Genomic DNA, 71,525 nt, shown 5'->3' with positions numbered 1-71,525 from the left:
TTTGGCAGGAAAAACATTTTTAATCAATGATTTTATCACTGAGCACAATCTCGATTTTATGTTTTTAACAGAAACTTGGATTGAACAAAATAACAGTGCAGCTGTTCTTATCGAATCAACCCCTCCCAACTTTAGTTTTATGAGTCAGGAAAGAATGCATAAGAAAGGGGGTGGAGTTGCTATTCTGTTCAATGATTCCCTTCAATGCAGGAAGACATTGTATGGAAACTTTGATTCTTTTGAATATTTGGCCCTTCAGCTGAAATGCTCCTCTCAAGCTCTGTTCCTAAATATCTATAGACCACCCAAATACTGTGCAAGCTTTTTTGATGACTTTACTGAACTGCTGTCTATAGTGTGTATTGACTTTGACCGTCTAGTCATTTTTGGTGATTTTAACATCCATGTTGACAACCCCCAGGACAGAGGGGCTAAAGAACTGTTTTGTGTTCTTGATAGCTATGGACTGACTCAGCATGTGACGGAGCCCACGCACAATAAGGGGCACACTCTGGACTTAATTATCTCAAAGGGTCTGAATATCTCTAAGGTTGTGGTGACTGATGTTGCACTGTCTGACCATTCCTGTGTTTTCTTTGAGAGCTCTATTTCTGTTCACACAAATGTTCAAAAAGAGGTAACCACAAAGTGATATTTAACTGAAAATACTAGGGAAATGTTTACTCGGAATTTTTCTACCACACTTGCCCCTGCTAACACCTCAGTAAATGAGCTAGTAGATCACTTTAATTCAAAAATTAAAAATGTTATAGATGCCATTGCTCCAATTAAGGTAAAGGAAGTGACTGGGAAGAAAATATCTCCATGGAGAAAGGCCATGACCGTGAAAACAGAAAGAAGAGAATGTCGAAAAGCTGAACGCAGGTGGCGAAAAACAAATCTCCAGGTTCACTTTGACATTTATAAAGAGAGACTTGGCCTTTATAATTTGGAATTGAAAAACGCACGACAATCGTTCTTCTCTGACACCATTACCAAAAACAAAAACAACGCACGTGCCTTGTTTGCTACCGTCGACAGACTAACTAACCCCCCAGTGTCAGTAGCCTCTGAATTTCTATCCACCAGGGCGTGCAATGATTTTGCCTCCTTTTTCACTGACAAAATTCAGAAAATCAGACAAGCAGTCAGTGCCTCTGCATCAGGAACAACAAATGTGTTGTCTCTGTGTCCACTTAACATCAATTCAGACATCATGACACAATTCCATCAGATTAATGATAAAAACCTAGAGGACATTATACAACTTCTGAAATCCTCCTCCTGCTGCCTTGATATTATTCCAACAGGATTTTTCAAAGATGTTTTGCCTTGCATGGCCTCAGAACTACTTCATATAGTAAACAAATCTCTTCACTCCGGTATTTTTCCACAGGCCCTGAAAACTGCAGTCATTAAACCGCTCTTAAAAAAGAATAATCTAGATGCTTCAGTAATGAACAATTACAGGCCCATATCAAACCTCCCATTTCTAGGTAAAATCATTGAAAAAGTTGTTTTTCAACAGTTGAGTAATTTCTTGCATTTAAATAACTGTTTCGATGTGTTCCAGTCAGGCTTTCGTCCAAACCACAGCACTGAGACTGCTCTTGTAAAGGTCTTTAATGACATCCACTTAAACACAGACAGTGGCAGAACTTCAGTGTTAGTATTATTAGATCTCAGTGCTGCGTTTGACACTGTTGACCACAGCATATTACTATACCGACTGGAAAACTGGGTGGGACTTTCGGAAACAGTTCTAAATTGGTTTGAATCATACTTAAAGGACAGAAACAACTTTGTTTCTATAGGTAAATACACATCTGAGTTGACAAATATGACATGTGGGGTTCCTCAAGGCTCCATCTTGGGGCCTCTTCTCTTTAACATCTACATGCTACCACTGGCTCAGATAATGAAGAACAACAAAATAAGTTACCATAGCTATGCAGATGACACACACATTTACGTAACAATTTCACCAGGAGACTATGCTCCAATTCAAACACTGAGTAAGTGCATTGAACAAATCAATGACTGGATGTGTCAGAACTTTCTCCAATTAAACAAAGATAAAACTGAGGTAATGGTTTTTGGAGCCAAGTCTGAACGTATATAAAAGTTAGCGCTGAGCTTCAGTGTGCAATGTTCAAAACAACAGATAAAGCCAGACATCTAGGTGTAGTCATGGACTCTGACCTAAGTTTCAACAGTCACATTAAAACAGTTACTAAATCAGCCTACTATCACCTAAAGAATATATCTAGGATTAAAAGACTAATGTCACAGCAGGATTTGGAAAAACTTGTCCATGCCTTTATCTTCAGTAGACTTGACTACTGCAATGGTGTCACAGGTCTCACTAAAAAATCTATTAGGAAGCTGCAGCTGATTCAGAACGCCGCTGCTCAAGTCCTCACTAATACTAAGAAAGTGGATCACATCACTCCAGTTCTGAAGTCTTTACACTGGCTTCCTGTGTGTCAAAGAATAGATTTCAAAATATTGCTTCTGGTTTATAAAGCACTGAATGGTTTAGGCCCAAAATACATTACTGACCTCCTGCTAAATTATGAACCATCCAGATCTCTCAGGTCTTCAGGGACTGGTCAGCTTTCTGTCCCCAGAGTCAGAACTAAACATGGTAAAGCAGCGTTCAGTTATTATGCTCCAAATATCTGGAACAAAGACCCAGAAACCTGCAGGTCCGCTGCAACTCTTACTACTTTTAAATCCAAGCTGAAGACTTTTCTTTTTGTCGCTGCTTTTAATTGAACTATTCATATCTTAAACTGCACTGTAACTTTTATCCATGTATTTTTTCTTTTAATGTTTATTTTATTAGCTTTTCTTTTGTAATGCTTAATGTCTTTCATTTTTTGTAAAGCACTTTGAATTGCCTTGTGTTGAAAAGTGCTATATAAATAAACTTGCCTTGCCTTGCCTTGCCTTGCCTTACAAAAAAGTAACACAATTAAAGATGTTTGGAGTTTTAATTGAGTTATTCATTTAAATTTATTGTCAAAGAGATGCTGATTTGTTACATACAGTTACGGCATTTCCTGTTTCTGCCGGAGAGAGGGGAGTTTGTCCCAAAGCTTGCTGCTGTATTTACTCCCTCCATCTGACAGGAGGGAGCCTCATGTGTCACTCCACGGAGTTCACGGAGGGGGAGTGTGTAGGTGTAGGGCGTGGTTTGGGATTGGGCCATACACACGCACTTTTTTTGCCCCCCCCCACTTCTAAAATGAATCCGGCGCGCCTGGCTGTTGCAGAGGCCTGCTTTCACCCCGGGGATACCACGGAGGGACCGGAGCGCTTCCACGCTGCTGTTTTCGCCTGTCCTTTGCTGCTGCGCTGATTTTGCTCCAGGAACATCGCGGATACTGTGTGCTGGTCTAGGAAAATGGCCCATATCGGGATTCTGTTGTGCCTGTTAACTGTTTTGGACTATGAGAAGATCTCTAGTCATTCTGAGAAGTCTACTGGATTCAGGTCTGTTCTGCCACCCGCAGTGGGCATCCCTTGCAAAGGTTCGGATGTGTTGCTCAAACAATTACCGGTTGCCTTGACACAGACAATCTGCTCGACAAAATATGTTTGTCTTTTTTGTTTTCCTGCGATGATGGTTCTTCAGGACTGCTTCTTAAGCTCAAATCACACTCTTGCAGACTTTTCCGGTGTTTCTAAATTAGATGACAATGTATGTGTATCGTTTAAGAGGAAAAGATGCCTGTTTTTGTTGTTGTTATTACTGTCAGGAAATGTACAACCTAACCCTGGTCCGCCCAGTAGTAGTAGTCAGATCGCTACTCCTGCTGATTTTAAAGCTAGGTCTGGGTTGGTTTTCATCCACTTGAATGTGCGCAGTCTGTTAGGTAAACTAGATTTTGTCCGTATCTGGGCGAGCTCGACTGACGCTGACGTCATTGTTTTATCAGAAACATGGCTAAACAAATCTATTTTGGCCTCTGACATTGCCGTAAATGGTTTTAATGTGTATCGTACCGACCGGCCTAATAAAGGTGGTGGCGTTGCCATTTATGTTAAGAATAAGTTCAGTGTAACCACATTAGTTTCCAAATCGATCAGTAAGCAATTTCAATTTTTAGCCATAAATATAGAAGTGGCAAAGGGTCAACAGGTCATGGTAGTGAGTTGTTACAGACCCCCCTCAGCTGTCAAAGACTCCTTGTCTTCACTAGCAAATCTTTTATCACAACTAGACTACAAGGAAATAGTGCTACTTGGAGATTTTAACTGGGACTGGTTAACTGCAGTGTCAGAGGATTTTAAAAACCTTTAAAATCTTTATCTCTTTAAATGTTACTCAGATTGTGGACAGTCCTACTCGCCCTAACATTAAGTCCCCTAATAAATCCTCCCTAATTGATCTCATTTTAACTAATGTTCCCCATACATATTCATCTGTGGGAGTATTTGCAAATGATCTGAGTGATCACTGTGTTGTAGCCACAATTAGGGACACTAAGGTCCAAAAGGTTAAACCTCGCATTATCATTAAGAGAGACAAAAAACATTTTGTCGAGCAGGGTTTTGTGCATGATCTGTTTGATTTTGATTGGGGTAAAATAGATCTGTGTGCTGATGTAGAAACCGCATGGTCTTATTTTTATCTTGGTTTTATGGAGATCATTGATAGGCATGCACCCCAGCGTAAATTTAGAGTAAAGGGACGAGACAATCCTTGGTTTTCTGCTAATCTGTCCAGTCTCCTTCATGAGAGAAACAAGGCCTGGGCAAAGGCTAGGAAATCAGGCTCAGAGGTAGAATGGCTGCGTTTTAGGCAGCTAAGGAATAGCTTCACATCGCAAATCAAAAGTGCTAAATCAAAGTACTATCTGTCAGTAACCACAAAGAATCTGAATAATCCTGGAAAATGTTGGAAAGCCATTAAATCGTTATCCACCGGTGATATCCGTAATGAGCTACCTCCGTGCATTACCACAGCATCTGGCACTATATCGGACAGGGCCACTATGCTAAATTGATTTAATGAGCATTTTGTGTCCTGTGGTTCTCTATTTGATTCTGTCACTAACTCTGCTTCTGTGAACACTACAGTATGTGACTCTGAAAAACGTGTGTTGGAAAACCCTTTTAGTTTTACCCCTTTTACTGTTGATGTTGTTCGTGAAGCTTTAACCAAGTTAGATCCTAAGAAACCGGCTGGCCCGGACAACGTAGAACCTTTCTTTTTAAAGATAGCTGCAGACGTTATTGCTCCACCTCTCACTACTCTTTTTAACCTCTCCCTCAGCACTAACACAATTTCAAAATTGTGGAAGTCAGCATATGTCCTGCCTTTGCTAAAAGGAGGGGAGGCCACCTTATTAAATAACTATAGGCCAATCTCTAAATTGTCAGTTCTGGCTAAGGTTCTTGAACGCTTAGTGAGCAGTGTTGGGCAAGTTACTTCCAAAATGTAATATATTACATATTATTTATTACTCTCTTTTGAAAGTAATAAGTTACATTACAAAATTACTGTCTCTGAAATGTAATGAGTTACACTACTTTAGTCCAGAACAAAATGACTCAGGGTGCCTCTGAGATCACAGGGGGCGCAGCAGTAGTAGATTTACATGAGCAATAGTGGCCGGCAACAGCAATGAAAAATAGCATTGATGGTCCCCAATGAACAGATTATGGCATTTGTTATGTTTTGAAACCAAGCAAGTGAGAACATTTAAAGTGTGTTAAAAGTGCAATCCTGAAATATTTCATATAGTCCAAAGTGGACTGTGGCAAAGAAAAGCACAACAGCTTCAAAACTGTACTGATAAAACAAATTAGAACATATTGTAAATCAAGGCAAATATGATTTGAACCAGCTCATGGTTTGAAATGGCAAACATTGAAAAGCAAAAGTATTATTAAAACCATGTACTAAATCATCACTTTGGTCCCATCATATACTCTGGGAAGAGAACATTTACTGTCCTTGAAAACTGGTATCACATCATGTGAGGTTGACTTTGTGACCTGGAGAACATTTCAGCTGCAACATCAGCTCGTTGATCAGTTTGGGATATGAGATCTTTTTGTAGCCATTCGTGGTGAAGGCATCTGTGCTATTGTATGCATTATGTTTGACCCAACATTTCTACAGGCATGGCAGAATATGGCATTTTCGTATAAATGATTATCCACAGATGTGTGTCACTGCTGTGAAAGCACTTTGGAAATGATGCACGCGCATCGGAGCAGGTCACGCGCACCTGACACAATTTGTTGTTAGTATTTTTCGCTCCGTTCACTTTTTTGAATAGAGGGTGCATAACATTCAACTGCCCCGAAGATCCCGATGCGAAGCCCGAAGGGTAAACACACCAGGTTTACTAATCTACCCGCACAATTTGTCTGGTGTCGGAATGTCTCGCTATGTTAGTACATTGTTAAAAAACAAAACACCATTTAATTTCGGGTTAAAATGTGTTGTAACTGTGTTACTGAGCATTGTAACGGGTAATATATTACCCACATTTCATTAGTAATGCGTTACATTACTTCGTTACAGCAAAAAGTAATATATTACTGTAACTCCGTTACTTTTGTAACGCGTTACACCCAACACTGTTAGTGAGTGAACAGGTAAAGGTGTTTTTATGTACAAATGACATCCTGTCTAAACATCAGTCAGGCTTCAGAAAGCAACATAGCACCATCACTGCCACAATGAAAGTGGTGAATGATGTGGCGATTATTTTAGATAATAAGCAGAGTTGTGCAGCTCTATTTATTGACCTTTCAAAAGCGTTTGACACCGTCGATCATCACATTTTAAAGCAGAGGCTAGCCAGTATAGGCATGTCCAGCCATGCAGTGGGGTGGTTTGTGAACTACCTCTCTGAAAGGTCCCAATGTGTTCATTTTCATGGAATGTCTTCTGAGTGGTTGAACATTGCTAATGGTGTTCCCCAAGGTTCTGTTTTAGGTCCACTTTTATTCTCCATCTCCATCAACAGTTGAGGTGAAAATGTGGATGAAGCTACTTTACATTTTTATGCGGATGATACTGTGATGTACTGTGCAGGTCACTCCATTAAGGAGGCTGGTGTTAAATTACAGGCTGTTTTTAACATTATTCAGACTCAGCTCTCTGAACTAAAGCTTCTTTTAAATGTTGAGAAAACCAAGGTAATGCTCTTTTCTAAAGCTAAAAAGACACCAGAGCCTGTTTTAGATATTGTAACTACGCAAGGAATAAAACTTGAAGTGGTTACCTGTTACAAATACCTTGGTATCTGGCTTGATGATTGTCTCACTTTTAAACTTCATGTCAATAACCTGCTTAAAAAGCTGAGGGTTAGGCTAGGTTTCTTCTACAGGAACAAGTCCTGTTTCTCGCTTGAGGCCAGGAAAAGGCTAGTCACTGTGACCTTTTTACCTGTGCTGTGGACTATGGTGATCTGATGTATATGAATGCACCTGCCAATTGCCTGGTCAAGTTAGATGCTGCGTATCAGATCGCACTAAGATTTGTGACAAACTGTAAAGCATTAACCCATCACTGTACCCTGTATGCAAGGGCTGGTTTGCTTTCACTAACTGTACGGAGGCTCAGTCACTGGTACATTTTTATATACAAAGCCATGTTAGGGAAACTTCCATCTTATATCTGCTCCCTGATCTCACGGAAAATTGTAAGTGGCTACTGCCTGAGATTGAATGCTGTGGTTTTATTAAATGTGCCAACTGCTAGGACTGTCTTAGGGAAGACAGCTTTTAGATGCGCAGCTCCTCTGTCTTGGAATAGTCTGCAAATTAAATGGAAACTGAACAATCTGGTGCCACTAAATGTTTTTAAAGCTCGGTTGGATGCTACTCAATCGGAAGCTATTGGTACCTGTTTATGTGGATAATTATGTAAATGATGCTGTATGATGTCCTTTTGTTGTTCTATTTATGTTTTTTATGTTTCATGTGGAACTAAGTGTGGAAAGTGCAAAGTCAAAGTACTATTTGTCAGTTACCACAGAAAACCTAAATAATCCTAGGAAATTTTGGAAAGCAATAAAATCGATATCAACCGGTGAGATCCGTAATGAGCTACCTCCGTGCCTTACCACAGCATCTGGCTCTATATCGGACAGGGCCACTATGCTAAATTGCTTTAATGAGCATTTTGTGTCCTGTGGTTCTCTATTTGATTCTGTCACTAACTCTGCTTCTGTAAACACCACAGTCTGTGACTCTGAACAACGTGGTCTGGAAAACCATTTCAGTTTTACCCCTTTTACTGTTGATGTTGTTCATGAAGCCTTATCTAAGCTAGATCCTAGGAAACCGGCTGGCCCGGACAACTTAGAACCTTTCTTTTTAAAGATAGCTGCAGACTTTATTGCTCCACCTCTTACTTCTCTCTTTAACCTCTCCCTCAGCACAAATACAATTCCAAAAGTATGGAAGTCTGCTTATGTCTTGCCTTTACTGAAAGGAGGGGAGGCAACTATTTTAAATAACTATAGGCCAATCTCTAAATTGTCAGTTCTGGCTAAGGTTCTTGAACGCCTAGTGAGTGAACAGGTAAAGGAGTTTTTATGTACAAATGACATCCTGTCTAAACATCAGTCAGGCTTCAGAAAGAAACACAGCACCATCACTGCCACAATGAAAGTGGTGAATGACATTACTAGTATTTTAGATAATAAGCAGAGTTGTGCCGCTCTGTTTATTGACCTTTCCAAAGCGTTTGACACCATTGATCATCTCATCTTAAAGCAGAGGCTACTCAGTATAGGCATATCCAGCCTTGCAGTGGGGTGGTTTGTGAACTACCTCTCTGAAAGGTCCCAATGTGTTCATTTTGATAGACTGTCTTCTGAGTGGTTAAACATTTCTAATGGTGTACCACAAGGTTCTGTTTTAGGACCACTTTTATTCTCCATTTATATTAACAGCGTAGGTGATAATGTGGATGAAGCTACTTTACATTTTTATGCGGATGATACTGTGATCTATTGTGCAGGTCCCACCATTAAGGAGGCTGGTGTTAAATTACAGGCTGTTTTTAACATTATTCAGACTCAGTTCTCTGAATTAAAGCTTCTTTTAAATGTGGATAAAACCAAGGTAATGCTCTTTTCAAAAGCAAAAAAGACACCAGAGCCTGTTTTAGATATTGTAACTACGCAAGGAACAAAACTCGAAGTTGTTGCCTGTTACAAATACCTTGGTATCTGGCTTAATGATTGTCTCTCTTTTAAACTTCATGTCAATAACCTGCTAAAAAAACTGAGGGTTAGGCTAGGGTTCTTTTTCAGAAACAAGTCCTGTTTCTCGCTTGAGGCCAGGAAAAGGCTAGTCACTGTGACCTTTTTACCTGTGCTGGACTATGGGGATCTGGTCTATATGAATGCACCTGCCAATTGCCTGGTCAAGTTAGATGCTGCGTATCACAGTGCACTGAGATTTGTGACAAATTGTAAAGCATTAACCCATCACTGTACCCTGTATGCAAGGGCTGGTTTGCTTTCACTAACTGTACGGAGGCTCAGTCACTAGTACATTTTTATATACAAAGCCATGCTAGGGAAACTTCCATCTTATATCTGCTCCCTGATCTCACGGAGAATTGTAAGTGGCTACTGCCTGAGATCGAATGCTGTGATTTTATTAAATGTGCCAACTGCTAGGACTGTCTTAGGGAAGACAGCTTTTAGATGCGCAGCTCCTCTGTCTTGGAATAGTCTGCAAATTAAATGGAAACTGAACAATCTGGTGCCACTAAATGTTTTTAAAGCTCGGTTGGATGCTACTCAATCGGAAGCTATTGGTACCTGTTTATGTGGATAATTTTGTAAATGATGCTGTATGATGTCCTTTTGTTGTTCTGTTTATGCTTTTATGTTTCATGTGGAACTACTTGAACAGGTCTCCCTTGGAAAAGAGATCAATGATCTCAATGGGATTTTATCTGTATAAATAAAGGTTTGAAATTAAATGAAATTGAAATGAACTACTTGAGCAGGTCTCCCTTGAAAAAGAGATCAATGATCTCAATGGGATTTATCTGTATAAATAAAGGTTTGAAATGAAATGAACTTCACCTGAACTTGCTCCTGTGGGTATTGTCCACAGTGGTGACCATTGCATATGTGTAATGTGTATTTGTAAAGCGCTTTGAGCATCTGGAAAAGCGCTATAATAAATGTAAGGAATTATTATGAATTATGAATTAACCTTCAGCCGCGTTTTTTCTCATTTTAATGCCATTGAACACAACTTTTTATCAGAATAACAGCTAAGGTGAGCATATCTCCGTGTTTTTCTACCTAAAGCTACTCGTGTGTTGTCTGTATTTGCTTCCCCTGTCACGAGTTCTGATCGCTCAGTGATGATCCTTATATTTCTATAATCTGTGGACTCTCAGGATGTTATCTAAGCTTGTTTGTGCAGATCCAATAAGTATATCGATCAGTGTAGCTAGAGTTATGTGCTAACGGCCTTAAGATTGTTTCGCACTGTGAAGCTGACCGTTGAGCGGCCCGACCAAGCAAGGAGAAAGAGGCAGAGAATTCAAATATAAGCCGGTGTGGGCATTTATTACTCACAAACATGACACAGCCTCAATCTGCTGTTCACATGAGCACCCCCAGTTACAAGGAAACAGCACCTAAATACACACATATACTAACAAGACACAGGTGAGGGGGGAGGAGACAACACAGGACACCAGGTGCACACAATCATCAGCCACAGACATCAACATATTATTTGAATCCTGATTACTCTCAACCGCTGTCATCCTTACACCAGCATAACCTGCCAGACGACATTCCAATAAATACGGTTTAATCAGTTAAAAAATAATACCTCAATAATTAGTATAAATCATGTGCAAATATATAATGTCAACTGTACTGTGCAATCACGCTAATAAAGTGTAATATTACCCGGCTCGAAGCCGTCATTCCATAGTGACGAAGTTATCTTCGTCACATTTCCTTCCCCCTCTCCCCAGGAAGCACAGTGTCTTTACAGTCTCGGCTTCGGGACAACCAGTCAGCCACCCGGTTTCAACGCCGCCACCTCCAGCGGGGCCAGTGAAGCCGTTGTCAACCATGTCGTGATGCCACTTATCCGGAAGCTGTTTTGTCCTGTTGTAATGCGTTGGTCTGCCTCTAGCACGACCCAGGTTCTGTCGACTCCTCGTGGGTCCGGATCCGCCTCCTCGGCCTGCAAACGCTGCTCCTCCTGCTTGCCTCTCGTCTCCTGCTGCCTCAACAGCCGTGGCCCCCTGGTCCGTTCCAGGCATAGCCACCCCCAGCCGCGGTTCCTCTCTTTGGTCCCTCTTCTTTCCTCTCGTAATTTTCAACTCCTTACTTGGTCAAATCCCACTTCTGACACCAATTGTGAAGCTGACCGTTGAGCGGCCCGACCAAGCAAGGAGAAAGAGGCAGAGAATTCAAATATAAGCCGGTGTGGGCATTTATTACTCACAAACATGACACAGCCTCAATCTGCTGTTCACATGAGCACCCCCAGTTACAAGGAAACAGCACCTAAATACACACATATACTAACAAGACACAGGTGAGGGGGGAGGAGACAACACAGGACACCAGGTGCACACAATCATCAGCCACAGACATCAACATATTATTTGAACCCTGATTACTCTCAACCGCTGTCATCCTTACACCAGCATAACCTGCCAGACGACATTCCAATAAATACGGTTTAATCAGTTAAAAAATACTACCTCAATAATTAGTATAAATCATGTGCAAATATATAATGTCAACTGTACTGTGCAATCACGCTAATAAAGTGTAATATTACCCGGCTCGAAGCCGTCATTCCATAGTGACGAAGTTATCTTCGTCACACGCACGTAGCTAATTCAGAGGCTCGGCGCTAGCTTTGTGGGTTTAAAAAAAAAAGATCAGTTAGCTGAGTTTCTTCCCGTTACAGTATGGATATAAAACATTCATAGTTTATTTAATATTAAGATGCCCTCAGATGCTGTTTCCTGCAGATGACGCGTTTTCCCCCCGGTATCGGGGGTGCGGTGTAGAAGAGGTTACAAATTGAGTATCTCATTGCATCACACATCATTTACATTTTAGATGTAACCTTTTAAGCATCCAAAGAAGTCCTGGAATTGCTCATTAAATGGACAATAACAGTTCCATAACAGTATTGCTGTCTGGGTGAAACATTTGGAAAAAATCTAGAAAACAGAGGTATGTAATATTTAAAAAACGTGCATGATATTGAGTACAACTATAATTCTCTCTATCCTCATTTGTGCTCCTTTTTTCTCATACAGTACTTTTCATAGTCATCTTTAATATTGTTGGTATACAATAGTTGGTCTCCTCTTTAAGCCTTCATTCTCCTCATCCTCCATTACTTATGCTCAACTTGTTCTTCCTTCCTTTCCCTTAGCCACCTATTCTTCTTCCTCCTCCCTTGTCCCCCTCTTCGTCCTCCCCTCCCTCCCTCCACTTCTCTTCCCTGCTTTTTCAGAGGGAGCTGATCTACATGCCAGGCCTCTCCCTCTCCTTCTTTTTTCATCCAACCCCTAATCAGATCAATTCACTATTTCATTCACAGGGATATAATAAGGTGATTATGCATGGGCCCTGTGCTGCTGCTGCCCATACTTGGACTCACACACACAAACACACACAGACACTGGCCCTCTAGCACTGATGGAAGTTGACGTTGCATTTCCTTTAAAAATTCTGTGGATGTCCTCCGTCAGAGAAATCTGGCAACCCAGCGCTCCCCCGATTAATTTGTCTCTTCGCTTCTAATCAGTGTCAGGATAGAGGACGCAGAGGTGGAAGAACAAGGGAGAGGGGAGGAAGACACGTGGAATGGGGGAAGGAAAGCGATTCTAAACGTTTAATTAGAGTCCACCAGGAGACCTCTTTAGATCAAACCCCAAAATCACCACACCGGTGAATTTAAACAAGGATGACCTCCATTGTTGCAGCTCAGCAATCACCTCCATCAATTCTACCTTCCACCCATATGCAATACTTTTATCTTATAGATATCTACAGGATTTGTTTGTTGGTCAACATGCTAGCATAGCAATTCATTTTGATTGTTTCATGTATTTACTGTATGTGTCATAACAATGCATTAAAAAGTTTATTGAATAGGGAAAATATCTGAACTAAGAATGCCCTTTAAGGTTTTAACAGCAGGATAAAGAATTGTGAAAATGGAAGATCATGTTAGGGAAAGCTAATATAGCTATACTACTGTAAGACTGTGATAAACTTCTCGTATTTGTCACTAGATTATTGATTCAATGTTCTCTTAATGGTTCGTATCTCATAGTTAATGTAGTATAAGCTTAGGCCAAAATGTACAAAAAAAGAATTGCGGATTTGTATTTTTTTCGTAAATGTATTTCCAAAGCTCAAACAGTGAGGCTCAAGACCTTTATATAAGTCAGGAGGGAAAGTTTTTAAAGTGAATAGCACACTTCTCCTCATGAACTTGATAATTGTATTTATTTTATTGTGCTTTATGCCCTTAAAGCTGTTTTCCTTTGTGTGTGTGTGTGTGTGTGTGTGTGTGTGTGTGTGTGTGTGTGTGTGTGTGTGTGTGTGTGTGTGTGTGTGTGTGTGTGTGTGTGTGTGTGTGTGTGTGTGTGTGTGTGTGTGTGTGTGTGTGTGTGTGTGTGTGTGTGTGTGTGTGTGTGTGTGTGTGTGTGTGTGTGTGTGTGTGTGTGTGTGTGTGTGTGTGTGTGTGTGTGTGTGTGTGTGTGTGTGTGTGTGTGTGTGTGTGTGTTCTGTGTGTATCTACATTTTCCTGATGATGGTTCTAAAATTAAAAAAAGTTCCCTTTTTTGTGTGTGTATATTTTCTGTTACCTTAGGACTGTCCTTCAGACTTCTATACGAGAATGCAGCATACAATTTACTGTAATCGCAATCCAACAAGGAGAAAGGAGATGATGCATGGGAGGGGAGCAAATAAAGAAAGTCCCATAGAAGTGCTAATACATTAAATGCCTCGGTTGGCCAATAGAACACCTGGCCATATGGGGGAATAACACCCTGACTGGCTGCAGAGACAAACACTCCCATGAAAGCAAACTATGCAGCTTTATGAAGCCTATTATTTCTAACTCTGTGTGGGTATGTTACAGCTCATATAACCTACACTGAAGCATTAGTGATGACTGGTTCCTCCAGAAATATATCACTCTAATAGATTACATCAACCAGAATCCCTATTTATATGATGTAAAAAAAATCAAGCTACATAATTTATTTGATGCTAGTGTTTATGACATTTGCTCCAGCTCTACCAGCCGCCATAGTTCAATAGTGATGCACGCATTAGTGCATCAGTGATTATAATAATAAAATAAACATTATTCTGAATTGGGTCCTTCTGCATGTGTACTGTTGGTACTTTTACTCAATATACTGTATGTTGATAAGTATTTTTACACTGAATTGTTGCAACTTTCTCTGAAGTTAAAGATCTGAGTACTTCCATTGGAGCCAACTCAGCCAAGTTATTGTCATCCAAAACAATACAATAAAAAACCTATTAGTTTATTCATTGATTAGAGTTGTTCGTTGCTGAATAAGGTTGCATTCTATCGGCACTTGTTCAAGAGAAATTATGGAACTTTACAATGGAACAGAATGTTGGAACAGAATGATGGAACACTGTAACAGAGAGGAGATTCCAAAGTTCCTTAATCGTACTATCTGGTCATTTCAACCTTGTTTTCGGCTTGTTCACATGCTTTTCAGCTTGTTCACTCGAAGACAACCGTAAACAAATTTGTTACCTACTATTTGCCGTACCCTGAGATTAAAATCCAATCCATCCAGTACCAGTTATTATACACTGCCAGTGCACTTTGGACTTCTGGTAAGTTGATTTGATTTTCCAAATATAACTTGTTAACACAGAGTGAAAAATCAACATCTAGTTGCAATTCAAACATAATATTCACATTGCATTAACTCTACTTGACATAGGCACACAAGAAACTATGAAAAAAGGCACAATAAGCAGATATTTTGAATCAGTTGAATCCTGTTTCTCACAATGTAATTGTTTCAGCTTTTATATTACTGTAACAGTTGCTGTAGCTGTATATTAAGAGATACAAGGAAGATAAGATATAGATTATATAAATATTTGTGTACTGAATTATGGGAAAAATCTAGAAAAAGCAAGAAAAATGTAATTGTGGGAGTAAAGGGTTAACGATTTTTATGTTCTGTGAGTTGTTAGCATTTCTAATGTTATTTATTTTAAGGACAGGTAGCATTATTTGTAGGTTTTTGAATTGAGAGGCGAAACAGGATTTTGTGTATCTACATTTTTCCAATTTCCTTCAATCCTTTCAGTTGTAAGAAATCAGCATCAGGGTACATCTCGCACCATGCCTGACAACTTTCAGGTTGAGGAAGGAGCGATGCTATACTCCAAATCCTCAGCCTACGAAGTGCAGTATTTACTGGGGAGAGGCAGCTTTGGAGAGGTGGCCCAGTGCAGGAAGTTTGCCACCAACGAAAATGTGGCTATAAAAGTCATCAGAAGCAAGCATAGCATTGAGGATGCAAAGAGTGAGGTGGGACACATATTATGTTTTTATCTTATCACTTTTAAAAATAATAAAAAATACATTGTCACTTCATCAAAGCGTTTTGTTACATCCTACACAGGAGGATATCCTTAAACAAATGAAATTGTTAAACTCCCACTTCTTTAACATCGTGGTATGGAACTACTCCTTCCAATACAAGGAGCGTTACTGTATCGAATTTGAGAAGCTAGACATCAACCTGCATGAATTCCTTCAGAAGAGAAGCTCTATGTCTCTGAAGTTAAAGGAGATCCGGCCCATTGTGCAACAGGTTTGTTTTTGTTACAGTTACAACTTAAAACCAAAATGTGTGTGTTTAAAACAGTGGCTGGATGGTCAAATGTTTTGCTTACATGCATGTAAGTTGCAATTACCGTTACGAATTCACCTAACTTTTTAAATTGTAAGAGGTGATGGAGATTTTGAAATAGCAAACTCTTGAAAAAAATATGTTTCTCAAAAAAGTGTTTAAGTTAACAAATGTATTACATTGTATTTTGACCGATAATCCTGATTTCAGTTGGCTATTGCTCTGGATTTCTTGGATGTGGTTGATATCGTACATGGTGATCTAAAGCCAGAAAACATAATGATGGTGGACCATGTTCGGCAGCCACTCAAGGTCAAATTAATTGACTTTGGCCTGGCCGTAAACAACTCTGCTCAGCATACGGGGGAGACCATGCAGACCCTATATTACAGGTATGTAACTGACAGGATATCACAAACGATATGAAATGAATTAAATACTTCACACTTATGTCTCAAGTTTTGAGTGAATCTTGCATATTTGAGAAACCCACAGTGAAGTGTAGACAGTGTGCTGGAGTTGACTTCCTATTCATGTGTTTGTGTTTCTCTTGTGTTTCTAAGATCTCCAGAGATCGTGCTGGGAAATGAGTTCAATGGAGCCATTGACGTGTGGTCTCTTGGCTGCATTGCTGCGGAAATGTTGACCGGCAATGTGCTGTTCCCCGGGAGTGACGAATATGACATGGTAAGTTTTACACTCAAACACAAAAGTAGTGTCAACACAAGCCATAATGTCTTGGTACATTTGGTGCCAACAGCCATTAGATGAATATGCTAACTTGTATGTACCTGAACCTTGGGAGACATTCTCAAGCCTTTAGAATAATTGAAGTGTAATACAACCTTGTGTTGTTCCCATAGCTGAGGCACATCATACTTGGTATTGGTGAGCCACCAAGACATCTACTCAATGCTGGAATGTTCACAAACATTTTTTTCTGTGCAACAATGAGAGAAGAGGAACCCCCAGTGTGGAGATTTAAAGTAAAATGGTGTTATTATTTAAGCGTTTGTTTCTGTGTGTCACTTTAGTCAGAACAAATTAGCTTACTCTCTATACTTCTTGTCTATAGACCCCACTTGAAGGGAGACATTTCGAATTAGTCCCGCGGACGATTTGCAACCTGAGAGATCTCATCAAGGTAGGATATCTCTTTTAAAAAACATTTCTTCAATAGCTTTCTAAATATATATATATTTGTTAAAAGAGCTCCCATTCTTACCGATTTGTTTCATTCTGATCCTGCCAAAGAAGCCTGATAAACTCTCAGACAACCCCAAAGTGTGTGACTGTGAACACCAGAGTTTTTTCGATTTGTTGACAAAGATGCTGATGGTGGATGCGGCTGATAGGATCACACCTAGCCAAATCCAAGAGCATGCATTCATCACCATGAGTGACCTTTCTGGCGACTCAAAAAGCTGCTCCCAGTAAGTTCTCGGATATATTTTTGTATTATCTTCGCACTGTTGATATATAAAGATGAAGTTACATGACTCTTTTTTTCTTCCAGTGTTAAATCATGCTTTAGTCAGAGTTCTGATGATGAGGAGGATGACGACCTTGAGGTGGCCTCCAGCAGCACTGCCATCCCAGCCGGCCAAACTGAAAGTGGTGGACTGAGCAGCGATGAACATACCCCTTTTGCTGGACACACAGCTGAGAAGAAGAGGAAAAGGGATGGTGGAAAAACCACAAAGAAGACTCCGCTGCTCAAAAGAAAGAGGGATCAAGCAAAGCCGTGCTCTTCCTCAGCAAAAAAGAGGAAGACTGTGAACCTCAATGAGAACCTGGAGGACAGCGTCAACAGTAAGCATCCCTATGGCAACACACTGTGGATGTATTAAGTATTTTCTTCTGTATGATAAAATGATGGCTTACAACAGAAAATGTCATAAACCCATTCAGAGAATAGCTCAGGGATTTTTGGAGATGTTTGACATTAATGAATGTATTTCTGGGTTATTTTGTTGGCCTATCTGACATGGTGATAGTATAAGTTTGAAGAAAATCTAAACCAACCTCTTTTTTTTATTAGAACTACTGAACAAAACAGTAGAGGTCCCCTCTAAAAAGAGGAAGAGGGCAGATGAGGAGACCTGTCCAGAAGAGAGGTCTGGATGCAAAAGAAGAGTGAACTTCTCACCTTAAGCGCTCCAGTCCGAATCTGCAATGACAAAAACCATCAATGCATTAAATAAATAAAGCATTGAGCAAACATATTGATGCATTTTTTAATACAATACATTTTATTTTATTTATTTATTATTCTATATCACATGCCCCTAGTGATTTATAGTTAACAACAAATATTCAATTCAATCAGCATAAATTAAAAATACAATAAATAGAACAAAGCAGCAATTGTCAGCTTAATACGGCTTGTTAAAACTAACAGTCATTTGAATCTGATGCAAAAGGCAGGACTCTTATGACAGCTAGCACTATGGTTTTAGAGCACTGGTAAAGTTTAAACTCAAAGTAGGTAACGTTTTTTTTAAAACATTGTTAAGAGAAAGAAAACACAAACAATGCAGAGTACAGTCTCACAAACACTGTTGATTTTAGTAAACAACTAATTCTGCAGCTCATGTGGCTGGTGGTACATAATGTGAAATGAAGAGTAGAAGGCATTTGATCTCATGTATTTACTGTAATCACATGATGTCTATACATACTCATGTGTCATGTGATGCTCAAATGAGAAAACATACCATCTATTATCCTGTCAGTTATAAATAGTGTGTTACTGCATGCACGGCTGAGAGGTATACGTGGCTCAGAGGCTTGTCATAGAGGTTTTTAATTAAATTAATAAATTATAGATTAACAGCTTTAGTCACAAATTGCTTTTGCATGAAATATTGTAGATAGTTATGTAAAATAGTATGCACACAACAAGAGAAAATCAACGTTAGCTGCATGCACATCTGCTCATGCTAACTTTAACAATACTTATAGTACATTATGTTAATAAGACCTAACCATCATTAGTAATGTTTTCAAAGCAGGACTGGGCCTACTTATAAGTAAAGTAAAATATTCAAATAACTCTTTAAAGGTCACATGTCATGGTCCTTTCTACTGATCATAATACCATTGTTGAGGGATATTACAATAGAAAAATACTGTGCAATTTTCCAAACTCACATTGTTTCGCATACAGCATCTCTGGCTGCGGCCACACGAGGACGAAAACGGCTAAACGCATAGGATTAACGCAAACGCAATCGCAAACAAGCTTCCGTCCACACGCAATAGTTATCCGGATAGTGTCTGTCCACACGAGACATCTCCGTTTAGCTCCAACCGCTGGAGAAGCTGCAGTACATATGCAGGAGCCTGTACGTGGCGCTGTAACTTCCTCCACAAAAGCAGCGAAGAAGCATGGTTGTCATGGTTGCCCTTCTGTTTATTCTCCGCGGTGGGGGCCGAGGGAACCGGGCAGAGTTTTTCACCAGTCAACGTGTATTAAAGTATAAATCTTCTGGACAAAATTATAAAAGTGCCGGTCAAAGGTCTTCTTTGTTATTTATTGAGCTTTAAAACAAATGAATAACGACTATATATAATATAATAATAAAATACACGGAGCCTCTCTTTTTCCTCCCTCTCTTCGGACAGCGTCAGTGTCTGTCTCATGCAGCAGCTGATCCAGTAATGAGTGACCCGGCCGACAGTAAAAATAAACATATTTATAACTAGTTTAGGTAGTTTGAGAGGTAATTAAAATAGCTAAGGGTGATGATCTGACTTGAAGTGTGTGTTTTGCTGCAGCGGGAGGAGCTGCAGGTGGGCAGAGCTGCGTGTCTCCGTCCTGTCAGATTAGACTTCACTCGCATTTAGGTCCATATCGAGAGAAAGATAAATAATTTGAATTCAGTGTGCAGTTTACTTTGACGTGGGGGTGAGCAGCAGAGGTGGGGAGAGGCGGGGCTATTGCCTCATCATTATCAGAAAATGATCGTATAGGGCGTACACACGGAGCCGTTGGACCCCCCAGAGCGTTGCATATGCCGTTCGGTAACACTTTACAATAAGGTACACAAAATGTGCTTAGTTACTGAGGAACTACTAGATAGTTAATGGTTAGTTAATGAGTAGTTCCTCAGTGACTGCGATTGAGGAACTAATGGTTAGTTACTGGTAAACAGACTGGGGGGTACTGTATTAATGAATCATTCGTTAATGGTTAGTTAATGAGTAGTTCCTCAGTGAACTAATGGTTAGTTACTGGTAAACAGACTGGGGGGTACTGTATTAATGAATCATTCGTTAATGGTTAGTTAATGAGTAGTTCCTCAGTGAACTTATGGTTAGTTACTGGTAAACAGACTGGGGCGGTACTGTATTAACGAATCATTCGTTAATGGTTACTTAATGAGTAGTTCCTCAGTGACTGCGATGGATGGTTAGTTAGTTACTGGTAAACAGACTGGGGCGGTACTGTATTAACGAATCATTCGTTAATGGTTACTTAATGAGGAGTTCCTGAGTGAACTAATGCTTAGTTGCTGGTAAACAGACTGGGGTACTGTATTAATGAATTATTCGTTAATGGTTACTTAATGAGGAGTTCCTGGGAGACTTTGATTGAAGCAATGGTCCGCTGCAGCAGGGCACATTTAAACCTGCCATCTTCGGCTGGCTTGGGTCCCACCCTGGATCAACTGGTGGAGGTGGATCCGATTTACCTTACCATTACTTAGGCCGTTTGGGTACGGTAAACTCAAGGAACGCAAACAAAAACAGTAGTTACCCATTACCTAATGATTACCTTACCGTTACTAAAACAGTAGTTACCCATTAAGTAATGCTTACCTTACCATTCGTTAAGCATTGTGTGTCCCCTCAAGTAAAGTAATGCATCAAAAACAGTAGTTACCCATTACATAATGCCTACTTAACCATTCGTTAAGCATTGTGTGTCCCCTCAAGTAAAGTAATGCATCACAAACAGTAGTTACCCATTACCTAATGCCTACTTAACCATTCGTTAAGCATTGTGTGTCCCCTCAAGTAAAGTAATGCATCACAAACAGTAGTTACCCATTACCTAATGCCTACTTAACCATTCGTTAAGCATTGTGTGTCCCCTCAAGTAAAGTAATGCATCACAAACAGTAGTTACCCATTACCTAATGATTACCTTACCGTTACCAAAACAGTAGTTACCCATTAACTAATGATTACCTCACCATTAGTTAATCAGTTTAACAAACAAACAAACACTGTTGATGACAATGACGGATCTACAGCCACTGAAGTTTTACATTTTTATTCAAACAACGATGAAAATAACAACAACAAAAAATGGAAATAAAAAATACTTTTTATAAAAGAAAACTAAAAACAAGTGCAAACCAAAAAAACATCCATTCCTTCCTCACTTCCCCTTTGGATTAATGGATAATAGTCCTCCATTGGTTTTCAAGTCTTGGACCTTCCCCTCTAAATGTTGGTCCTTTATGGCAGCTTTACACATCTTCGAGAAATGGAGAAGGGTTTCCCCCTTCTTCAGTGTTCCCCGGACGTCTTGGTAGATGCCCGGGTTCACGGCATGCAGTTCTGCAATTCCTGCAGTGTCGGCAATGGTTTTGCGGTCCACTCCTACCGCTCTGTAAGCCGCTGTTTTATTATTCCCCTTGTTTACCGCCTCAAGAACACGCTTGTAGCGGCTTATGGCGTCTTCTGGGGTCAGGACTGAAACAGAAAAAAAGACAAATATGTAACTATTTAACAACAGTACTTTGTTGTTGCCTATCCTAATGATGTCTGTAGTGCAGAAATCAGTTAGGATATGGGTTTATTTATTGATAATATTGTTGTACTAGTGCTATATAGTGGTAGTGTAATCCTTACATACAAAATTGTGTAATGAATTGGTGTAGTGTAAAGGTATTACTAGTCTTGTAGCTTTGCTCAAAGTAATGTATACATGTTAGTTATTGTGTTTGGGGTGTGTACCTTTATATACAGAAGTTAGGTTTTGGCAATCAGCTCTACTTTTATCCAATCATGTTTAATAATGATAACTGATAAGACGATCCACAATGTGGATTTAATGCTCTATCGACATTGCCCCGTTTCTAATTTATAACGCATCAATATTGCCAAGTTTTAGCCTGGCATCCTCATGTCTCAGCAGCCTTTAAATGGAACAGTTTGGAGAATCTGCTCTCCCTGTTCTTTTATTAAAATCTGACACTGCAGGTTAATGTAAGCGTGCAGAGACCAGTTGTTTGGAAACAATGGTGTCGCTCTGAACAGAGCGACATCACAGCATGTTCTGTTTAACATTATAGGCCTACTTATATTCAGGGATACAAACACCTGTATGGTGAAATAAGAGAGAACTATTGGAAACAGAAAAAACAGCGTAATATACCATCTGACAAAGGACTGCGCTATAATGCGTCAATTAACTGGCTATTCTTTATAATATACGGATAGGAGACAGAGATGTTAAGTTACAAATAAAGGGTTTCTATTACTATTTAGATCAGGGGTGGGGAACTTTTTTCTCTCAAGGGCCATTTCAATTTTTACAACTTTCTCCAAGGGCCGTACAAATTATTGAACTCAATTTCTGCTTAAAAATTCTAAAATCACAGCCCATTCATTTCACCTTTCTTTCATGCTGTGCAAAGAAAAAGCAACCTCTTAATCCAGATATGTTACAATGACTCGCGCATGCATGCATACACGGTTGTGGCATGACCGCCAAAACAGAAAGATATGGACACAAGATGTGTGCAAATTTGTTTTTAAATATTGAAGTTAAAAGCATCAATCTGGTGCACTTTGAGAGCAAAATGAAGAGATCAATGGATACATCTCTCAACACCCATATGAAACAGAACTGTAAGCAGATTACTCTTTTTCTTTATGGATATTTTACAAATCACTCCCCTTTTAAACTGTATTCTTGTTATTTTAAAAAACGTTTTTGTTACTGTCAAAGTATGTTATACCTGTATACCAAAACTACAACTCTTCGCTTCTCCACGAATTACACAAGTCACCCAAATCAGCGTCAAGGTTAGCCTGTTTTTAACGCAAAAAACAATGCTGTGTTTTGAATATCGGGGCCTTAACACCAGGTACCTCCTACTCAAAATTCCCAGCATCCGTTGAGCAAAAATGGCTGCAGAACCCAGGGTGAGGATGCTCAGAGTACATAGCCCGAATGACACCTCTTTTCCCATCTCCTACGTATCCTGCACAACACAAAAGTGAAAAATCTGATCTACAGAAGGCTGTAAATGTAATAATACATTTGATTTTGATCATTTGTATGTATAATCTTATCAATGATCTGCTATCTTCAATACTATGGTTAAGTGATATTTAAATTAAACTTAAACAAATCTATATACAGGCTGTCACCATATTTTGGAATTGTGAAAAGACTGGCAAGCCACTTCCCTTATCAGCTTTACAGTTACCTGGATTTTATTCCACCAGCCCTGCAGATATTACACTAGCCTACAAACCTCAATAGGCATGACTCCTAAAATCCCTAAATCTGTTGATTTTTGTTCACACATCTTAGTCCTTCTTCTTAAAGTCCTTAAAGTTTTAGTTTAAAATAGAGATACTTTTTAAATATTGTTCTATAATGATTAAATGTCAGTGAATAACAAAATGTTTAATTATATAACTTTTACATCTCATTTAAAAAAGGTGGTTGCTAACTTTATCAGTGGCATACTGTGACAATAACTGGGACTTCAGCTCAGCCACACTTAGCAGACAGACCAAAAAAGTGTCAACACGACAAAATATTTAGATATGGATAAACGGCAGACTACTGTGACAACAGCAGCTGGCTATGGAGTGCAACTGTTGCATGAAATGATGGCAACCACCACACAATTACATTACAATTATAAATATATTAATTTAGAGTTTGTCTTTAACTGTATGAGACTACTACTGATACTCTCATTGAGCACTAGATAATTGTCTGTTTGGAAGCTGCTTTAATATATTAATGTGAGTCAAAAGTACATTTTACACATATATTCCTGCTTACATGATGTAGTGGGACATCCTGGTATTTTTAAGTTGAAAGTGCAATATCCAAATTGCAAGAAGCTGCAATTATTATTTTTCAGCTAAATTTGAGAATACAAAATTATTTCCTTTTTCTTCAGTAAAATCTGGACTTTCACTCTCTCTAGATCTAATCAATTACAGGTGGCAGCCATCTGTAATTTAGGTTACTTTGAAAAAAACAAATGGTGACAGCACTTAATTGTCTAAAGCTAACTGTGAGTGACGTGCACTGATACATTTTTGAGGAAATATAATCTATCTAACAATCTATGTAAGCACTGAAAGCATCTGAAGCAGAAATACAGAACTTCTTTATCTATGTCATTGTATGCCAACCTGAACAATCTTTGAATTGCGTTCTGCAAAACTGACAAGACGAAATGCAAAACATGGTGGACATTTCCTCGCGATAGGACTCAGAATGGTGAAACCAATTTGTGTCCACACCTGTAATAAGAAAGTATAAAACAATAAGCCTAAGGTTTAATTTAGCAAGCTTATTGAAATTGAATTTGTAAAATACAATATTTCTTACTCAATATCCACAAAAAGTGTGCCTTTTTCCGGAAAGCGTCCTGGCTGACGGTATTTCTTACTTTCCAACAAACCAGAGAAAGCGTCAAATATGCCATGTCTCCAGCATCAAGAACTACCTCCAAAAGAATGCTCTGCAGCAATTCTTGCGGTAGCTATGGACATATTTTTTCAAGAACCAGGTTAACAACAGAACTGAATTTCAAAACAAATATTTGTGTATATTTATATATTGATATGCTCCTTCTTCATAACCAACCAAGAGAAGTGGTTACCTTAAGAATCCAGCAACATGTCTTTCTTGTGTCCACCATATTTTTTGGGCGTTCAGCTCTTTTATTGAATCCAACCACTTAAAAACACAAAAACAACCAGAAGATGATGCAGGGCTGGCTAAACTTTACTCTAGTTATGTTTGGGCTGATGGACAATGACATCGTGCATCAGCCATGTATGACAGCCATCGTCGTTGGATACCTGACCATCATCACATCATGAGTTAATAAGGTGCCCTCCCCTCCCTGCCCCACAAGAACGGGTAGAGTTTCCGTTTCGGAACAGTTAACTGCGGTAACTCACATTACTTTAAACAGCCATAAAGTGGGAGGATAAGCTCAGGTTGATGTATAATAGTTAAACAGCTAACTCCATTATTGTAACACATATTACAGCAGAAATAAACAAAAAAGCATTGGTAAATGAAGCGCAGAGTTTAGTTTGAGCCGTGGTCCCGGAGCTGATCAAGCACCGCCGCCGAGGACATCGTCTATGTCCAGTTGGGTACACATCACCCAATTGTAACTTGAACATTTGTTGAAATTAAAGACTTAATGCATACTAAAAGTATTTATTGAGCTGTAAAATACATTGTACGACTGTACTTCAACACCAGACTGCATTCGTTCCCTTAATGATCCCCTTGATGATAACACGCTAAGGCAGTGGTTCTCAAACTTTTTCTGGCATTCCCCACTTTGAACAGGTGGGCCTTTTCAAGCCCCACCTGTTCCTCATCGCTCCAATAAAATGGTAGGCCAAGCTTAAAATTGTCAAATGTATCGTTATATTACAGGGGTCTCCAACTTTTTTTAAGATGAGGGTTACTTTCAAAAAATAAAACAAGTCGTGAGCTACTTTTACTCCCCTTTTTTTGCAGTGTATATATTTAGCACATTTTAACATTATTATATGCTACCTTTAACCTTTGAGTGCTGTTTGGGTCTGTGGGACCCGTTTTCAGTGTTTACTAAAATAAAATGTATGCAATTTAATTATTTTAACCTGCTTTATTTGGTGGTGGACGTCACATCCTCGAGGGTCCGGGGGCATGCACCCCCAGGAAGATTTTTTTTAAATGTTGAAGTTGAATGCATCAATCTGGTGCACTTTGAGCTAGGGCTGCTCAATTAAATCGTATTTTAATCGCAATTACGATTTTGGCTTGCAACGATTATGAAAACAACATAATCGAAATAAAACGATTTTATTTATTTTTTAAATAGGTTTTATACTTAAAGTTCAGGGTAATCAACTGTTAAAAACATACTTTTCAAATTATTTTCTTCAATAAATTGATGTTTTTCAAAGTAAATGGTTAATCGTTTTTAATAATCGTGATATCAATTATTGACCCAAATAATCGAGATTATGATTTTTGCCATAATCGAGCAGCCCTACTTTGAGCCCAACATGAAGTTATGGATACAGCTCTCAACACTCAGATGAAAGGGAGCTGTATACTTTTCAATAATCCAAACATCTTTAGAATATGATCACAACAAATCATTTAAACTTGTTTATTCTTATCTTATGTTACCTAGTTAGCATTCTTTCTTTTTATTTATGCATATTTGACTAATCACTCCCCTTTTAAACTTTTTACTGTCCTATAGTACACATTGGAATGATTTCTTACTTTATTTTGTACAACTTTATTAAATAGATAAAGGTGTGCTCTCTCTCTTGCTCTCTCGCTCCACATTGCTTTTCTTCCCGACTGCAACTCTGTTGTGTGTCTGTGAGAGCGTTTCACACGTGTGTATGAGAGATTTTTACCAGTGGCGAGCCTGTCTCTGAGGGCCTAAGATATTCTACAAAATAATATTTAAAAACATTAAAACAAATTATATTTTTTCTTTATATATTTTTTTTAAATATGTTTTTAGTAATATTTGTCAATAGTTTTACCAAAAATAACTTGATTAAATTGTATTTAAAATAACATTTCCAAAGAAATAAATCCTTTGAATCTGCCTATTCAGTTTCTGTTTGAATGTGAAGGGTTAAATGAAAGAAGCTCCTCTCTGCGAGTCTGTGAAGACAGGAGCTGATTGGACGTCCAGCTATGAATTCACAGAGGGCCAGCTATAGTAACTGAACGAGAGTAATGTCAAATGACAGTACAATTGACCAATCATATCTTCCCTCTAAATGGGTGGGCTTTATTATCGCGGACTTTATGACAAGTTCCGCCCGCTGTGAAACGTTTCTTGTTTCCATAGCAACAACAACTGTCAACAGCGTAAACTTGCCTTCAAAATAAAAGCATGCCAAATTACACTTAAGACATACAACTGCAACGAAAGTAACAAACACAATGCAATATCCTTTTCAATTTCAAAGAACACAAATTGGGTTATCTACAGGTGTTGTTTTGTGTGGTTTTTTTTTCGCGACCCACCTATCACATCTCTACGCCCCACCAGTGGGGCGCGCCCCACACTTTGAGAAACGCTGCGCTAAGGCATGTAGCGACACTCCTCCACTAATTAAGTGTAAAGTACATGAGCAAATCCGTTTCAGTTTAGTGTTTTCAGTATGAACACAAACAGTCTGACAGCACCTGCTAATGCAGGTTAGCCCTGTTCACTAGCTGTTCCTTCTACACTGAGCAATGATCAGTCTGTCACATAATTCACTGTAGTTCTACCTCCTTACTTCCCAAGTCAGACACTGTGTAGGTGGCCAACTTACCTCTCTTTGCAGTCTTTCCTTTTGTCTTCTTCGCTTTTTTTCCTCTTTTTTTCTTGTTCTTCTTCTTCTTACTCTTCCTCTTCCTCTTCTTCCCTCTGTCTGACGAAGAGGATGAGGAGGAGGAGGAGGAGGAACTGGAGGAATTGGAGGAGGACGAGGAGGATGAAAAGGAGTTGCCTGCCCCTATTTGGTCACCTTCAGAAATAACTGGCGCCTTAACTGATGCCATTTTTAGAAGGGCCAAAGCTGAAACAAACAAGAGGATTAGAAGATAACTATTGTTACCACTAAGGGTCAGAACATTTACAATAATCTTTAAACCTTATATTGTGTGTTCAGAGTTTCACGCAGATCGGTGAAAATGCATAGTGTTTTTCACTACATTCGAAATAGTGAAACATATCGTGACCTGAAATGTTAGGTAAGTGAAACAATTTGTGGCAAATGTGATATGCCTGTTCCAAGTTTCCCCCGAACAAACGGACTCAACATATTTTAACAAGTGACTGTTCTTTCCCTCTCAATCCAACCCTCTACTGTCGGTTGATAAGTGAGAGAAGTGAGCTGGAGCTGTCAAGCTCCACCCCACCATTTGGTGCTGTCCGTCCTATATGCTTGTCATGATATGTTTGCAGTGAAATGACTGAATTGCTGATGCAACTAGTCATCTGCAAGCATGTATGGCCTCATGGACTGTGATGAGGAATGTTGTAGGGCTTGGTGTATGTGCCTGTTTTTTTTTTCTTTCTCAAAAGCTATCGGATGCCAATAAGTAATTATTTAATCATTATTGATTTGCTTACCCTCAGCCAGCTGTATCCTCAGATAGTCCCTTTCGCTTTCAAGATATAATACTTTGTCCTTTAAAGCATCTATCCTTATTTTTAAGGCATTGTTTTCAAGTTTTCTGTGCTTCAGAGCTGCTATGGCTGTGGGAGCTGCAGAAACATCTGTAATGACAAAAACGGCAAAAAAAACATTATCTTTTCTGTAGTTATTACACAAATAGTATGTATAGGCAGATTGTGGTTCCATGCCTTTGCTTAGCGTTTTCAAGAAATGTACAATAAAATGTCAAAATTAGAGATCTAGGACTGCCTGTATTGTCGTGAAGTTGCAGACATGTCATTGATCACATTTAATAGAGACTGTTGAATTCTATATTGGGACTTGCAACTGCATTTAAACACTGCAAAACCTATGATAATACATTACAAAATATTACTATATTCACTTCAAGGCAACTGTAAGATCATTGATTCTGACAAGGGCTTCACAAGTAATTGCAAAAAATAACTTCAACCTTTAATATGCACTCAACCACACAGAAGTAAAATGGGCTCAAGTACATTTGCACAAGCGTTTACATTTTCGTTATGTAATATTTTCTTGTTGTAGTGTATTGTGCGATATTATATATATATATATATATATATATAAAAATAACACAATCAAAAAACAGTAACCGTAGATAAAATGTAAATGTAATGCAATTTCACAACACAACCTAACCTTTAGTTGATGCTTTCACAGTAGACTGCTGTCCTGTGAATGCATCCGAGTCAGACCCATCACTGCAGTGCACTACAGCTTTAAGAGGGGAGACAGAAAGTTCATAAATTAGAAATAGTGTTGAATAAATGGTACATATAGCGATAGGGAATATTTGAAATTGTGTAAAGGTCCAAAATGCCAAATTAGACCAAAAAAACATGGATGTCGTCCAAACCACTATCTGCCCACCCTGACATCTACTACCAACAAAGGTATGGCAAAGCACAGTGGAAGAATCTCCTCAACACAGGAGATAACAAGGGGCTTCACTTTGTGCATGTGACATCTTTAATCCACTATACGTTTACATATTGTTTTTTTTACTGCTATCTGCTAAGCAACTACTTATTAGTACACCATCTGAGACTGAGTGGATCCTTAAAGTATGCTTAACATTTGAAAGCAAACACTTACCCATTTCCTTTGCCACAGTGTGGGAGCTGCATGGCTCTTCCTCAGACTGATCAGCCAAATCTTTAGCCGCTGTAAGATTATGGAGCACAGAAAGAGTTGTTGATGTAGATAGCATTACTATATGGAAGTATGTTTGGGTTTTTTTCAGCTATATTATAACTTCATTGGAACTATTTCAAAATTGGATATCTGAAAAGCCACTTGAATGAATGTACTGTTTAATTATATTTTCATTACATATCGCCCAATGCTGTGTTAAAATAAAAATACTCTCGTTTCTAGCGCCCTAATGTCATTTACTTATTTAAGAGTTAAGATAAAACGCTAAACCTTCGTAATTGAGATATTTCAGAGTTTATTTGACAATTTAACTAATTTAACCCATAACAACCCAGACCCATTTCTACTTTTGGGGAAATTAAGGGGAACATAATTTAGACTAAATAGACCACATTTCTGACAATGTGACATTGAACTTTAATGGTAAAGTAACTCTTATTTATAACTTAATTAATGAGGGGGATTTTTTGATTTAAATTTGTTTTAACATTCTTTGAATTGAAGAATAAAGAATATATTAACTAAATATAATTGGATCACCTAAATTAACTGAGCAGGTCATACTCATATTTCTAATTGTGACATATGTGTTACTCCAGATTTACTGTGAAAGTTTAAGGTTAATGTCCCGATGTGACATCAGTGTCACAGCGATATTTATCTAATTTGTGTCATATCAATTTGATCAAGAAATGTTAACAGGTTCAATGTAACAAAGTACATGTTATGTAAGCATTTTAATTCTTAAATGGCTTGATTTGTACCTTTAGCAACCAAAAACAAGCCTCTGAAATGTACCTAGTTCTGTCACATGTCTTAGCCCGGCACATGACCCACCAGACTTTTCAGGGTGTGTCACTTAAGGAATTTATGAGATAAAAACAAGTCTAAAGCTGTATAAGGAACTTTACAAAACATTTAAATGTCATGTAAGCGCTTTGAGCTCCAGCAAGGGGCTTTATAAATGTAATTTATTATTATTATTATTATTATTATGTAACACGTGGGTCCTCGTGGTTTAGCTAGCAACCTCAAATCAGATAGCACAGAACACAAAGTGTAATAACATGTGTCAATTGAGATGATTTCGCAATGCAGTGTTACTGATTTCTCAAATGACAAAAATATATTTCAATTCATACTTACATTCTGACACTAAACGCTTCGGGGGCCCCATCCTCTTTCGCTTGCTTCTCCTCGAGTCCATTTTCAGTTCTAGCGTGTAGACTAGACTAGAGCATAGATAGCCTTTACATATAAAATGGAGACGTTGAGTTTTATCCATACAGTCTATGGTTTTATCCATAGACATATAAAGAGTAGAGGCCGCATTGGCTGCTGGGGCGCAAGAAATACGGCCGCCATCTTGGACCGGTCATCCTACAGACATTCTACCCAGAGACAGCAGAGGTTTCAAGATGCCAGAGCACTGTGCAGCATATTGCTGTGCAAATCGGCGGACGATTGCGAACAGGGGTCGGGGGATTACTTTTCACAAGTAAGATTCAACATTATAATTGGTTGTATTTTGTAAATAGAATATTATTGTACTGTATTGATGTCCGCCAGCGAAATCGTAGCCAGCAAACATTATGTTCATGGCCAACTGAGACTTTATAAATCGCTGCTGTAACAAGTGAATTTCCCCGTTGTGGGATGAATAAAGTAAAATCTAATCTAATCTATCTAGGAAGAAGAAGGAAGAAAATAAGCTTGACCTCCTTCTTAAAATGTTTTTGTGTTGACTCTCAAATCTCCCGTTTTTATTTTGAAGGTTTCCCAAAGACAAAGATATGAGAAAGAAGTGGGAAGTTGCTTTGAGGAGGGAAGGGTTCACTGCAAGCGAGTCATCCGTGATTTGCAGTGAGCATTTTAAGCAGGACGAGTTTGACAGGACAGATTGTCCGACTCAGAGATGGTGTTATTCCCTCCATCTTCAGCTTCCCGGTTCACCTCCAAAGAGTAGGTGTATCATCATAAGGCTATTAGCATTCATAAATGTAAATATTCTATTATCAATAACAGGGCTGTGTGTGTGTGTGTGTGTGTGTGTGTGTGTGTGTGTGTGTGTGTGTGTGTGTGTGTGTGTGTGTGTGTGTGTGTGTGTGTGTGTGTGTGTGTTGTGTGTGTGTGTGTGTGTGTGTGTGTGTGTGTGTGTGTGTGTGTGTGTGTGTGTGTGTGTGTGTGTGTGTGTGTGTGTGTGTGTGTGTGTGTGTGTGTGTGTGTTTCAAGTATTATGCTTTTTCATTTTAGCCAGAAAAGGGCAGGACTACGTCTCCTTCCAGAAAAGCTGAAGAGAGCCTGTCTGTGGCCCCTCAGGACGACCCAGAAGCTTCAACCTCACACTCACAACCTCAGCCTAATGATGTGAGTATTTCTATTTTCAACATCATTCATAATGGTCCTAGACAAAGTAAAATCTCTCTTGTTTGCTGCCACTCATATTAAACACACTCACAAATAAACACATACACACACAATTGAAGACATGTTGAACATGCATTCCTGGCACACTCACACACGCGCACACACACACACACACACACACACACACACACACACACACACACACACACACACACGCATGATGCTGCCAGTGGCTTTGACAGGTGATGACTATAAGAAATAATGTGGGCCATACTCTAGTTGTGTCAAAGTGATGTGTGTGAAGTGAAACATCACTCAAACCATGTTCATCCCTCTTTCTAGGATCATAGCGATGTCTCGCCTGCTTCTCCTACTGCTCTTAAGGCCAGACTCAATGAAGCTTTAGCAAGAGTGGAGAGTCTCGAGCGAGAGAGGAAGAATGCCATGGCTAGAGAAAAGAGGGCAGAGACCACAGTGAGGACTCTTTTGGGGGATTTGAGGGAAAAGAACCTCATTAATGAAGAACTCAAAGAGGCTTAATTTCTACTCAGGTAAAATTAAATTAGCACTTTGAAATTCATGTACATCTTACTCTTACACTCTTTATTAAACTCCTTTGTTATTATATGAAGGGGACTTATTAATTTTTTCTCATACAATTTCAGATCTTCAAATAGACTTGAAGGCAAAGCAGGGCCATGAGTACTCCAAGGACCACAGAGAGCTTGCCCTCACACTCCATCTACATGGCCCAAAGGCATACAAATACCTCAGAGAGACTACAACAAAAAGGTAGTCTTAATGTTGTTCAATTTCATTTTTGGAAATTACGGTTGCAAGTACGTTAAATAGCTACTTCTCAATTTTTTTACAGGTGGCTGTGTTCGGTGGATGGAAAGCCTGGCCTGAACAAGATGATGCTGGATATGCTGGAGAGAAGATGCCAGGACGACCAGGCTAAATATGGATGTGTTTCACTCATGTTGGATGACATGGCCATCAGAAAACATGTGCAATATAATCCACATAACCAGTCAATGTCTGCTTTTGTAGACATGGGTGATGGAAACAATGAGACCGATGCTGCTACTGAGGCTCTTGTGTTCATGGTGGTTTGCCTACACGGACATTGGAAGGCTCCCATTGCATATTACCTGACGAAGTCTTTGTCACCTGAAACACAAAGGGTCCTAATCTAAATCTAAAATCTAATCTAATCTATCTAGGAAGAAGAAGGAAGAAAATAAGCTTGACCTCCTTCTTAAAATGTTTTTGTGTTGACTCTCAAATCTCCCGTTTTTATTTTGATGGTTTCCCAAAGACAAAGATATGAGAAAGAGGTTCTCAGTCATGCTTTGGAGGAGCCGCATGCACGGGGCATTCGGGTGTCATGAGCAACTTTGTGTAAATATGGTTTGGGCGGGGTGGTGTCATGTTCTTGTGTTTAACTTGAACATTTACATTTTTTATATAGATGTAGAAGTACATTTTCATTTTTTATGACATAGATATTCATTTTTACTGATATATAACTTCTGTCTATGTATAATGTATTATTGTTTCTTCATTTTTCAACTTATTAAAATAGCTGAGTATAGGCCTACACAATATGCTTCTCTATCATATATAGACCATTAGTGTTTTTTATGTGTGTGTGTGTGTGTGTGTGTGTGTATATATTATATATCGTGTGTCTTTTGCAAAATACCTATCATACATAACATAGTCTATCAAATACCAGAATATTCTATTGCTGTTAAGCCTACTATGAATATTAAAATACGCCAAATCATGTGTCCGGTATCATGCCTACATATATGACGTTTGCAGAAAACCCCCCCCCGTGAAAATCAGTTTTGTATTCAGCGAGTTATGATTGATAAAATGCGCTGACACTTCATTGCGCCTGCCAGACAGATTACACTGAGTGGAGCGGGTGACCGGTCCAAGATGGCGGCCCCACGGCTCGTCAGCGCCAATAGGCAGCAGCGGTCGATGCGGCGTCTACTCTTTATATGTCTATGGTTTTATCACTAGCCGAGATGCACGTGACAGGCTCATGGCGAATCGTAGCACTTGAATGCTATGAAGGGGCGTGTCTTGCATAGTGCTCCAGCCGGATCTCGATTTTCAGCGCATTAACACTTTATTACGGTTTTAATATTTTAATTGTATATCAGTGAATATAAAGAAGCTGTGCTTTGTCAATTGAACAAGGAAGATGAAATACCTGATTCAAAACATCAAAACTATTGGTTTGAATCGTGTGAACAAGAAATGAGGATCAGGGTGCTAGGGCGCTAGTGCGCTCAGCGGAGTTCATCTTGAACTACGCTGGGTGTCAGGGTTTGTGGACGGGCCGGGGCCGCAGTAACGTAGTAGTAACGCCGCAGTAGTCAGGTTTTTGGTTATCATGACACTGCACACCAAAGTACTCAGTCTTATTGACGGAAGAAAAGAAAAAATTAATTGAATGGCTAATGAAAAGATTGCTCAAGGAAAAATGAAATGCAAACTCTGCAAAAAGAGGATGAAACTGGAGAAACACTCAAACGTCGACGGACTGCAGTGGTAGGCTAAGTCGTACATTTTTAGCACGGGTTTTAACGATGACTTCCTCTGTTTACTGATATGTAATGTTACAAAGATAAGTTCTTTATCAGGAAAAAAGGACTAGGAATTTACGATTTGTCTTTTGTAGGAAGTGCCGACGTAAAAAACACCGAGGGAAAACGACGAAGAAGTCAGTGAGGTCACTGTCCCTGTTTCAGAGGAGCAAATTGTCCTTGTTCAGCTGGATGAAATACATTTACAGGTAATATGATTTCATCAATAATATCAGTCATTTCCTCAAAGCACAGCAAATGAATGCCTGTAAGTATTACGTTTATTTTAAGCATGTTGACTGTTGTTTAACATTACCGATATCTAAATGCTAATTTCAGTTAGCGCGTCAATGACGTTATCCATTAAATGTTAGCATTGAGCTAGCGGACTAAGCGCTAGTTATTTGGCAACTCACAACGCAGGCTGCTTGGAGGTGTGGCGCCGCTTTCACACACCAAGCCCCCAGGAAGTGCGCCGGACTCTGAGGAGAACACTCGAGATTTATTTCCCTCGGCATTATGAACGCGCATCCAACCCACGGGACCGCGCCGCCCGGCACCTTCATGTTACGTGTTCTGTATGCGTTTTACCCTTAACCATATACTGTATATATAAAGGTTTTACCTTTACCCATGGATGCACAATAAGAACGGACGTATCGCCTTACCGTTCGGGTGTTCAGAGCAGAGCTCCCTGTTGGAGCGGCAGAGCGTGATGTGAACAGAAAAATGTTTCTGTCGCAATATTATTTAAGGAATCGTTGAGCTAGCTAACTAGCATACATTGTCACTATCTGCTAACATTAGCTTTAGCTTTCGTTTTCTAATAGTTTTTCTCATAGGCTATAAACAGAATAGATCTTGTACTTGAGTAAAAGTAGAAGTACTCAGATATTGTACTTGAGTAAAACAGAAGTACTCAGATATTGCACTTAGTATTAAGTACTCAGATCTTGTATTAGAGTAAAAGTAAAAGTACCAGAGTGTACGAATACTCTGTTAGAGTAAAATTCCTGCATTCAAAATGTTCCTCAACAAAAAAATGGGTTCAGAATGTTACAATGTGTGATTATTCTAATAGCTTAACAATACATGTGTAGATGCTCTGATACAGGGAAACTTGATAGATATAATTAATTAGCAACATTAAAATATTCTGTTTCATCTTGAGTAATAACAAATGTCTAATGTGAATTATATAATTAATTATACATTAGCCACTGGTGCTGAATGCGTTCTTCTTCATATGCTTTTGTTCATATTTAGTAATTCTATATTGATCTTTAACAGATTTTCCCAGGGACTGCAGCTAAGGCAAATTGACATGCTGCAGGATGGCGTGGCAGGAAGCAGTCGCACGCTGTCAAAAATTAGCCTGAAGTTGAGGAAGGTCTGCAAGAGTGCAATCAAGAGGAGAGAAAGGAGGGGAAAGCAGAGACTTGGAGGACCAAACGAATTTGTCATGCTGGACGAAAGCAACTTCTACCACAAAAGGAAGGTGTGTATAAACTACAGAGCCTTAGCCTTTGGCCTCACTAAAACCTTTGTTTTTCAAGGTGAAATAACAACATATCTTTTAAGGTCAGAGATTAACAAATGAATGAGCAAAGTAATGTCATTTTATAATTGTGTCATTTCACACCCTTGTGACTGGCGAGATAAAGTATACATTAGAGAGAGCCAGCTCCACAGTGTATACACAGTCAAATAACAGAAAAAAAGAATTTAGAAGCTAAGAATGATCTCATCCAATCAGATCATTAAGGAAATAAATCCTTATTCTTACTTTGTATTACTAACATTTTAAAAGTGCATAATCTATTTATATATCATCTAATTCCAATATATATCTTACATTTTCATGTTTCTTGCAGCAAAATAAGCAAACTTTAACTTAATAAAATTAAACAGCCTTTTCTGTTTGTACCACGACATTTTAATTTTTTTCTCTTCTTTTTTGAGAAAGGAAGTGAATATTTTTAAATTGTAAAAGAAAGCAAATAAACACATTTCACTTTGTTTATCAATTGAAATGCCTGATGTTTATTTTTATATAACTGTTGTCCTTTTTCACTGCTTTATTACAGTATGGTAGGGGAAGATTCGGTCCTACGTGGAGGAGGAGAAAATGGGTCTTTGGAATGCTGGGCATCAGAGGAAAAAGGAGAAGACCTATCCTGAGGCTGGTGAAACAAAGATCACGGCGCCACTTAATTCCTCTGGTCACAAAATACGTTCGCCAAGGGACCACGGTGATAACGGACATGTGGAGGGCATACACCACTGCAATCGCAGAAAGTGGCTTTGTCCATTTCTCTGTGAACCACAGCCGGTCATTTGTGAACCCAGACACAGGAGCCCACACCCAAAACATTGAGCGGGCTTGGTCAACGTACAAGTCACAGGTCTGGAGACTGCGAGGAAACCGCACAGTGAAGACTCTGAAGAGTCATCTTGCTTTGATCGAGTGGACACATTGGCTGGCAAATGAACACAAAGATGGTCCCTTAGGCAGATTGCTGCATGACATACGCCACTTTCGCAAGTTCTGAAAGCAACCTCGTTTTCATTATTAGTGTCCTTTGGATTGTTGTTTAAATAAAAATGTAAACTTGAGTGCACAGGGTTTGTTTGTTTGTTTGTTTATCATTAGGTAATGGGTAACTACTGTTTGTGATGCATTACTTTACTTGAGGGGACACACAATGCTTAACGAATGGTTAAGTAGGCATTAGGTAATGGGTAACTACTGTTTTTGATGCATTACTTTACTTGAGGGGACACACAATGCTTAACGAATGGTAAGGTAAGCATTACTTAATGGGTAACTACTGTTTTAGTAACGGTAAGGTAATCATTAGGTAATGGGTAACTACTGTTTTTGTTTGCGTTCCTTGAGTTTACCGTACCCAAACGGCCTAAGTAATGGTAAGGTCAATCGGATCCACCTCCACCAGTTGATCCAGGGTGGGACCCAAGTCAGCCGAAGATGGCAGGTTTAAATGTGCCCTGCTGCAGCGGACCATTGCTTCAATCAAAGTCTCCCAGGAACTCCTCATTAAGTAACCATTAACGAATAATTCATTAATACAGTACCCCAGTCTGTTTACCAGCAACTAAGCATTAGTTCACTCAGGAACTCCTCATTAAGTAACCATTAACGAATGATTCGTTAATACAGTACCGCCCCAGTCTGTTTACCAGTAACTAACTAACCATCCATCGCAGTCACTGAGGAACTACTCATTAAGTAACCATTAACGAATGATTCGTTAATACAGTACCGCCCCAGTCTGTTTACCAGTAACTAACCATAAGTTCACTGAGGAACTACTCATTAACTAACCATTAACGAATGATTCATTAATACAGTACCCCCCAGTCTGTTTACCAGTAACTAACCATTAGTTCCTCAATCGCAGTCACTGAGGAACTACTCATTAACTAACCATTAACTATCTAGTAGTTCCTCAGTAACTAAGCACATGTTGTGTACCTTATTGTAAAGTGTTACCCATTTTGCTGTTCTAGATGATTATATTGGGACTCGTGAGGAGGAACATTCCCGAACAACGGTTGATGGCAGTGTTCCGTCCACATCGTCATTAAATCCAGAAAGGACCCCAGCCGAAGAATCGACACCAACTCAACCACCAACACCGAGTGCCATCATGACACCGCAGCATGTGGTTCTAGGTAAGAAATAGAAATGGCAAAACGACTGGAATTGTGTTTTGTTTTTTTAAACCTTGGATCATCCATCAACAGTAATTAAAATAAGCTATACCACTGTGTGGAAATGCTCTGTTACAAGTAAAGTCTTAGCTAGTAAGCAGCTAGTACAGTTGTGTGTGACATCCTATCATATACATATATTTATATTCATTATCAACAGGCTGGACATAATGTAATTCACTTTCACAATCATTGTAAACATCTAGGGCCAGAACTTTCTTTAGTTCACCTTACTGTTGTTCTGTTTATACATGTTATTCTTATATCCTTGTGTGACCTGTACCTGTCCTGTGTTTTTTCCTTATTGCTAATTATTATCTTATTGTCACCCAGGCAAGAGGAAACGAGGAGGAGAGGATCGGGCCCAGCAGGAACGGCACCATGACTGGGCAGCCGACGTGGCCCGTCTCCTCCGTGATACTTCAAAAAACCTTAATAGTTATTGTACATAGGGATGTCTCGATCACCTTTTTTTGCTCCCGATCCGATTCCGATCATTTGATTTTGACAATCTGCCGATACCGATTTTTCCCGATCCGATCTTTATGCAATGCATTAAGAGAAAAAAAAGGTAACCAAGGTCATCCAACGCGATGAATTCAGCTATCTTGGCTGTTATTGTGTTGGCCTTTTCACTGTTCTGGGGCAGTTTCTCTTTCCTTTTAAAAGTCTCTGAAAGTGTCGGTTGTTTCAGTGCCGTTACCTGAGTGGCCGCTGTGTACTCGCCGTGTTGTTGTTGGTGTTTGTTTCTCAGGTAGCATATTAGATTGGTCGTGTTGAACGTAGCTCTGTTCTTTCCACCACGCGGAACCTCTGCCTTCCAAACATTGCATCTGGCTGTTACACTGCCTTCGCTTTCAATTTTATAATACTTCCAAACTCCTGACATTTTCTCTGTCCCGACTTCCGAGTCACCAGCTGAACGTAGCCTCTCGTTAGCTTACTGCTACTATTAGACACTGCGCCCACTCTGTTGCCAGATTTCAGAGAAATAAGCAACGAGGTCTATGAAAACAAGCCCAAAGAAAGCAACACATACATGTTGTGTAATTTTAAACCAAAACTAAGTCCTCAGGATGACTTTAAGACATGAACATGGTCATTTTTGTTTTGTAACATTAAATAAAAAAAAAATATTTTATAAAAAAAAATAATCCCGATCCCCGATTTTTTTCTCCCGATCCCCGATTTTTTGAAAATCACGTGATCGGCTACGATCCCCGATCACGTGATCGGATCGGGACATATTATATATTTTGTATCTAGTTAATTTTTAAATGCAACATTTGTAGTTCCTTGTTTATTTATTTTCTTTAAAATGTTCATTTTATATTTACAATTCCATGTATATTTATGCTGGCTGCAATACAGTTTTACAATTTGTATTTGTATTGTTTAATGGCATGCATTTGATACAACATTTTTTTTGTATTTTTATACTGCCATCAATAAAGTACTTCTTTAACTTATCTTATCTCTTGTTGAGAATGAATGGCACCCAACAGAAAAAATCAGATTCACATAATCTTGATTTAGAGAAGATATAAACATACATGAATTTATAAAGCAATAACAAACACCATCAGTTACTTACTTACTTACTTTTAAGAGATTTAAAGCAAGAAATTGAGTTTGCTAGCTTGAGGTCCTCCTCTAAAACATTATTACATGTTTATTTTGTAATAGTATTAAGAATACATAATAAATACATAATACATGTAGAAATTGCTCAATTGTAATACCCTCGTTCTACTCGACTCAAACAACACATTCCTTATATATTTCAAAGACAAGAGAACAACATAAACCTATAACCCATTCAAGCAAGCTTTTAACATGTCTAGAAGAAAGATTGAGGTTATATTTAATATATTATTTTATGTTGTGGATACTTTAGTTTCCATCCATGTTTACAATTGTCCACACTATTTTACACTTGCATTTATGAATATAGTTTTGATGTGTTTTACACTTTAGTATTTATGTTTATAGTTAGCTTTGATATTCGCTTAATTTATTAGAAAGATTTTCTTTTCATGATCTGATAATTCCTCAAATGTTCTTATTATGGGGCAGTACTTACTGGTGCTTGAAATTCAAATATTTACTAAATATTCAATTTAGATAACATTTGTTTAAAACATTTGACAAACACATGTATATGAAAAAAAAAAGATGTATTTATGTTCAATACAATGAATGCAATACAATGCATATGTAGGTATTCAGGTAGCGCATCAAACCCTCTCTGATGTCAGTGCCCTCCTCCTCTGCACCTTGAGCCACTGCTACCCCTGCTGCTGGTGCATTCCACCCATCATCATAGTCCTCTCCATGACTCTCGCAGACGTTATGCAGAGCACAGCATGTCAGCACCATGGATTTCACAATAAACAAGAAAACGATCGCTTCCACATCCTCCATTGTTGTGTGTGTTTTGTGAGTTGTGTCGCATTGAAAGCCACTGCAGTTTTACCCAGCGTCGCTCCGCCCAAAAAGCCCGCCAAAAAGCCGACGCCCCGCCTACACTGCGTTGCTACCCCAGGTCCTAAACTGTAATGGAAATGCGCCACGGCCTCGGACGGCCAGCGAGGCAGCCCGAGGCCTGAGCGAGAACGCTTAGGGACGCTTAAACGGGGCTACCCCGTTGCAGTGGAAATGCGCCATAAATGAGCCCATGTCAAAAATGGGCACTTGCTATTTCTGCTCATAACTCACAAAAACGATCATTTATAATTCATACTTTCTGCATAAACAACACATTTTCTGAAAGCTGAGATTCCACAGATTCCATGGGTATACACCGCATCACTACAGGCACAACATTAACCGAGCTAGCAGCCAGAACATAGCAAGTAAACAATATCATTTTTCAAATCAATGACAATAATTAGGTCTTACCTTGGCTGTTTTGTGATCAAAAGTTGTGTTCAAAGGAATAAAAACGCTGCTCAGGGTTAATCCAATGTCCCGTCTCACTTTAAAATGATTACTGATAATTAATCCTTTCATTCACGGCAGAAGAGTAGGTCCAACGATTAACAGTCCGTGGCTTCAGCTGCGGGAGATGCAGTTTACGCATAGCTCCCCCTCCGCAGGCGTAACGTATTTACGTATTTTGAAACTGCTACTCGATTTGATTGGCTCTAACGATTCAAAAAAGGTGTCAATCACCCAAATCGACCAATGGGTTCCAGAGATAGGAGCTTGCGTAACTATAAATAAAGGCAGAAAAGCTGGTTTACGCACAGCCCACTCGTTTGAAGCAGCATACTAGGCTATAGCATAGCATAGCATAGCATAGCATGTCCCGCAGCGACAGGAGAGAAGAGGGCAGATCGATCAGCAAAACAGCTGGATTTGTTTTGCCAGAAAGAAGACTTTTTTGTCCGTCGAGGAGGCATTGGACATCGTATTTCAGCACTCTCCGTCGGAAGATAGTGATCTCGTCACGCATACAGGGGACAGTAATGACTCTGATTATGAACCCCCGTCACCGGAAAGGTATGTAGCCTAATCTCTCTTTGTATCTATTATTTATTTGGTGTAAGAGTGTATTCATCTATAGTAATTTCACACACGTGACAATAACACGACGGCATCCATCTTGTGATATAATGTTCTTTCACACACTCAACAACAAACAGAGAAGATGGATGACGTTTCTTGTTCTTGTTGTTGAAATAAACAAGACATATACATCTACGGTATTACATTACATTTCATTTAGCTGACGCTTTTATCCGAAGTGACTTACAACTATATATATATATATATAATATACATATATATATATATACATATATATACACATAAATGTTTCTGGCGGCCCGCGATAGTTAATGTGACACGCTGAAATGCATGCGTTATATTTTAATCCTCCATGGTTGTATCTATATCTTCAGATTAGATATCCGCGGAATCGCTGGAAGAGTAGATTTCCAGCTGTATCTCCTGTGAGCAGGGGCGGACTGGCCATCGGGACGTTCGGGACGAATCCCGATGGGCCGGTACTGAAGTGGGCCGGTCGGACGATGTGGGCCGGCCGGTAACCGGCAGGGCTTGACATTAAATGGCCCGCTGGCCCGGAAGCTCTATTTAGACACCCCGGGCCAGCATAACGTACTTTCCACTTGCCCGCTCGGGACACTAAAAATATTGCTTTAAAAAAAAAAATGGTCCTGTGGTATTGGTATTTTGACTAGCAATTTAGAAAAAAACAATCTTCAAATAAAAGAAAGTCACCGGAGGAGTTAAAGGAGAGTGACAGGGAGTATGAGAAGAAGAGGGAGAGAAAGTTTCAGTCTGCTTGATGGAGTTGGCTGCAGTGACGCGTCCTAAAACCCTTTTATAATCAAATAAAAGTAGGGTAGACATGTGGAGATTATCCGGCTGAACAAAACGTGCATTTATCAAACAGGTTTGTTTTCCACATACCTTATTTCCAGCTATTTTCCAAAACCCTTGTCGAGGGAACCAGCAGCGTACTTCCTGGTTTTAGGACGCGTCACTGGCTGCACCTCTCCATATGATGCCAATATAAACAACGTCTTCTGTCGGCTCTGTACATCAATGCCGACCTATGCTGACAAGTAAGTGAAGAGTAGAGTCGACAATATAAAGGTATTGGCGAAATGTCCCAGCAGTTTAGGATAATGAAGGTTCAGGTTCTAATCAAATCAATTACATAGCCATTACATGTCTAACTCCTAATGACAGGAAGGCAGAAAGTGCAATACAAATAATAATAATAGCAGACATTTTTTAACAATGACCACAATATCATTATTTTAATAAACCAAATATGAACAATTGAGGAAAATGAGGAAGAACTGATGATTAAAATGTTGTAGTACAAGTAGTAATGTAGTTAGTGCATTCGTCCAAAAAAAAAAATCTATTGCAAGAAATGTGTTAATTTTCTTCATTATTAGTCGATTTTCTTTTTTTGGACGAATGCTCCGGGCCAGTTATACATTATTTACCCTTAATGTCTACCGCTAGTAAATTGTCTACCCGTCCGTCGACAATTTACTAGCGGTATTTACTGGCGGTACTGCGGTGGGCCGGCGGTACCGAAGTGAGCCGGTCGAGAGTCCCGGGCTGATTTGTAGTCCCAGTCCGCCCCTGCCTGTGAGACTGTAACCAGGGCACCGCAGCAAATATGGCCGCTCAAAGCAGCTTGACTTTACACTGTGTGGGATTGGTGGATGTGTGTGTCCGTCAAGGAAATCTCGGCCGGCAGCCATCACGGTCTGAAATGACCAATGGACATCGATAAATCACTAAGGACCTACCCACCAAGTAAATAAAACATAAACCACGTGCCTCCCATCAGTTTACGTCTGTGAGGAGAGAGAGAGAGAGAGACAGAGAAAATGGCTAAAAAAACTTTACAGTTGCCGACTTTGCTAGAGATTTTTTTCGCTAGCAGCAGTGAAGATAGAGCCTCAGAACCTGAAGTCTTTGACTCTTCTTCTGAAGAAGAACACAAATACAACAACAAGGATCCATTTGGACATGGGTAAGTGTAAATATTACAGTAATAGTGTACTGGCAATGTGTGGGGAATACCGCGAAAATTAACAATAGGTTTATTGATATATTTATTTTTATTGGGACAAAATAGACTCTCCATTAGCAAACGTTTACTCTGTGTTAACGTTATTTTGGTGTGTAAAAGTGAGATTACATGTGTATATGATTAAATTAATCATTTATTCGTCCCACAACGGAGACATTTACAGTGACATGTTTTTGCCATAGATTATTTTATCATACTGTTCTGTACAGATGAGACTTTGTCATAGATTTATTTATGTGTGCCTGTTATTATCTTACCGTCCTGTACAGATGAGACTTTGTAATCAGATGTAGCCTATGTATATGTGTGTCTGTGATTTTATACTGAAGTAAAGCAACTGGAAGTGTGTGTGTGTGTGTGTGTGTGTGTGTGTGTGTGTGTGTGTGTGTGTGTGTGTGTGTGTGTGTGTGTGTGTGTGTGTGTGTGTGTGTGTGTGTGTGTGTGTGTGTGTGTGTGTGTGTGTGTGTGTGTGTGTCCTTCTGTAACCTCCCAAACTTTATTTTTAAGTGTGCATTGTTATTTGTGCTTGAGCAACATTTTACCTGAACTTTATTTCAATGAAATTAGTTGTAATTATTGTCCTACACAGGCGGCGTTTATCCAGCAGCCACAACAGCCATCTGTGCCGGCCCCCAGGTTAAGATCTACTGTGGCTCAAGGGCCTTCACCAGAGCCATCACCACCAAGGACCAGCAGACCAGCATCACTACAGCTGCCTCCACCTCCATCTGCGGCTGCCACCAGGTCAAGATACACCTCAGCACAAAGGCTCCACCACAGCCATCACCTTCAACCCAGCCAGCAAGGAGGTCTCGTGGAGGTCTCGTATAGCACTTGTACACCCCACCTACACAGCAGCCCATGCACCATCACCCCCACCTACACAGAAGCCAGACCCACTGTCTTAGAAGACAGACAAAGACCTTGACACTGTCTTGACATTGTATAATGAATAGTTGGTTGAAAGTTCTGATGTTCAATTTTGTAAATAGTTATATTTTCCAGTTTCTTATATTTATATAAATAGTTGGTTGAAAAAAACATATTTATAATAAATTGTTGGTTGAAAAAAAAAGGTTGAATGCTCAATTTGTATTTGTACACATCACATGAACCTTGGTATGTAATATGAAGTCATTATTCAGTCCTAATGTATCTCAGTCCCTGCTGTTGTGAAAGTTGAGTGATAAACACCTGTTTTACTCAACATTTGAATTACATTTTTTTCATTTTAGACATGAATAACACATTTATATACAGTGTAATTCAAATATTTCACTGCTTTTATGATCCTAGGACTTTGGTAACCAAATCTAAAACACCAAAACAATTCGATCACATGAGTAAATGTGTGTTTTCACAAGAGTTTTGAAGATTTTCTAAAAATCGGATGTCACATTTTAAGATTTTGAGCTACTTATCTCATGAAACAGTGCTCTAAGGTGAGCAATATGCATATATAGCAAGACCAGAGATTGTCCTGAACATTTTGATATGTAACACATGGGGTGCCATGTTAGAAGAAATACATTTAAAAGGTGATTTAAGAAAACATCTAAAAATCGAGAAAATACCCTTAGACTCCAGAGGGTTAAGAATGGTAAAACCCCCTGGGTTGTCATTCCTAAATTATGAATGACAGCTTTTGGAAAGTTTGCTAGACTACTGGTTGCATGGTAACTAGGCATCTCGCGAGTTGCGGTAATTGGTTAGTACAATAAAGAAAGGATTTGTTTTGGAATTATTTTGTGTTCGGTTTTTTCTTGGGCGGCCCTCAATCCAATATTGGGTACCTAAATTGGCCCTCACTCATCAAAACTTTGAGAACCCCTGGCCTACAGTATGAGGCGCATTCACACTGCGGTACTTTTCCCACAAAGGTTCATGCGAACTTAGTTCATGATCGCGTTCACACCAAAAAGAGCCGGTACTAAAAGTAGTTCATGCGAACCTTTTTACCCTCTCGAAAGTCCTTTTACAAGTACACATTGATATTATACATGTACTGTGGACAATACCCACAGGAGCAAATCCGGGTGAAGTGTCTTGCCCAAGGACACAACGGCCTGACGCAGTGGCGGCAGGAGCGGGTTTCGAACTGGAGTTCCCCAGCACCCCCCCTTGATCTGATGAACAGACCACTGCGCCACCCATCCCATACAGGGACTACAAGTTGAAAACATTATACCAAAATCTAAACTCTTTGATTAACCCCAAGGAATGCAGTGATAGAGCACTAAACATGTTTGTAGTTTTTCTTTTTAAATGCATCAAATGACTGAGCCTTCTGATACAAACTCAGATTTGGACGGTGTACTAAAAATGAAAAAAGAGCTGCTTTTCCTGAAAGAACCACAACATAAATTGTACATATTGTTTGTTTTTTGGACCGGTGAGCGTTTGGCCATCATCCACGATTCTTCTCTTATTTTTTTTTTGTCTTTCAGCTTGTGACGTTTCACACTTAATAAGTCACGCTGAGCCACGTGTCCTTGGTGGGTAACTATAGGTTACTTACGTGACCCCAGTCGTCAGAGTAACATGAAGTGAGATGTCTCACTATGGTATGCGCCTCAACGCGTATGCAAACAGAAGCATCAATCTCATTACGCCAATCCTGATTGGCTGGTGATCTTGACGTCAACGTCAGGGAATCCACCCACCCTTTAAGTAGCTTGCGCTACGACGCAGCGTCATTCAAAATAAGCACCTCTTCTTGCTTCCCCTTAGCAAGAAGGGCCGTCTGGTGAGACATCTCACTTCATGTTACTCTGTGGCCTGGGGTTACGTAAGTAACCTATAGTTCTCATTCATAACACTCCGTTCGATGTCTCATTATGGAATATTGAAACTCCCGTATTGCTAGACATGCTTATCTCGAAAATCACCAAAACAACCAGAATTTAACAGGTAGAACCCTGTCTCAACACGGGGCCCAGCACTGCGCGGGCCACACTTGGAGCAGAGATATCTAGCCTGTAAAAGCGGACAAAAGTGAGCAGCGAGGACCAGCTCGCTGCTGCACAAATGTCTTGGATGGAAACACCCTTGAACAAAGCCCAGGATGTAGCCAGTCCACGAGTAGAATGAGCATGCAGGCCCGTTGGTGCCTGCAAACCCTGACTCGTATAAGTCAGAGCAATCGCTTCCACAATCCAGTGGGAGAGCCGTTGCCTGGTAACGGGCTTGCCCCTCTGAGGGTTAGCCCAGGATATAAAGAGTTGGTCATTACAACAAAACTCTTTTGACCTGTCCATATAGATGTGTAAAGCACGAACTGGACACAGCAAATTCGGCCGCTGTTCCTCAGAGGAACACAGCGGCGGAGGAAATGCCACAATGTCAATGGGGGTACATGAGCCAACCACCTTAGGTATAAAGGCAGGGTTGGGCTTCAGCAACACTCTCGTTTGCCCCGGGGCAAACTGAGTGCATGAACGATGTACAGAGAGCGCATGAATGTCACTGACTCGCTTGGCAGATGCCAGAGCCAGTAACAGCACTGTCTTCAGTGACAGGAGCTTCATGTCAGCTTCTTCTAGGGGTTCAAATGGAGGTCGAGTGAGCCCATCTAAAACCACTGCCAAGTCCCATAATGGCACCAGTGACCTGGAAACAGGGAGGAGCTTGCGAGCCCCTTTCATAAAACGGCAGACCAAAGGATGTTGGCTAGCCGTCTTTCCCTCAAAGCCCACATGGCATGCAGCAATAGCAGCCAGGTACACTTTGATCGTAGAGAAAGCTCTGTGTTTATCAATTAAGTCCTGTAGAAATGATAAAATCACCCCGACAGGACATTGAAAAGAGATGTGTCCTTTTTGAAGGCACCACTCCTCAAACACCCTCCACTTACAGTCATAGAGAGACCTGGTGGAGGAAGCTCTTGCACTCTGAATAGAGTTTATCACCTTCTGAGGGAGCCCCATTGTATTCAGATTGTACCACTCACGAGCCAGGCCCATAGTGCCAAGCGCTCTGGGTGTGGGTGAAAGATCGCCCCCCCCGCCTGAGACAGTATGTCCCTGTGTAGTGGGAGCTGCCACGGCTGCCCGCACAGCAGCCAGCCAGTACATTGCAGGCCAGTGCGGAGCTATCAGGATAAGTGTGTGGCGTTGTTCTCTCACTCTGGCCAGAGTTGGGGGTATCAGAGTCAGGGGTGGGAACGCGTACAGAAGGACCGGAGGCCAAACGTGCGCGAGCGCGTCCACGCCTAACGGTGCGTTTAAATCGCGCATTGAAAAGAACAGCTGACATTGAGCATTTTCTTTTGATGCGAACAGATCTACCGCGGCTCGGCCGTAAAGCACCCACAGCTGACTCACAATTATTGGATGTAGAGTCCAGTCTGCATATAGTGGTGCACCTCTGGACAGCAGATCTGCCCCGAGGTTCATCACTCCTGGTACGTGCGTCGCTCTCAGAGAGAGGAGACCTCCGCAGCTCCATAAGATGTGTAACTGGAGAGAACGCAAACCCCCTTGGCGGTTTATATACGATATTGTGGTTGTGTTGTCTGTCCTCACGAGGACATGATGTCCTCTGAGAAAAGGCAGAAAGCGTTTCAGGGTGAGGAACACCGCTAAAAGCTCCAGATAATTTATGTGTGACCGTTGGAGGTCTCTGCTCCAGAGACCCCTCACAGGTCGACCTTCGTATATACTCCCCCAGCCCGTCAGACATGCGTCTGTGGTGACCACTTTCCGCGATAGGACAGCACCCATAGGCACGCCCCGTACTAGAAAAGTCGGGTGTAGCCAGTGGCGCAGTGCCATTACGCATTTCATAGTGACCATCACTCTCCGTGCGCCATGACGCGCGGGGAAGAGTACAGTCTGGGCTGGGGACAACATGCTCTATTCTGTGTTTATTACGAAACCCAGGTCGAGCAGGTGTTTTACGAGGACATTCGTCTGCGTAATAGCCTCTTGCTCCGACTGTGCGAGAAGGAGCCAATCGTCCAGATAAGTTGCCAGGCGAATACCCTGTTGTCTTAACGGGGCTATCGCGGCTTCCGTACACCGTACAAACACTCGCGGGCTGAGACAGACCGAAGGGAAGTACTCTGTACTCGTAACAGACACCCTGAAAGGCGAACCTCAGATATCTCCTGTGTGGGTAATATACTGGGATGTGGAAATACGCATCTTTCAGGTCGACTGATGTGAACCAGTCGTTTTGGCGCACGAGACGCAACAGAGATGTGTGAGTGAGCATTCTGAATTTGTATCTTTTGAGATATTTGTTCAGCGCTGTCAAATCTAGTTTAGGCCGAATTCCGTTCCCTCCCCGTTTGGGAACGACGAAATACTTGGAATAAAAGCCGCTCTGACTCTGTTCGGCGGGTATTATCAATATAGCCTTCTTTTCTAGTAGCGAGAAAATCTCTTGCTCCAGAATATGGGCCAACTCTCCCCGGGCCTGTGAATACAGAATGCCCGAGAAGTGAGGGGGGGTGACAGCGAATTGGAGCCTGTAAGGCAAGGCAAGTTTATTTATATAGCACTTTTCAACACAAGGCAATTCAAGGTGCTTTACAAAAAATGAAAGACATTAATAAAATGGCATTTAAAATCAGTCATTAAAAATAAAAGCTAATAAAATAAACATAAAAAGAAAAAATACATGGATAAAAGTTACAGTGCAGTCTAAGATATGAATAGTTCAATTAAAAGCAGCGACAAAAAGAAAAGTCTTCAGCCTGGATTTAAAAGTAGTAAGAGTTGCAGCGGACCTGCAGGTTTCTGGGAGTTTGTTCCAGATATTTGGAGCATAATAACTGAACGCTGCTTTACCATGTTTAGTTCTGACTCTGGGGACAGAAAGCTGACCAGTCCCTGAAGACCTGAGAGATCTGGATGGTTCATAATTTAGCAGGAGGTCAGAAATGTATTTTGGGCCTAAACCATTCAGTGCTTTATAAACCAGCAGCAGTATTTTGAAATCTATTCTTTGACAGACAGGAAGCCAGTGTAAAGACTTCAGAACAGGAGTGATGTGATCCACTTTCTTAGTGTTAGTGAGGACTCGAGCAGCGGCGTTCTGAATCAGCTGCAGCTTTCTAATATATGTTTTAGTGAGACCTGTGAAGACACCATTGCAGTAGTCCAGTCTACTGAAGATAAAAGCATGGACAAGTTTTTCCAAATCCTGCTGTGACATTAGTCTTTTAATCCTAGATATGTTCTTTAGGTGATAGTAGGCTGATTTAGTAACTGTTTTAATGTGACTGTTGAAACTCAGGTCAGAGTCCATGACTACACCTAGATTTCTGGCTTTATCTGTTGTTTTGAACATTGCAGGCTGAAGCTCAGCGCCGTTAAAGAGAAGAGGCCCCAAGATGGAGCCTTGATTGCCACATGTCATATTTGTCAACTCAGATGTGTATTTACCTATAGAATGTTTCCGAAAGTCCCACCCAGTTTTCCAGTCGGTCGAGTAATATGCTGGTTCGGACGAAAGCCTGACTGGAACACATCAAAACAGTCATTTAAATGCAAGAAATTACTCAACTGTTGAAAGACAACTTTTTCAATGATATACCTGAGTGAAGAGATTTGTTTACTATATGAAGTATATCTGAGGCCATGCAAGGCAAAACATCTTTGAAAAATCCTGTTGGAAAAATATCAAGGCAGCAGGAGGAGGACTTCAGAAGTTGTATAATGTCCTCTAAGTTGTTATCATTAATCTGATGGAATTGTGTCATGGTTGTAGCCCCGTGTTACTGTCTTGAAAACCCAAGCAGAATCTGTGAGCATCCTCCACTTTTCGCTTCTCAAAGCGAGCGGTCATGTCACAGCTCTGTTGTCTGCCCTCAGTGTCTTTATTTGTTGTGTTATGGGGCCCTCTAGTGTCTGAACACGGTGGTACCCCAGGTTGACAACCCCGGCCGACACTGCGCATGCGCGTGGCGGTGGTGCCTTCACAATCCCGTCTATTGTCCGCCTTTTGAGAGAGGCCGTAGCCGCTCTCAAAAGAGGGGCAGACGACAGACTGTTTATTGTTTTTATTGTTTTTCTTTTCATTTGTATTGACTGCGCCCTTGGCTTCAAGCCTGGAAACGGCGGGAAACAACAATGATGACATGTGTTTGTGTGACTTAAACAGGCAGCGGAACTTGCTGTCTTTGATGTTAAGTCCATTTCCCTGATGACGCGAACTTGATGATGACGTTCTGGCATCACTCGAGGCGGCGGGAAGATGGGGGCATGGTGCCACCCCGAAAACACATGAGCATCTAACACTGGAACATGCTCTGGAGCAGGGGAACAGGGAACTTCCAGCTCCTTCGTCGAGGAGAGGAGAGGAGAGGAGGCTGTCAGGCCGCCTGCAACTTCTTCCTCGCCTGGTGGCTGAAAACCTGGGCCGGCTGCGCCTGAGCGGCAGCTGCCGGAACCGGAGATTTTCTTGGCCAGCTCCCACCCTCCCCTCATGCCTGGGCTGGGGACCCGGGACGGGCTGTGGTCTCTGCTGCTTCAGTATCTTGAACCAGGCAGGACGTGAGGCAGCTTGAGTGAAGGCCTGCCGCGGGACCATTGAAGGTTGCGGCTGGACCCTTCGGGGGAGACAGAGCTGGAGAGCCTCGTCTCCCTTCCTTTTTGATTCGCATCTCAGCTGCATCGAAGCTAGAGCGGAGTCAAATATGCCCTCGGGAACAATAGGCATGTCCAGAACATCCTCTTTTTCCCGGTCTGGAAGGTTCGTCAGGTTGAGCCATCTGGCTCTCTCCTGTACCACCATAATTCCCAGTGCTTTGCCCGTGGCTTGGACTGCACAGCGCTGCACACGGAGGCAAATGTCCGCGATCGCTGCGATCTCGTCCCACACGGCAGGCTCAGGTTTGCTCGACATGTCTTCGCAGAGCTCCGCCTGGTAGGCGGTCAGCAGCGAGGAGACGTTGAGTGCCCTGGTGGACAAAGCTGCGGCTTTATAGGCCTGTTCGGTCATCGCTGACTGGAACCGGTCTGCCTTTGTCGGTAGCATGGGGTTCCTGCTTGGTGTCGAAGCCAGCCTCGGTTGGAGGTGGGCTACCACCAGCGGTTCCATGGGCGGCATGCGGAGCAGGCCGAGCCTCTCCATACCGTCACAGTCCAGGGAGGAGGCACCCTGGATTGGGGCCTTGCTGCTAAAAGGGCGTTCTCTCCACGAGACCGACACCTCGTCCAGCATCTCCGGAAAGACTGGAAGGAGCTGCCTCTTCGTCCTCGCTGCTTGGGACAAGTTCTTCCCCTCGTAGCGAGATCTGGAGGTCTCCTTGGCCACTTCAGGCCATGGGATGTTCAGCCTGGACGCAGCACGTTGACACACGGCCTGCAAGTCCATACTTAGGACGGGCGAAGCTGGTGTGCTTTCGCCCGGGAGAGCGGACATCGCTCCCGGCTTTGCAGCCTGAGCCGATGAAATGAAGACGTCATCCTCATCCGAGTCGGACAGGAGGAACTCAGAGGTATCCTCTTTGTCCTCCATATAGTCCAACTCCAGGACATCCTCCGCGGGTGGAACCATGGTGAGGTCCAGTTGGGAGGCCCAGCTTGACACAGCGCGGGCTCCGCTCTCGCGGCTCTTGCCGCCACCGGGTCCCAGCCTGACGTTGACGTCAAGATCACCAGCCAATCAGGATGGGCGTAATGTGATTGATGCTTCTGTTTGCATACGCGTTGAGGCGCATCCCATAGTGAGACATCGAACGGAGTGTTATGAATGAGAACAGCTGCAGATTAATCATGCGGGGGGAAAATGTTAATCCCGCCCCCACACCAACCTCTTTTCCCCTCAGCTCACCTTTTTGATCTTACCTGATTCCTATTTCATACGCCACAGGCAGTAGAATCTCCTTTTCTCTCCCTTCAGATTCCAGGCATGAGAGGAAATGGGCTTTTTAAATAGAGCCTTAAGACTCCCGCTGGATTGGAGCCACGCTGGGGCTTCTTGCACATCTCACACTGTGCAATGATTTTCTCTGAGTCATGATATCAGTGCCTGACCTCTCAAGCAGCCAATCTAACTGTGAGACGGGTTAATCTGGTCATCTGAATTTAAATTAAAAACGTAACTAAGACAGTGACAGTGAATCCAGCATTTCAAAATCAGATTTGAATCTCATTTATCTACCATTTTCTTCTTCCTAAGTGTACTTTGCAATTATTTTGCACCTTATGTTGAATGTCATTGCACTTGACATCCACTAATTTCATCGCCTTTTAGGATAAAAATGTGACCGTGTCAAAACTAAATTACCTGCTGCCCCCGCTAACGGAGCCACACACGAACATAAAGTCTGTAAGGTGACATGTTGTGAGGGATTATTTTCTCAGTGACACATCCATTTCTTTCTGCCGTTGTCAGCTGATTGACAGCAAGCAAATCGCACTGTGCAGCACTGAATTATAAAAATGGTCTTCTTTGTTGCACTGGTATAAGAAGTTACCAAAGCCTGCGACTAGGACAAAAAGGCACTATGATCCCCATAGTTTAGAGAAATATTTAGTTAAAGAAAAATAAAGAGGGTAATAGGAGAAAAAATCCCCTCTGTAAAACATGAAATAGTCAATTAACAGTTATGTTGTAATGGTTAATACATTTGATTGTCAACATTAGGGTTAGGGATGTCAACTTAGTTTTATAACAAGAATAGAGTTCTGCCTGATGTGCTGCAGCACCTCTTTTCACCCTCCGTCAGAAACCAGAGCCCAGTCTGCTCTGATTGGTTAGCTGGTGGACTCTGTTGTGATTGGTCAACTGCAGGGGTGTCCAAACTACGGCCTGGGGGCCAAATGCGGCCCGCGGACCATTTTGAATCGGCTCTCACTCAGCAAATGAATGATGACTTAAGTATAATAAACTTCTGCTTGTCTTATTGTACTTCTTAAATATATATGTTCAAATATATTACACAGTATTCATGTGTAGGTCCCATTTAAGAGTGCGCTTAAGACCTTCCTTTTTGATAAAGCTTATAGTTAGGGCTGATTAGATTCAGCCCCTAGTTTTGCTGATATAGGCTTAGTTTGTCGGGGGACATCTTACTTCTTCCTTCTCTCTGTCTATACCCGTGTACACTCATGTTCCGATTAACCCAGCTTCCCCAAATGTCTTTCTTTTTGGTGTCTATATACGCTGGGATCCGGAGTCATGGATGATCCTGCGGTCCTGGATCGCGAGCGCTGGATCTTGAGTCGTGGCTGTGGTCCTGGATCATAGGTCCTGGATGGATATCCTCGTGGATTCATCTTCCTATTATACACACATGCATTTCCAAACATTTGGACTACCTATGTTGCAAATGTATTATCTTTTCAATTTACACACGGCATCTATTGCACGTCTGTCCGTCCTGGGAGAGGGATCCCTCCTCTGTTGCTCTCCCTGAGGTTTCTCCCATTTTTCCCTTTAAACTGGGTTTTCTTTGGAAGTTTTTCCTTGTACGATGTGAGGGTCTAAGGACAGAGGGTGTCGTATTGTCATACTGATATTCTGTACACACTGTGAAGACCACTGAGACAAATGTAACATTTGTGATATTGGGCTATATAAATAAACATTGATTGATTGATTGATTGATTTTCAAATACATTCAGTCAATTAAAGTTGAAAACAAGTTGATAGGAAAAAAGCCCAATAAGAAACTCACATAACAACCTTGAAATCTACCCTTCATATTTCCTCTTATTATCAGCAATCTGAAGCTTCTGTTTTAAGGAATGAGCTGCCAACACAATAAATGAAACCCTATGGAGAGCTGTGATAGAGGCTGTTTTTTTCTTAAAGTATCAAGAATAATTGACCTACATTGGATTGACTTTTCCAATTTATAACAGAACTTATGAGACAATAAACCATTAGTGAGTGGCCCAGCCCTTGGTATATTTTTCTGTATGTGGCCCTCGGTGAAAAAAGTTTAGACACCCCTGGTCTACTGCTTAGAGATGAGTCAGAAATGTCCCGTCCCCTGGCATATTACGAAAAAGAAATTGGAGGCCTAGCCAAAGCACATAAAACAACCATGCGGATTTACTGACTAAAAATCCCATATCTAATATGGTTTTAGTGGCTGTATTCAAACAGAAAATAAAATGTACTCTCTCTGAGAAAACACTTAAAATTCACAAAGCTGCAGACAATTCTAATATGGGTAATTGTGTTCTCATGGATAGACTAACTGTCACTCCATCAGTGTCCAACACAATTCGGAAATAGACAGTGTGTAAAGTTGATTTCATGAAAAGGAACTTTCAAAAAAGTTCAGATTTTAAATTATTCCAACAGTTCTCATTAAATATGTATAAGGAATAACAATGATGCTTTGTCCTTGAGGTAGGGTGGCCATTACTGCTCATGCGTACTACACAGCCACTCTGTTTATTCATCATTGAGGCTAAACCCTTGATTTCAACATATTAATGTTATATCTGTGGTGCTATTCTTGTTAGAATGCAGTGTTTTGGACTTCCTGTACATGGTTTGTAGCAGCCCGCTTCCTCCTCCAGCTCAAACTCTCCCACGACTGGCAGTGAAAACAGCAGCGTGCTCCCCCCTCAAGCACCTGATGTTTGTGAATTCCAAAAGCATCAAAACATCCTCTCTTTCTGTTCCCTCATCTCTCACTCTCTCTCTAACCACGCTTCGCTCTTGCTAGATCACCCCCTCCCTGTTCCGCCTCATAGTCAGAGACACATAATCAATATTGTGGCTCAGCGTCCCAACTCTTATTGACTTTGTTTTTCAGGAAGACTCCATAAACAGTCATCGGGGAGATTATGTCACTGCTTGTTCAATCCCCTGGCATTAAAACCTACTTCATTGCCGCCCATGACGAGAAGTTGTGGACAAGCTTGAGCTGCACGCATGACCACCGGAATAACAAATAACCGTGTTTGGAGACAGTGGTGCCACTTTCCACTTGCAAGAGAGACAAGGTTCATCATGGTGTGATGAGAATACAAACAGCACCCCGGGGCCTTTAGAGATTGAAAAACACTCTTCAAATGAAGGCCTGCAGGATATTTTGTTAAGATCTGTCTGTGTTGGTGTTTTGTCTTGTCTAGATCTGTCTGTGGTTTTCTGTCTGCGTTGTGTTTTGTCTTGTTTAGATCTGTCTGTGGTTCCCTGTCGTTAGTTTCCCTGGTGTGTCTGATTACCCGATTGTGTTCACCTGTGGCCCCTGTGTTTTCACCTGTGTCTTGTTTGTGTGATTAGTCTTGTGTGTATTTAAGTTCTGGTTTTTCTGTCTGTCTTTGTCGGTTCGTCTTGTGATTTGGCTTGTCCTCGCTGAACTAGTGGAGTATACCTTTTCTTTGTCTGACTGCGCTCATCGATGGATAGGAGCGGTCAGGGTTCAGCAGCGAGATGCTGCTCTGTAGTGATGGCGAGATGAAGCCTTATGAAGCTTTGAAGCTTTCCAGCCAATTGGTTCGCAAAAGGGTTCATCTCATGAGGCTGCATCATGGGCTTCATTTGAACACAAACCCCCCTGTTGGTCAAAGTGTGTAAAACAGGCAGATTGGACATCTCAACAGTGTGCTCTATCTCATACCGAGTTCTCAATGAGTAAAGCCTTAGAATAACTCTAAACAACGAACATACAATCATATTTTCATGTTAACAATATTGTATTTATTACAGTTTAATGATTGTGATTGAAAATCCTAAGGAGGCTGGTAAACATTGCAAAAAGGGATTTATATTCCTTAATAATATTCGTAAACTTAACCATGTTGTAGCCTGAGAAAGCCTAAACCATATCAAAGAATACATTTAACTACATTATCTCATTTAGCTGTAGCTTTTATAAACAACAAAAAATACGTATTGTTCAGTCGTTGAACCAGGGACCCTGCGGTCATGAGTAAACTGCTTTCAGGCTGAGCTACAGCACACACGCTGAATCTCCTTGAAAACACTGTAAGATATGTATTCCTGTATTTATTGATGTTTTTATTCCTACATTTATTTATGCTTGTATCTATTTATAGCCTACTTATGACATGTTCCGACCTCTATATGAGTGAGGGTCTGAGCTGTCTTGATTCCATCGTGTCACTGGGCCCGGGTACAGGAGGGGTAATATGGTTCTTAGTATACATCCATGGGTATTATGAGCGTTGTGGTTCAACGGTTCAACCGATCTGAATCGCTTCCTGAAGCAGTTACGTGGTATCGACAGGCAGCGAGGCTTCGTTTGTCATCGGTGACGTCACTGGCCCAAAACGATACAAGCCTCGGTACATGCTTCACAAAAAGCTTCGGGGATTACTCGACACACGCTCCGAAGCCTCGGCGCAATACATAACATCACTACTGCTCTGGCAGATGCAGTCCACCTTACGCTGAGGAATCAAGACTTGGTTACATTCTTACCGGCCTGGCTTTTGGATTACCTCACGGTTTGTTTTCCCGATCCTGATAGACCCAGGTCTCCAGATTCCCTTTTTGATACCACACGCATCGGTGTGGTCCGTCTGGCGTCAGCCCCTGCTTCTCACCCAGTGTTTGCTCCAGTCCAGGAGCCATTCGCTGGTACTCGTCTGGCTTTTGGAGGTCCACGGAGCCTCCAAATGGCTCCTAAGAGGAGTCGCAAGGCCAGGTTAGCAGCACGAGCCCAAAAGGCCATGGTTCCAGAACCAGTTCAGCCCCCATCAGCCATGGTTACAGCCCCAGTACAGGCCCCAGCAGCCATGGTTTCAGCCCCAGTTCTGGTCCCAGCAGCCATGGTCCTGGCCCCAGCTCTGGCCCCAGCTGCCATAGTCCCTTCTCTGGTCCCCCCTCTAGTCCCTTCTCTATTCCCTTCCCTAGTCCCTCCTCAGGTCACTTTCCTAGTCCCTTCTCCAGTCCCACCTCTAGTCACTTCTCAAGTACCAACTCTAGTCCCATCTCAAGTCCCTTCTCTAGTCCCTTCTCTAGTCCCTACTCAATTCCTTTCTCAAGTCCTTTCTCAAGCCCCTCCTCTAGTCACTTTCCTAGTCCCTTCTCCAGTCCCCCCTTTAGTCACCTCTCTAGTCCCCTCCTCTGGTCCCTTCCCGAGCCCCTTCTCTAGTCCCTCCTCTAGTCCATTCTCAAGTCCCTTCTCTAGTCCCTTCCCTAGTCCCTCCTCAGGTCACTTCTCCAGTCCCCTCTCGAGTCACCTCTCGAGTACCTTCTCGAGTCACCTCTCGAGTTCCATCTCTAGTCCCTCCTCTAGTCAATTCCCTAGTCCCCTCTCTAGTCCCTCCTTGAGTCCCCTCTCTAGTTACCCTCTCAAGTCCCCTTCTCTAGTCCCTCCTCTAGTTCCTTCTCTAGTCTCTCCTCTAGTCCCCTCTGGAGTTCCCTCTCTAGTTTCCCTCTCGAGTCACGTCTCAAGTCCCTAACCAATGTCCTGGTCCGTTGGAAGTTCCGCTGGGGGTCCTGCCAACTCCATGTCCTGTCCCGTTGGAGGCCCCGTCGACTACTCCTCTGCCAGGGGTCCTACCAATCGTATGTCTGTCCCGTTGGAGGTCCCGTCGTCTACTCTCCTGGGGGGCCTGCCAGCTCCTTGTCCTGTCTCGTTGGAGGTCCCGCCGACTACTCTCCTGCCGGGGGTCCTGCCAACTCTTAGTCCTATCCCGTTGGAGGTCCCGCCGTCTACTCTCCTGCCGGGGGTCCTGCCAGCTCCTTGTCCTGTCTCGTTGGAGGTCCCTCCGACTACTTTCCTGCCGGGGGTCCTGCCAACTCTTAGTCCTGTCCCGTTGGAGGTCCCGCCATCTACTCTCCTGCCGGGGGTCCTGCCAGCTCCTTGTCCTGTCCCGTTGGAGGCCCCGTCGACTACTCCTCTGCCAGGGGTCCTATCAATCGTATGTCTGTCCCGTTGGAGGTCCCGCCGACTACTCTTCTGCCGGGGGGCCTGCCAGCTCCTTGTCCTGTCTCGTTGGAGGTCCCGCCGACTACTCTCCTGCCGGGGGTCCTGCCAACTCTTAGTCCTGTCCCGTTGGAGGTCCCGCCGTCTACTCTCCTGCCGGGGGTCCTGCCAGCTCCTTGTGCTGTCTCGTTGGAGGTCCCTCCGACTACTCTCCTGCCGGGGGTCCTGCCAACTCTTAGTCCTGTCCTGTTGGACGTCCCGCCATCTACTCTCCTGCCGGGGGTCCTGCCAGCTCCTTGTCCTGTGCCGTTGGAGGCCCCGTCGACTACACTCCTGCCGGGGGTCCTACCAACCCTTTGTCCTGTCTCGTTGGAGGTTCCGCCGTCTACTCTCCTGCCGGGGGTCTTGCCAATCCTATGTCCTGTGCCGTTGGAGGCCCCGCCGACTACTCTCCTGCCGGGGGTCCTGCCAACCCTTTGTCCTGTTCCGTTGGAGGTCCCGCCGTCTACTCTCCTGCCGGGGGTCCTGCCAGCTCCTTGTCCTGTCTCGTTGGAGGTCCCGCCGACTACTCTCCTGCCGGGGGTCCTGCCAACCCTTTGTCCTGTGCCGTTGGAGGCCCCGCCGACTACTCTCCTGTCGGGGGTCCTGCCAACCCTTTGTCCTGTCTCGTTGGAGGTCCCGCCGTCTACTCCCCTGCCGGGGGTCCTGTCAATACTATGTCCTGTGCCGTTGGAGGCCCCGCCGACTACTCTCCTGCCGGGGGTCCTGCCAACTCTTAGTCCTGTCCCGTTGGAGGTCCCGCCATCTACTCTCCTGCCGGGGGTCCTGCCAGCTCCTTGTCCTGTCTCGTTGGAGGTCCCTCCGACTACTCTCCTGCCGGGGGTCCTGCCAACTCTTAGTCCTGTCCCGTTGGAGGTCCCGCCATCTACTCTCCTGCCGGGGGTCCTGCCAGCTCCTTGTCCTGTCTCGTTGGAGGTCCCTCCGACTACTCTCCTGCCGGGGGTCCTGCCAACCCTTTGTCCTGTGCCGTTGGAGGCCCCGTCGACTACACTCCTGCCGGGGGTCCTACCAACCCTTTGTCCTGTCTCGTTGGAGGTTCCGCCGTCTACTCTCCTGCCGGGGGTCCTGCCAGCTCCTTGTCCTGTCTCGTTGGAGGTCCCTCCGACTACTCTCCTGCCGGGGGTCCTGCCAACTCTTAGTCCTGTCCCGTTGGAGGTCCCGCCATCTACTCTCCTGCCGGGGGTCCTGCCAGCTCCTTGTCCTGTCCCGTTGGAGGCCCCGTCGACTACTCCTCTGCCAGGGGTCCTATCAATCGTATGTCTGTCCCGTTGGAGGTCCCGCCGACTACTCTCCTGCCGGGGGGCCTGCCAGCTCCTTGTCCTGTCTCGTTGGAGGTCCCGCCGACTACTCTCCTGCCGGGGGTCCTGCCAACTCTTAGTCCTGTCCCGTTGGAGGTCCCGCCGTCTACTCTCCTGCCGGGGGTCCTGCCAGCTCCTTGTGCTGTCTCGTTGGAGGTCCCTCCGACTACTCTCCTGCCGGGGGTCCTGCCAACTCTTAGTCCTGTCCTGTTGGACGTCCCGCCATCTACTCTCCTGCCGGGGGTCCTGCCAGCTCCTTGTCCTGTGCCGTTGGAGGCCCCGTCGACTACACTCCTGCCGGGGGTCCTACCAACCCTTTGTCCTGTCTCGTTGGAGGTTCCGCCGTCTACTCTCCTGCCGGGGGTCTTGCCAATCCTATGTCCTGTGCCGTTGGAGGCCCCGCCGACTACTCTCCTGCCGGGGGTCCTGCCAACCCTTTGTCCTGTTCCGTTGGAGGTCCCGCCGTCTACTCTCCTGCCGGGGGTCCTGCCAGCTCCTTGTCCTGTCTCGTTGGAGGTCTCGCCGACTACTCTCCTGCCGGGGGTCCTGCCAACCCTTTGTCCTGTGCCGTTGGAGGCCCCGCCGACTACTCTCCTGTCGGGGGTCCTGCCAACCCTTTGTCCTGTCTCGTTGGAGGTCCCGCCGTCTACTCCCCTGCCGGGGGTCCTGTCAATACTATGTCCTGTGCCGTTGGAGGCCCCGCCGACTACTCTCCTGCCGGGGGTCCTGCCAACTCTTAGTCCTGTCCCGTTGGAGGTCCCGCCGTCTACTCTCCTGCCGGGGGTCCTGCCAGCTCCTTGTCCTGTCTCGTTGGAGGTCCCTCCGACTACTCTCCTGCCGGGGGTCCTGCCAACTCTTAGTCCTGTCCCGTTGGAGGTCCCGCCATCTACTCTCCTGCCGGGGGTCCTGCCAGCTCCTTGTCCTGTCTCGTTGGAGGTCCCTCCGACTACTCTCCTGCCGGGGGTCCTGCCAACCCTTTGTCCTGTGCCGTTGGAGGCCCCGTCGACTACACTCCTGCCGGGGGTCCTACCAACCCTTTGTCCTGTCTCGTTGGAGGTTCCGCCGTCTACTCTCCTGCCGGGGGTCTTGCCAATCCTATGTCCTGTGCCGTTGGAGGCCCCGCCGACTACTCTCCTGCCGGGGGTCCTGCCAACCCTTTGTCCTGTCCCGTTGGAGGTCCCGCCGTCTACTCTCCTGCCGGGGGTCCTGTCAGCTCCTTGTCCTGTCTCGTTGGAGGTCTCGCCGACTACTCTCCTGCCGGGGGTCCTGCCAACCCTTTGTCCTGTGCCGTTGGAGGCCCCGCCGACTACTCTCCTGTCGGGGGTCCTGCCAACCCTTTGTCCTGTCTCGTTGGAGGTCCCGCCGTCTACTCTCCTGCCGGGGGTCCTGTCAATACTATGTCCTGTGGCGTTGGAGGCCCCGCCGACTACTCTCCTGCCGGGGGTCCTGCCAACCCTATGTCCTGTCCCGTTGGAAGTCCCGCCGACTGCTCTCCTGCCAGGGTTCCTGCCAATCCCATGTCCTGGTCCTCTTCCGTGGGGGATCCTGCCGAGGCCTGTCCCACCAGCTCCGACACCGGGTCCTGCCCGGCCTCCGGCGCTGTCCCGTCAGCGCCTTCCTGCCCGGCCTCCGGAGCTGTCCCGTCAGCGCCCTCGAGCCCTGCCCCCTGAGTGCCGCGGTTCTCGCCCTCGGGCCTGGCCCCCTGACTCTTCCTGCCACTGCCTTCGCCCCTCCATAACCCCCTTTTCAAACTCTGCCTTGCCCCCGGGCCGTCCGCCCGAGACCCCTTCCGGGTCCTCCGCTGTGCCCCTGGGCTGTTAGCCCAAGCCCGTCCTCCAGACCCCCTCCACCCACCCTGTTGGCCCTAGTTAGTGCGAATGCTGTTCACAGCATTCCACTATAGTGCTTCAAATCTTTATTCCGCTTAAACTTATTATTTCAATACTTTGGCACTCCATAACTTCAGCTTACTTTCAGCTACAGAAACCATTCAAATATTAAACTATTCAGCAATTGATAAGAAACCTTCAACTTTTTCAAAAATATTTCATACTTTTTGAAATATTCAGCTTTTGAAACTATTTTTTTAACATTGAAGTCAATGGGAGATGCCTTCAAATCCTGTTTTCCTACACTTTGCGCCAAATGCATCTCCTTCCACATAATTTCAGCCAGACCCTTCATTCCAACTTTCAAATGACCACAAGACCTTCAGCTATTCAAACTTGACTTTTGATATCTTTTAAACATTCTGAGATATTGAATTTAGTTTGGAGCTTGGTAGAGAGGCATTTTTCAGATTTTTACATTAGAGTGGATGGGAGCAGCTCGTTAACTCTAGAGTGCTTTGATCTCAAAACAGAGTGCAGGACAGCTTAAAATTCTCCCCCAAAAATGTTTTAAACTTGCCATATTTCCCAAACCCTACACTCCTCAGACATATTTGTTCATGGAAAACGTAGGAAAACCTCTCCTAGGTTGAAAAATAAAATAAGAAAAAATATTAGACAAAATGCCTCTTGAGGGCATGAAGTGACAAAAACGTTCAACATTCCTCCATTGAAGCCCATTGTAATTTCAGGAAGATATTTCCTCATGGTAGCAGCCGCACACCTTTAGTTAAACTGCCAAAAAGGCCACATTATTAACCCAAAACTACACAAAAATTACACTTCTTATGCTTCACGTTTTGAAATTTCACAGATATCTGTTACGGTTCTTCTTCAAAACGTTCACATGTAAGAGGTTCATCTCTCATTCAGAACAATGAAGCCTTTGAAGTCTAGGCACCTCGTTAGCTCAACTATAAACACCTGTGTAATGGAACACGATGATGTCATCACTCCAACTGACATGCAGCAGACTTCAACAGTCCAGCTGTGAAGACATCTCAGAGACACACACACTCTCTCTCTCTCTCTCACACACTCACACACACACACACACACACACACACACACACACACACACACACACACACACACACACACACACACACACACACACACACACACACACACACACACACACACACACACACACACACACACACACACACACACACACACACACACACACTCTCTCTCTCTCCATAGTTTTTGAACAGGTGGCAAAATGGTCAGATATATAACACAATGCATTCTTATGGGACGCAGTGCTGCAGTTGGTTGTCTTTGATCTCTGGACACACACACAGGTTTTATGATTGGGTGTTATGAGTAGGTGCTCAGGAATAGAAACAAACACTGACAGACTGGACTTTAACAGGCTGTCTCAGCCTATTATTTTCTGTCTGATGGAGACTTCATACTGACTTCAACAGGTTACACATATTTTATACATTATTGGTGACGTATGGTTTTAGTCGAAAAGTTTGCAGTCAAACATATTCTGCTGCTTTCCCAAGCCTTTTTACTTTCTTTTCTCATCTTAATACCAATTCATTCACTACAACTTACATCTGATATTTAACTCCTTCAGCCTATTTTCAGCTGCAGAACCCATTCAACTATTACATTATTCAGCTATTTCAGGACATAAAGGCTATACATGTTGTTTATACCTTTTTTTTTAAACCTTTTCTTTGAAATATTAAGCTTTTTCTGCATTTTTTTTTAGCTAAAAGCAGCTACCATTACACGTTTCATTTGCCCTGTACGATGGGCGCTGCAAGTGATGAAAATGTGGGATGTTGGCTTATCTGGCACCCGCAGCTCACAGCCAAAGTGCGAGGGAGAAAGGGAGGGTGCACTGGAACCGGCGCTGTTGTTATTAGCATCTGGTGCTAGCTGCTCTAACGGAAGAAGAAGATGTTACTACACTGATGTGGAGGGAGAATCCTCTCCAGTCAGACTGAGGCTGATAACTACAGCTCAGTGAGGTAAAGGACTCTGAGTGTTTAGATAGTTCACTTTAGTCCAAGTTATCTCAGTGGGTCTCAAACGTTTTGATCACAATGTATGTAAACACATATTTCCAAGGCACTCCTTTATAATTATTGGGATAAAACAGGTTTGAAATCATTCCAATGTATACTATAGGACAGTAAACCAGACATATCGTTTTAAACTGGAGATAAAAAAATATGCATAAATAAAATAGTAAAATAAGATATGAATGAACAACAAACATAAAATACGTTACATGTATTTGTTATTGGCTATGGTAGGTTATTGGTTATGCTCACATACTTATTTAATTATTCAAATGTAAACCGATCTTTTTCATATGGGTGTTTATGTACCCCCTAAATCTAGTCCCTAGTAATTCTGCTTAAAGTACACCAGATTGAAGCATTTTGCTTTAAAATGTTCAAACATTTCTTCCTGGTATGCCTGAGAAGGCAGATATGCTTGTTTTTCTCAACAAGAACTTAATCATTTTTTTTACCCTGCCCCTCAAAGAATCGGAATTGAGAACCGTTAAGAACCGGAATCGAAAAATAGAATCAGAATCGTGGAAATTCAAACGATACCCAACCCTACACAAGACTGAGAGCAAAGTGGTATGACTCCTCTAATTCTGAGTCTGGCATGTGTGGTGCCGTTGGAGGTTCCTGCAGTAGAGACATCAGCTGCTCTCCAAGGTCTGTGCTCTGCGGTCTCCTCCTTGTGTCCCGTGTGGAAAGCTGGGCCGCTGCTGGTGCGGAAATGGGATCCCTGGGGCTACGGGACCTAGAGGGCATTTGCCTCTCTGCAGAGGTTGTGGGTACCAGAGGTGGTGGGGCTGTAGGTGGTGGGGCTGGAGATCCAGATGCTGTCCTGGCATGTTCCTCTGTTTCCAATGACAGGGGTGTAGATGCTCTCTCCATGTCTTCTACAGGGGAAGGATTGCTCAAGCTGCTTTTTGAAATATATTAAAAGAAACAACATGAAAACAATTAAAACCTTTTTTCTTGGGATTAATTTATGCAATAGGAACATATTTATGTAATTTAAAATAAAGTCTTTCATACCCTTTGCAATACAACATCACACATTATATACATTAAAATATGTGCATACATACCTCCTTTGCTGTACATAGGGCAAAAGGAAGGACATTATGTCTGTATACTTCCAGCCCTTTTGCGTGCCACCTGCAGATCCACTTGGGAGAGATTTCTTCCTGTTTTTAACAAAAGCATCCCGGAGTGACTTCCATCGTGCCTTGCAAATGTCGACTGAAACAAAGAATAGATTCAGATTAATAACATGATTTCACATATTTTTCTTTGCTTTTTACTGGAACACACAACAGTTATTACACCGCCAAATTGATGAACAAAAAGGTTATTGTCCTGTATGTTTTGTATGTAATACAATTTATAATAAATTGTTTTGTCTGACAAATGACTGCCAAATTATTCTTGTCTGTCCTCACAATTTATCTGACTATAAATGCAAGGTTTTCCACCACAGCATACTGTATTTAAACATTATTGACAGTACTTTGGGTAGTTGTTATAACACATGAATAAAAACAAATTATAATACAAAAATATAATATCATTATAAAGGGTTAAACACAACTGTATTGATCCCCGGGGCGAAATTCACAAGATACATTATAGTTAAAAAAACAATATTTATAAAAATATAAATAATAATAATATTATAATCTTGATATAGGAAATAAGATCTTACTTTATTGTGAAATGCAAGTTTACTGAACAGTTTTGTAACGACTTTCACAAGATGCTAAACTACTGAATGGCTCTGTACTGTACCTACAAGTATTAATTAACTTTAAAACATTAATATGTAGTTGTTACCTTCCACTCCACAAACTGCAGCAACTAAAAACCAGGCCATGTCCTTTCTGATGTTGTCCTTGTAGTAAGCATTAGTTACATCATATAAAAGTGTGTTTTTCCACTTCCATGATGAAAACCTCGTCGTCCATTGTTCGTATCGTAGTGAAGGTGTTGTGATGAAGGAGGAGGGTCTGCTAAATTAGTATATGTGGGGGATGGGCCTGACCTTTCCACTTCCTGCGAGGGGGGGCTGCCTGCCCGACCTTTCGGCCTTCCTAGTCATTTGACCGTTTTTTTTACGGGTTTTTTGCCCGTAGAAGTTTTAGTGCTGTACTTTTATTTAAGGTTATTGACTGTAAAAAGAGAGGATAAATCTGTAAAATTAGAGTATTTTCCTGTAAAATCTTTAAAGACAATTCCCGTAAATTAATGGCTTATTCACTTTATTTGAGTTAAAGTATTTTACTTTCATTTAAGGGTTTTTGTTTGGCAGCCGCTGCTGCCAGTACTTTGACCGTTTTTTTACAGTGTATTTTTGCCGCGGCGCAGCCGTAACGTAAGGTCGGACAAGGCCTGGTTTTTAGTCGCTGCAGTTTGTGGAGTGGAAGGTAACAACTACATATTAATGTTGTAAAGTTAATTAATACTTGTAGGTACAGTACAGAGCCATTCAATAAACACAATTTAAACAGACACAAAAATAAAACATTTAACTACGTAGCCTACCGAATCAATAACAAAACTGCGAGCCTGCACGCACGACGCTACGCTTCTGAAACGCTTCTGGGACGCGTCCGGTGGGTTATGGCGCTAGAGGAAACTAGTGGAAACTGGGGGTCAGATCGGTTAAATTAAATCCTTGCTTCCCTCACTTGCATCGTTTCCCTGCGTCTAGTCCAGGGGTGTCAAACTCAAGGCCCGGGGGCCAAATCCGGCCCGCGACTTCATTTAATGTGGCCCGCAAGAGCTTTCAAGGAATATAATACGTTTATTATACGGTTACATGCCACTTTACTACATGTAAGTATGTTGCCCATAAACTACATGTCCCACAATGCATCTTGTTTTGTGACATGCGCACTGAAGAGACTTGCAATTATTTGCCCTGGACTTCTGCTTTCAAACGTAGTTAGTTATTACCCTATCTATAATAATCCAATTCAGAGGCAATAATATAATACATTATTTTATATATATATTATATATTTATATATATGTATATTTATATAGTTACAACCGGCCCTTTGAGTGCAACCATAATGCTAATGTGGCCCGTGATGAAATTGAGTTTGACACCCCTGGTCTAGTCCCTCCCACCAGGGAAGCATGGAGGGACGCAAGGAAACCACGAGAAGCAGGGAAATGAGTTTTAAGAGCAATGGGACGTCCTTTCCTCCGGAGCGTCACGTGAAGTGACGTCCGTTTGTGATGACGCCGCACAGCTGTTCGTCTGACAGCAGCTCTGTCCCCGTTATTTTCACAAACACCCCCGCCACACATTTACTGACACAAACATTTGTATCATCTGTTGTAGACCCCAATAAATAAAAGAACTCATTCTCAAAAAAGAGAAACACCATTCTTAAAATGTATAAACGAACAATAGTTTGATTAATATTGATTAAAGTGCACAATAGAAATAAAATAATTGAGAGAAGAAAAAGAGATATATTATCTATCAAAACCCAGTTAGATTAACATTCATTGGATTGCACACTTTGTTTGTTTGTGTGGATATGTAGCACATTAACATTTTAATATGACTGACTGAATGGAAATGACAATAAATGAAAATGTAAAACGAAAAAAGCGATCATGAAAATGTTTCCAATAAATGAATAAAATGATTTTTGACCACTTTTTTGTTCAGATATATCACATATTTGTAACTAAATGATACATGAATTGAAACAAAACACAGTATAAACTGAGGAGTGACTCTCGTGAGTTTCATGTATTTTCTTCACTCCGCTGGGAAACGGCTCTCATGTCAAGAAGCATCAGATCAGTGCATGCGCTGCATCGTCCAATCAGTGAGCGATACACAGTAAGGGGGCGGGGCGAGTATCTGAGGATTTCATCGGAGGATTTGGTGGTTCCTCGGTTATCGCTACTCAAGATGGCGCAGACAAATCAACTTCCGGTGAGACCGAGGAGCGAGGAAATGAAAATAGTCGACCTGAGACGGGGCCTTAATACCCACACATTAATCAGCAATTAGACACAGGTGGGGGGGGGACCAATTGGACACAGGTGAGGGGGGAGGAGACAACACAGGGCACCAGGTGAACACAATCAGGAGCAACAGACAAAACGGGTATGGGGAACACCCCCAAACCAAACCACATGTGCAATGTTACAAGGCCCAAAGCCGTCAGTCCACAGTGACGAAGTTACCTTCGTCACACTACCCCTGGCTTCTACACATACTTCATCAAGGACCGAAGAAACAGAGGGATCATTTTATTAACAAATATGCTCTGCAGAATTTCTTGCAGGGATGTCTGAAGTCTTTCTGGCAGGAGATAGATTAGTAAAGGTCACAGTGGACTTAATGTCACTTAAAACATTTAACAGGCTTTATCAATCACCTTTCACAGATACCCTACATTTCAAATTAAAGCCAGAACGCATGATATGCTCCAACAAATATAGTCTGGTCCCCAATAAAGAGCGGTAAAAACATTTTGTAGGGATTGAACTTTCCGCAGTATAATGGCTCACATGGTTAATTAATCACGTCTATTAAGTCAATGGACTCAAAGGAGACACATTAAATACAAATAAGTTCCCAATTTGTCACCAAAAGCTAATTTAAATGGTAGCACATCAGAATATTGATTTATCACTCAGTAAGGAAATCGATTTATATGCCAGGGAACATAACAAATAAAGGCATGCTTTACAAAGGAGCCTCAGGCCTTGGGTTTATTGCAGATGATGTAAATACATGTAACACTATCTGTAAAGGAACATTATGTAGGAAGATGGAGTCCAATCATCAAACAGATGATTCCGAACAACCTACACAGCCCCTATGGTGAACAATGTGGGATAATCCCATTAAAGGGAGGCCACAGCTGAAGGGGAATAGAACAGGTGACAAAGCTTCGAAGATAAGCGAGGATCATTTTAATTTGCTTTAAAATGCAATGCATCTATAGCAGGCTTTAAAAGATACTCATCTTAAATACGGAACATGCTTCGTTAGCAAGAGGTGGGAGCGTTGGTGTTGCTGCATGTTTTTATGTGGTGTGCTAATGGAGGCCCATGCTGTCAGTCAAACAACTGGGATAAGTCTTCGTGGTGATATGCACCTCAGGAGATCAGTTGTGCCTGCATCTATTAATCATCAATCAAACTTAATTTTCCTGGCTGCCACCTCTTAATTTCACCCTGAGAGCTCATGCATGGTGTTTACGCACATCATGGGTGCCACTTTGTTTTGAAAAGTGGGGGGGACCGTTTTTTAAAACATTACACAAGTAATGTTGTCTTACCTTTTTTAGGCTACACCACTGCTTAACTAACCTAAACAAACACCATCTAACTTTACTATGGCGCTATTTATCAATTAGGTGAATCTACCCAGGGTTTCCCAGTGGTTAGGTGTCCAGCGTGGTGTTACCGTGGTGATTTAACCACAGGAATGCTGCATTCAGATGAAACACGGTAAAACAGCTCAACTTCTATGAAGAGAGCGTTGCCGCCCGACTAGGTGGAAGCGTTACCCTCGGCATCGTTCATCACTTGTCACCGGTCGCTGTGGTCAAAATTACAATTATTTAAAATGTGACCTAGTTACCCCTGCTTTTTACCGCTAGCCAATCAGATACAAATATGTACATAGCTATGCAAGCTAGAAGAGGAGGTAACTTTAGAAATGTATCATGTGAATGCAGCTTAAAAAGCGAATTTCCGTTGTTAACGCAGAGGTGACTATAAATGTATCTCTTTAATCCCTTGCTTCGTAGTACAACCCTCTGAAGATCTGCCTTTGCGCTTCAATATCGCAAACCTGACTCAACAGGACCAATGTAAAACTTGGACAAACTGTGTCAAGAATTTGGTAACGTTTCTGAACAGTGCATGTATGTTTTCGGGTCATTTTAGAATGAGTAGGACTGAGGAATTCTATTTAACTTTTGTTGACAGTGCAGTGCCTGTGTCCTGCCGCTGGAAAGCAGGACAAATATTTGCTTTTCTACTCTCTATTCAAAGTTCAACAATATTACATTTGACCAAATTGCACCCCTTGGGTCCCAAGAAAGACAGACAGCAAGTGTGATTGGACAAACTGTTCTCGAGATTGTACATGTTGTCTTGTGCAAATAACCCTCTCTCAAAGTGTTCTCAGTTAATAAATCTATTTGTGCGTTCTATTATTCAGAAGAAGTTTAACAAATGATACTTTTTAAAAGTGGTGGGGACAAAATGTGTCATTTTAAAAAGTGTTAGAGACATGCTCCCAGCACAAATTACACAGACAGAATTTCTCTTCTGATGTTGACAAAGAAGCAGGTCAAGTTTTGTTTTTTAATATTCCACTCTGTCATGCTGGACTTTAAATGACCTTGTTTTAGCCTGAAATCAATAACCATTTCCCAGCATTAAAATGTGTGGGAGAGAATATGCTTATTTCATTTAGAAAAAGATGACTTTATATTGCTTGAAACCTACAGTATGAGGCACAAAAGTCCAGTTATGAGCTTCCATAATCCCTGATGACATTAGTTTACCCGTGTTGGCAAGCAGCAGGATGAGATTGCTTTGCACCACGGCAATATATAGATCTAAAAATATACAGCATATTGTAATATTTTACACTACATAGGGAGGAAGATCACAGCTATAGTGTGATAAAATAATTTCTAATTTGGGCTCACAGGTCCCACGGAGGCATTGTGTGACAGTAATCCATACTGTAATATATTTTTATTATTGCCTCTAACAGGATTCCATTAATGCAAAAAATGTGTCTAGCCGATTGGAAAATAGCATCAGCTCGATACCAGAAGTTTAGTTGAACTTGCATTGTGTCTCTCCGTTTGACACTTATGGATCTGTATTCATCAACGGCTGTCTCTTGCAGGAATTAATCACTAGTTCATCATTTAGTTTTTTGATTCATTGGAACTTAATCCGATTCCGTCACATTCTTTTCACAAGAGCCTAATAGACTAAGTCAGGTGATATCGAGACTAAACAAAGTGTTGCTACAAAAAATGTGTTCACACGAGACGTAAATACAAGCATTACACCAGTCTCTTACAAAATGTAGTTCCCATACAAATAAACTGTATTATCAATTATTTTACACAAAAAAACCAGTTGGTTTTTTGTACATTTAAATTAAACAATACAACAAAACTAGCTGGGTAGCTTTAGTAAAAGATCATGGTTTGGTTAGATATTCATTTAAAAAACTATTGATTTTTGGTTTTACACGAGTAACGAAGAGTGTAAAACAATGACAATTTCATTATATTGGTACCTCATTTTCTTATTAAAGAGACAAGGCTGGAGGAAGAGGCATATTACGAAATACATTTCTAAATTATTGTTTTCATGTTTTACTCAATTTTTGGAAATGCTTTACATATTAAGCAGTATATAAACACGTCATTGGCTACGTCATTGGCTAGCGTCTCCAGTCTTCCACAGAAGGAGAATAAGCTGCTGACCACAGAGTGACCATCCCGTCAGACATGTCCAAGACATTATTCAACAATGTCGAGGAGAATCAAAATGGACAGGCCCGTGACTTATTTTGTGCAGTTGTCATGAAACACTGACAGAACTGTTACTGTGTTCTTT

The 71,525-nt window shown here is 41.9% G+C and overlaps 3 protein-coding genes and 2 long non-coding RNA genes across 11 annotated transcripts; 3 read left to right on the top strand and 2 right to left on the bottom strand.

Moving 5' to 3' along the window:
* The first annotated feature begins 14,706 nt into the window (after positions 1–14,706).
* On the top strand, positions 14,707–18,137 carry LOC117445834 (homeodomain-interacting protein kinase 1-like). 4 transcript variants are annotated; one of them, XM_034081718.2, is made up of 10 exons: positions 14,708–14,882; positions 15,368–15,591; positions 15,686–15,877; positions 16,127–16,308; positions 16,480–16,603; positions 16,780–16,902; positions 16,992–17,060; positions 17,246–17,349; positions 17,433–17,728; positions 17,958–18,137. In XM_034081718.2, exons 2-10 carry the CDS (start codon positions 15,403–15,405, stop codon positions 18,068–18,070), a joined length of 1,392 nt encoding a protein of 463 aa, XP_033937609.1. In that variant the 5' UTR covers positions 14,708–14,882; positions 15,368–15,402; the 3' UTR covers positions 18,071–18,137. The 4 variants fall into 4 exon arrangements, with proteins under 4 accessions (XP_033937611.1, XP_033937610.1, XP_033937609.1 ...); XM_034081717.2 differs by having other exon boundaries at positions 14,713–14,882; positions 17,171–17,349; XM_034081720.2 differs by lacking the exon at positions 16,780–16,902 and having other exon boundaries at positions 14,707–14,882.
* Positions 18,138–22,538: 4,401 nt separating this feature from the next.
* Positions 22,539–24,868, bottom strand: LOC139433766 (uncharacterized). The gene is made up of 4 exons (XR_011643159.1): positions 24,790–24,868; positions 24,516–24,669; positions 24,317–24,427; positions 22,539–23,139 (listed from the first exon to the last, which is right to left on the bottom strand). It is a non-coding gene; the product is annotated as an uncharacterized lncRNA (long non-coding RNA).
* Positions 24,869–27,428: 2,560 nt separating this feature from the next.
* LOC117444995 (uncharacterized protein DDB_G0280579-like) lies at positions 27,429–30,755 on the bottom strand. Its single transcript, XM_071203024.1, has 5 exons — positions 30,662–30,755; positions 29,456–29,524; positions 29,000–29,077; positions 28,291–28,437; positions 27,429–27,733 (listed from the first exon to the last, which is right to left on the bottom strand). Exons 1-5 carry the CDS (start codon positions 30,720–30,722, stop codon positions 27,429–27,431), a joined length of 660 nt encoding a protein of 219 aa, XP_071059125.1. The 5' UTR covers positions 30,723–30,755.
* Positions 30,756–30,846: 91 nt separating this feature from the next.
* Positions 30,847–33,102, top strand: LOC139433765 (uncharacterized). Of its 4 annotated transcripts, none has more exons than XR_011643158.1 (6): positions 30,847–31,013; positions 31,290–31,477; positions 31,783–31,882; positions 32,225–32,433; positions 32,548–32,674; positions 32,757–33,102. It is a non-coding gene; the product is annotated as an uncharacterized lncRNA (long non-coding RNA). The 4 variants fall into 4 exon arrangements; XR_011643157.1 differs by having other exon boundaries at positions 31,773–31,882; XR_011643155.1 differs by having other exon boundaries at positions 31,769–31,882.
* Positions 33,103–34,400: 1,298 nt separating this feature from the next.
* Positions 34,401–37,104, top strand: LOC117445756 (uncharacterized). Its single transcript, XM_034081603.1, has 4 exons — positions 34,401–34,453; positions 34,584–34,697; positions 35,779–35,986; positions 36,576–37,104. The coding sequence occupies exons 1-4, from the start codon at positions 34,413–34,415 to the stop codon at positions 37,038–37,040; spliced, it is 828 nt and encodes a 275-aa protein (XP_033937494.1). The 5' UTR covers positions 34,401–34,412; the 3' UTR covers positions 37,041–37,104.
* The last annotated feature ends 34,421 nt before the right edge of the window (positions 37,105–71,525 follow it).

This window comes from Pseudochaenichthys georgianus, chromosome 4 (assembly GCF_902827115.2).
Source record: "Pseudochaenichthys georgianus chromosome 4, fPseGeo1.2, whole genome shotgun sequence".
Classification (NCBI taxonomy): Eukaryota; Metazoa; Chordata; class Actinopteri; order Perciformes; family Channichthyidae; genus Pseudochaenichthys; species Pseudochaenichthys georgianus.
The sequence above is the reverse complement of the archived record's forward strand: the minus strand, read 5'-3'. Positions and strand labels throughout refer to the sequence as shown.

Coding starts and splice junctions, on each gene's coding strand:
- LOC117445834 (XM_034081717.2), top strand. CDS start 15,403: ATGCCTGACAACTTTCAGGTTGAGGAAGGAGCGATGCTATACTCCAAA. Junction 16,604..16,779: donor GGAGTGACGAATATGACATG/GTAAGTTTTACA, acceptor TTGTTCCCATAG/CTGAGGCACATCATACTTGG. Junction 17,061..17,170: donor ACCTGAGAGATCTCATCAAG/GTAGGATATCTC, acceptor ATCCTGCCAAAG/AAGCCTGATAAACTCTCAGA.
- LOC117444995 (XM_071203024.1), bottom strand. CDS start 30,722: ATGGACTCGAGGAGAAGCAAGCGAAAGAGGATGGGGCCCCCGAAGCGT. Junction 29,525..30,661: donor GAAGCGTTTAGTGTCAGAAT/GTAAGTATGAAT, acceptor ATAATCTTACAG/CGGCTAAAGATTTGGCTGAT. Junction 27,734..28,290: donor GAGGATACAGCTGGCTGAGG/GTAAGCAAATCA, acceptor TGTTTGTTTCAG/CTTTGGCCCTTCTAAAAATG.
- LOC117445756 (XM_034081603.1), top strand. CDS start 34,413: ATGAAACTGGAGAAACACTCAAACGTCGACGGACTGCAGTG. Junction 34,454..34,583: donor AACGTCGACGGACTGCAGTG/GTAGGCTAAGTC, acceptor TGTCTTTTGTAG/GAAGTGCCGACGTAAAAAAC. Junction 35,987..36,575: donor ACTTCTACCACAAAAGGAAG/GTGTGTATAAAC, acceptor GCTTTATTACAG/TATGGTAGGGGAAGATTCGG.